The 72,089-nt window shown below is 43.2% G+C and overlaps 1 protein-coding gene across 3 annotated transcripts; it reads right to left on the minus strand.

The window, feature by feature from the left end:
* Window positions 1-9,189: 9,189 nt before the first annotated feature.
* Window positions 9,190-44,666, minus strand: HYOU1 (hypoxia up-regulated 1). 3 transcript variants are annotated; one of them, XM_075190619.1, is made up of 25 exons: window positions 44,589-44,666; window positions 43,522-43,624; window positions 37,851-37,944; window positions 31,252-31,330; window positions 30,578-30,732; window positions 28,656-28,732; window positions 24,576-24,757; window positions 22,718-22,833; window positions 22,250-22,436; window positions 21,858-21,992; window positions 21,626-21,708; window positions 17,794-17,926; window positions 17,480-17,667; window positions 16,997-17,135; window positions 16,512-16,572; window positions 16,004-16,086; window positions 15,027-15,167; window positions 14,735-14,913; window positions 14,520-14,607; window positions 14,274-14,396; window positions 13,562-13,695; window positions 13,206-13,290; window positions 11,982-12,228; window positions 11,707-11,787; window positions 9,190-11,371 (listed from the first exon to the last, which is right to left on the minus strand). In XM_075190619.1, the coding sequence occupies exons 2-25, from the start codon at window positions 43,592-43,594 to the stop codon at window positions 11,322-11,324; spliced, it is 2,913 nt and encodes a 970-aa protein (XP_075046720.1). In that variant the 5' UTR covers window positions 43,595-43,624; window positions 44,589-44,666; the 3' UTR covers window positions 9,190-11,321. The 3 variants fall into 3 exon arrangements, with proteins under 3 accessions (XP_075046720.1, XP_075046719.1, XP_075046721.1); XM_075190618.1 differs by having other exon boundaries at window positions 44,481-44,629; XM_075190620.1 differs by having other exon boundaries at window positions 11,654-11,787; window positions 44,481-44,629.
* Window positions 44,667-72,089: the final 27,423 nt, after the last annotated feature.

A 72,089-nucleotide genomic window follows, 5' to 3' on the forward strand; every position in this document is an offset into this window, starting at 1 on the left:
TTGTTGGGTTTCTCCTCCACTTTCACGGTAGCTGCCACATATGAGAGTGGCTGAAACCATCCTGCCATGGTGCAGTTTGGGATATACCAATTGCTCTTAAGAGTATGTTTTATTATGAAGGCTGAAAGTTTACCATGCATATGGCAATGGGGGAAATTTAGCAGGACATTCCCAATGAACCAAGTTACCTTGAATTGAGGTCAAGGTTAATTTTGTTACAACTCTCACCAAAGAAGAACCCTTTTAGATGGTGCTCACTGACTTAAGTCCACTTTGTAACGTCAACACAATTGATGCATATCCCATAAGCTAAGTGGATGAACAGTTATCCCCACCCCATTTATCTTAGACCCTCAACCTTACCTGCAGATTCCCCTGGACCTAGAAGGCTCAAGGGAGAGGGTGGTATGCATTTATCACTTCATCAGTTAACAGTGATAACTTTTAAGATGAAAAACACCACAGCCACCTTTGAACAACTGGTGAACCGCCTCCTGCATGCCATGCAGAATTTTGGACAGGCTTATCTGAATTTAAAAAAGAAAAACAAAGTCTGTACAGTAACCCTTGGCAGGAACATTTATATAGCGAAATTTGCATCTAGTTCTATACCATATTAAGGATGCTGGGCTTACCCCATAACCAAGCAAATGACAGATTGCCATGGTTGAGGTACTTGGGACACAGGATACGATGGTAGCAATGGCGATCTGAACTTGCCAAAGTGTAAACAGTTACACCATGTCTACCCCCCACAGTTCCAGAAACAAGTACTAGCCTCTCTGGGAACCAAGGATATCACAATATTATTCCTCACTATATTCTTTTGGAGAAATTTTTGACTGATTTGACCAGCCGGAAACACTTCTGCACTGTAAAACTGACTCCATGAAGGATTCCCTTGCCAAGTCTGTTGTGGTAGGCACGGACTTCTCATGATGATTTGCAGTTATGGCAGTGGAGCAGCCGTGGTCCAGAGACACAAGAAAAGGTGAGGATCATAGTTACTTACCTTAGCCGGAAGTTAGCTACGAGAGGCAGCCTATGAAAAAAAGAACATTTGATAATTGCCTGAATTTTGAGGAAACTGCAACTGTACTGGTACAGTAGAAAATTTACAGCTTTTAGATGTGGTTATACCCTCCTTTAATCCAAGATTATGTTTATTTGGCCTAGGTCTGGATAAGAACATGCATAGACTTACTAGGTTACTTGTCACTACCCTGTTTATGTTGGCGAAGGTGATCTTCGGACGGCCTTATTCTAAAGAATTGGATTGATCTTGTAAATGACACCGTAGGACACGAACAGTTTATTTATGCTAGCTGTAATTTGACTAAGATATGAGAAAATTTGGTACTTGAGAATTTCTACTTATGTTGCAGAGAGGTCTCTTAGATACTGCACACTGGACAGACACCTATCCACTACTATTTTAATATTCGGATATTATAGGTCTGAATGCTTATTTTGAAATGATGATGACCACTTCTAGTAACTGAGGACACTTAATATAAAATGTATTAAGAGGTTTATTGTTTCTTACATTGCATATTTAACTTCTAATGTAGTGTCTGATTTAGACTATGCTTAAATATTGTACTTTTCATTTTATGACACTGTTGCTACCCCTGCGTGTGTTTATCTTTAGTTTACTTTAAAACAAAACACACAACAAAAATGTAAAGAAAAAAAATTGTAGTTTTAAAATTATCACAGCCCATTGACTTGACTCCAGCAGGTTTCTGAAGATAACTGGCAAATCTGAAGCCTTTTACTCCAGAAACACAACCTTACAATACACAGAAGAAAGGAATGCATCAATGATCACCGTCAGCCTACAAAGTGAGGGAGGGGGGGGGGGGGGTAAAAAGAGGATTTATGAACTTACGTTAAATCCGTTTCTCTGATTCCGTCTGGGGGACACTGCTTACCATGGGTTGTGGAGGGGAGCTTGAGGAGTTGGCACCTAACTAGTTAACTTTTAGTGCTGCCGACAGATCCCTCCCCTCTACAATCCCCCTGCCTCTTCCTGTCAGTTAATTAAAAAGCCCAAGGAGAAAAAAGGGCAGTCAAACAAGAGCACACAGAGGAAAAACAGAAGGGAGGGGTCGCAGTGTCCCCCAGACGGAATCAGAGAAACGGATTTAACGTAAGTACATAAATCCTCTTTTCTCTTTCATCCAGTCTGGGGGACACTGCTTACCATGGGGACGTTCTAAAGCAGCCCCCTAAGGGTGGGACTACTCTGAAAATCCCGCTCGCAAAGCATTACGAGCGAAATTTTCATCGGCGGATGCAAATACGTTAAACTGGTAAAATTTTGTAAAGGTGTAGACAGAGGACCAGGTCTCTCTGGCACCGGACGGCTAGCCTTATGTAAGTTTGCCTAATAGTATCCGTAATCCATCTTGCAATGGACTGTTTTGAGGCTGTCCAGCCTCTTATTAGCATCATAAAGAACAAACAGAGAATCAGTACGTCTAATCTGAGAAGTTCTTTTGACATAAATGCGGAGAGCCCTAACCACATCTAACTTTTCCATAGACTGTTGATCCGAATGGAAAGTAGATTAGAAGACCGGGACTACAATTTCTTGATTCAGATGGAAAACCGAAACGACTTTAGGAACGAAAGAAGAGAGAGAAGAGAGGGTTCTCAACACCGCTCTGTCCTCGTGCAAAACCAGATATGGTTCCCAACAGGACAGAGCTCCTATTTTGAAAGCCTACGTGCAGATGCAATAGCCAAAAGAAATAGGACCTTCCAGGTCAACCATTTCAATCTGCCACAAGTAAAGGCTCAAAGGGAGGCCCTTTTAAGCATATCCAGCACCAGATTGAGATCCCACTGTGCTGTAGGTGGAATATAGGGAGGCTAAATATGCAAGACTCCCTAGAAGAAAATCCTAATATCTGGCAAAACCGCTAATGTCAGGTGAAAAAAGACTGAAATTGCCGATACCTGAACTTCTAGGGAAGCTAAACGAAACCCTGCTTCCAGGCCATCAGAAGAAAAGCCAATAACTAGGGAGACGAAAAGAGGACGTGTGACATGTCCTATTTTTACACCATCTGATATAGGTTTTCCAAATCCGGTGATAGATGCGAGCTGAGACTGGCTTTTTTTTTTTGGCTCGCATCATAGTGTCCACCACATTGGAGGAAACAACCTCTAGCCCTCCAGAGGCTGGCTTCAACAGCCATGCCGTTAACTGATCTGAGGTAATTCTGGCAACAGAAGAGACCCTGCAGAAGGAGGTCGACTCGAGATTGAAGACGAAACCCCGGTCCTTCTGCCATAGAGTATATGTCCACGTACCAGACTCGGCGCGGCCATGAGGGAGCTATAGAATTACTGGCAGACCTCCTTGTTTTACTCGTCTGAGCACATGAGGAAGCATGGTAATCGGAGGCAACAGGTATCCCAACCTGAAGTCCCATGACATCGTCATAACGTCCACTGCCACCGCTAAAGGGGTCCCTTGCCCCTGAGCGAAATGTTGTGTCTGAAGGCCATGAGATCTATATCCGGAAGACCCCACCTCTGAGCCAGAGACTGGAACACTTCTGGATGGATTGACCACTTCTTCTGGCATCATCTGATTTCGACTTAAGTAGTCGGCCTTCCAATATCTTATTCCTGGAATGAATACTGCCGATATTGCTGGAACATATAGTTCTGCCCAAATCAAGATTTAAATTGCAATCTTCATTGCAGCTACACTCCTAATTCCTCCCTGTCTGTTGACATATGTCAAAGGCAAGGCTTTGTTGGACGGACGGGTGGTCCTGGAGGAGGGACTGGGCCCCCCCGAAGGGCTAAAAGAATAGCCTTCAATTCCAGCACGTTTATTGAAGGGTCGACTCCTGAACCGACCAAAAACCCTGGAGCCAGAGATGTAGGATCACCGCCCCCAACCTTTCAGGCTGGCGTCTGTCGTGGCTATGATCCGTGACCATGGAGCGAAAGACCTGTCCACCATCATGGGATCCCGAATCAGCCACCACTGGAGTGAATGTCTCGTCCTCTGGGATAGAGAGATCCTCTGGAGATCTAAGCGAAGGTGGGATCCTGACCCTCTTGTCAACAGATCCCACTGGAACAACGAGAATGGGCTCGACCAAAGGGGATGGTCTCGAAGGAGGCCACCGTCTTTCCCAGCAGCCGCATGCACAAGTGCATTGATGGGCTGAGGGAAGACAAGACCTGAGTTGTTATGCTCTGAATTGAAGCAACCTTCTCGACAGGCAGGAAACCCTTTTTCTGGCTGGTGTCCATGATGAGGCCTAGAAAAAGCATGCGTTGACACGGAACCATCTGGGATTTCTTTAAATCGATCTGCCATCCGTGGCCCTCGAGGACCACCAAGGTGAGGGACAAGAGATGACGTAAGCCATCTACGGAAGAGGATCTGATGAGCAGATCGTCCTAATAAGGCACGACCTGAACTCCCTGAAGGTGAAGACATGCTGCCATAACTGACTTGACCTTCGTGAAAAACCCTTGGCACTGTTGAGAGGCCGAAGGGGAGGGCCCGAAACCGATAGTGGAAGGATCCCACCGAGAATCTTAGAAGAGATTGATGGTGAATCCATATGGGAATATGGAAGCATACGTCCTTTATGACTATGAATGCCATAAACCGATCCTTCTCTAAGCCGTTTATCACAGACCTCAGGGATTCCATACGAAATTTGTCCACCCTTGAGTGCACATTGAGGCCCTTTAAATTTAGGATGGGGCGAAAGGAGCTGTCCGGCTTCTTGACAAGAAACAGGTTTGAATAAAACCCTTGCCCTTTCTGGTAATCTGGAACCCTGCGGATAACTTTTTGAAAAAGAAGAGAGGCGACCCAATCCTGTATAGCCTGCCTTCTTGATAGATCTCGGGGTAGCGGAGTTTGGGAGAAACGATGTGAAGCGGGACCCAACAGGTCTATCCTGTACCCCTCTGATATAATACCCTGAATCCAAGAATCTTGGGAGGACGCTGCCCACTGTTCCTGAAACAAAGACAGACGTTCCCCCACTGGCGCCCCCTGCAGAACAGGGTGGTCGTCATGACGCAGGCTTCTCCTGGGACATGGAGGCCTAGCGCCTAGCTGCAAACGAGGATCTCCCCCTGGCAGAGGAGCCTCGAGAATTGGGCTGTCTGTCTCTAAAGGACAGTCCTTTAGGAAAGGAGGTCCCCCGAAAGGCTGACAAAAAAAAGCTGACCCGAGGGTTCCAGCTCCTGTTAGGGATACCGGCAAGGAAGTGCTTTTGCCCCCGGTTGCCTGAGAGATCAGGGTATCCAATTCCGGGCCGAACAAACCTGCCACTGAAAAAGGAATGGTTTCCACGGACATTTTTTGATTCCGCATCTCCTTCCCGTGATTTCAGATATAAATTCTCCTTGCCGAGATAGAAGCAGCCTGAATAGAAGAGGATACAGCCGCTGTGTTCCGGGTCGTCCCATAAAGGGACCCCGATGCCTCCTTCAAACGCAAAGCCAGGGGAAGTAAATCAGAGTCCTGCAAGGCCTCTGCCAGCTGGTCTGCCCATGCTTCCATGGCTCTAAAAATATATATATATATATATATATATATTATATATATATATATATACATATACACATACATACATATACACACACACACACACACACACACACACTCTTAGGGGGAATTGAACCCACAACACTATGTTACCAGAACAGTGTATATATCAGCTGAGCCACAGGTCCTGATGTAGCCACCCAAGCCGAAGCCAATATGGGCCTAAAGGAAGAACCCGCAGCCGTAAATATAGATTTCAGCTGGGATTCCACTCTGCGGTCATTGACAGCCTGCAGAGATGCAGAACCTGGAGCTGGGAGTAAGGTGTGCTTGTCCAATTGGGTTATGGAATATCCACTCTTGGAATACTCTCCCAGCAAACAACATCGTCCTCCTGCAATGGGTACAGGAAAGAGAACCTTTTGGGAACAGAGAACCTCTTATCAGGCTGTTTCCAGACTCCTTCTGCAATATCCTTAAGTTCTACGGAAGGGGGAAAATGGATAACCTTTCTTTTTGCCCTTCTTGAAGAGACTTCTGTCTCTAGGAGTAGTATCCTCCGGCTCTGGGAGGTCCAACTCTTGTCTCACTGCTAAAAATCAAATCATTAATAAATTTGCCGCTAGAGCCTTCTTCCTGTCCCAAAGGTTGAACCTGGACAGGATCAGAAATAATTTACCCCTCTTCCTCTGAAAACTCCTCAGAGTCTGAAAGGACCATAAGGGTATAATCATATGTAGGTCTCCTTCTTTTAGCAGGCGGAATGTTTGGGGATTGAAGTAACTGGTTTAGTTTATCCAAACCCTTTATAAATGCTGTAGACCATGCCGGTTCTGTGGGAACAGGGGCTAGGTCTGAATGAGAAGAGGAAGGTCCTGTATAGACGTTCCAATAGAACCTGTGGTAACAGGGAGGCCCAACTGAGTACTAGAATTATTAGCCACCGAAGTAGCCACAGTAGATAGCAATTGATTAGATAGAAAACCATCTGTGCTAAAGAGGAAACCGACTGTGTCAGGGAGGTCACCCAGGCCGGTTCCTCCGTCAGTAGGGCTGAAACATGCTGTGTTTGCGCAGGGGGGACCCCTGCCTCGCAGACAGAGCAGAGCGCCAACGGGTCCTTCTGCCCACAAGGTAAATTTTTCATTACATTTAGAACATGTAAAATATTTTGCAATAGGGCCCTTTCCCTTATCTGACATTTTTAATAAAGGAAGGCACACCAAACACACAGACTTCAATTGATAAATTTAGCTGAGTAGAGAGAGAGATAAATGTATGGAGAGAAAAGTGTAACCTACAAGTAATCAACTAATCTAGATATAAAAGTTGTACTTGTAAAATTTTAAACACAAAATAATACCTAAGCAAGGAGAACTATAACATAACCCCTACTAGCTCAATTGTATACAGCAATGCAGAGTCTGTGTTTAAATAAATCTGATACTTAGCCCATAGGCTCAACAGGGGAGAAGTCCAACAGCAGTATCCTGGTGCCTGCTCACTCAGAACTGTTCTCTCTTTCCGGGCTTCTCCTTGGCGCCAGAAGACCGGGATAGACCCATCTCTCTCTCTGGAAGGAGGGGGAACTCTATTTCCTAGCTCCTCCCCTTCAGTAATGCTGCCTCTGTTAGGGATTCTTCCATAAAAAATAAGAGGCATTTAAGGCAGAGTAGTGGAGACTCTGCCTTAAGGGGAGGTCTCCGCAGCAGATAACACCTGATGCCCACTCCTATGCATGAGGGGGGATCCAGGTATAGCCCCCTTCTTTTCCAGCCACCGCAGCACTCCTGTGCCGAAATCCAAGATGGCCGCCGTTATGTGAAATGTCCGATAACCGGCGCTCTATGCCTGCAGTGGCAGCGCCGGTTATCGGGGAGGCTCCAGGAGTGACAGTGGTCTGTGAGACCGCTTGTCACTCCCAATTCAGGCACTTGTTTCTTCTGTCCCTGTCAGTGAGAACCGCTGGTTCTCATCTGACAGGGGAATGCCTGCGCTGCTCTGCTGCGAGTGTGTTCTCTATAGTAGAACACACTCCAGCACTGCCATCTGTGAAAAAAAATTCAAAAGAATGAAATAAAATTGTAAATTTAAACTAAGCACTAAAAAACACTGCCCAACTCCATGGGCACCTAAAAAAAAAAACTGACAGGAAGAGGAAGAGGCAGGGGGATTGTAGAGGGGAGGGGTCTGTCGGCAGCACTAAAAGTTAACTAGTTAGGTGCCAGCTCCTCAAGCTCCCCTCCACAACCCATGGTAAGCAGTGTCCCCCAGACTGGATGAAAGAGAAATAATGAATAGGAACCAATGGACTGGGTAAAGTTCATAGAAACAGTGTACTATTGGTAATACACGTAGCTTACATTTAAAGATATTGCCTTTCCCGCAGGTGGCAACAGTATAGTCCTTTGTTGGACCCCTGAATGTGTAAAATCAGCAGAATGACTCCTGTTGAAAGGATCTCTGTCTCCAAAAAAGAAGTTGCATAGGTAACTTGAGGGGGAAGGTCAGGGTTGCTAGACAAGTTGGACTTCTCATGTTATTGAGCACCATTCAGGAACACTCGGGACAGAATTTAAAGCACAAGATGGGTCTAAAGGGTGGGTCTCAGGTCGTAGCAGTGGTAAGAGAGTACCACACAGAAAATTTTGAGGCCAACATTCCAAAACAAACATCTGATGGACCCAAGGTACAGTTGCTACCCAAGATCATGGTTCCTCTAACCAGTCACTGGATATGCTCTCAGGGACACATTAAGCCAGTTGTGAACACTAAAAGGAAAGAAATCACAGGCCATCACTGAATGGATGTATTCTTGATGGGACTTAATTCATTGTTTGTAAAAATAAATAAAAAAATAAAATAAAAAATTGCAGACCGATGCAAGTAGACGAATGTGCCTAATCATGAAATAGGGGTTTCATCACATTCCCTTTTTAGGATGTATGCCACATCAGCTAATAAGGGATAAAATTAAATATTTTCAAAACAAGTATTTGAGGGTGAGGGGAGCCGAAGGGCTAGATATAACTATTTGGAGGACATCAGATTATATAAATGTAGACTTTTGTGCAGCATGTTTGCATATTTGTGCTCAATACTTTAAGCTACTATTTCAAATTTATGTAAATCTATTGTTTATCTATATTTCTCAGGTTGTGTTGTACAACATTAGATATACTGTATAAAGGCCCACTAAGCCGTTTTCATTCCTTTGCAACAAGTCATATTGGTAGGGAAAAACTGACAGCCTTGTATCGATAGGATTAAACCACTTGGACACGGCCAGGGATGTCACAGCAGCTAAAATGACCGCAGTCAACAATAGATCCAATTAGGACACTTGACTAAGCTTAAATATTTCCTGTATCCTATCAGGCGAACACTAAACAATGAATTTTACCGTAATGACTAACATTTGAACACTTCCATTTTGAGTTTTAGGAAATCCTTTAAGAAAAACATTCTTACTAATATGCTCAAATTTTATACAATTTTAATGACCATATCCCTTTAAATTTTAGTGATGCAAGCCTTACTTCCAATAGAAACATTGCAATAGAAAAAGCAAAACAAGACAATAAAATGACCACTGTGAAGTAGTGAATAAACCAGGGTTAATGTTAGTTTCATACAAACAAAACCTCAGATTCAGAAATATAAAGAATTTTATTATTTTTCCTAGAATCCGGCACAAGGTAAAACAGCATAAACAAGTTATGAAAGACCAATTGGACGCAGTTAACCAGAAGCAGCTTTCTTAACCTATGCTGTCAGCAAACCTTTCAAAGGTTGTACAGAGTACCATCTTCCCACTCTGATGTTTTGAAAGGCCATTTATTTAATTTTCCTCATTCAAAGCCCAACGGAGAAAAGGAAATTATAACTGTCTTTAAAAATGCATTCAAAGCCCTTGTGAATGTAAAGAAGCGGGCAGATTCATTATCTTAAGACGTAAGAGTCAGCAAACGTAGTCTCCACTGCTGACTATGCTGCAGCTTTGCTTTGGCTGTGAAAGCAAATAAAATCCAACTTCATATTTAACCTACTAAGCAAGAATTCCTGGTACAGTGGATCACATATGAAGGAGGAACTGGTTATTCACCATGAAACCACATAAAAAAAAAAACCAACCCCAAAAACCCCAAAAAACAAGCAGCACATGTTTTAATTGCAGGAACAAAACTTAGATAAACTGAGGAAGTTTGGGTAGGGGGACAATCCACACATACGAACATACTGAAACATGACAATTCTAACAGTGGTTAAGTATGCAAATAAAGTTTAAAAAAAAAAAAAAAAAAAAAAAAAAAAGCGCTTCAGAGTTGGGCAACATTTCCAGAACAATTTAAGTACATTTTGTTGCTCAAACGGGCATGTATTAGCATACACACAAGAATACAGGGTACTTTCAAAACGGCCAAACCACATTTTTAAAACCATGTGATCAAAGTAGTTTTCTGCTGTTTTGACATTTTTCTGAATGAAAATGGGTGTGGACCAGTTTGCTTAGACCTCTAGACAGCTTTCTTGAAAATGTGTTTTACTTCTACACAATCAACCTGCTCTGCCTGGCTTGGTATTGTAAACGTGCAAGATGTTTTCCTCCAGTGAATGGTCAAATATTGCCTGACAGATTACGCACAGTTTAAGCATGGATAGACAACCCTCTAAAACAACAACTAATTCCCCCCTCCCCAAAAAAAACCCACATGACAATTATAAATATAGATCTATATTCATGACAGGAATTTTTGCATCAGAATCCATGAACAAACAAGAGTAGGCTCTTAAAAGTAGCGAACAAAGAAAAATCCACCCCCACTTATTTTAAAAGCAATGACGTGCTGATATCTAAGTGCTAAGGAGCAGTATGTATTTTTTTTTTTTTTTTTTTTTTTACAGTATTTCCTGCAGAATAAATAGATTATTAGAGGTCTTTAAAGATGCAGCATGAAAGCAATGTGCTCACCTTACTTTAAAAACCATCAAAGCACTTTCAAATGATCTTTCACAGGGATAGAGACTAGAGCTGTACATCAATTGCCAACTCCTAAATGCAGAGTGAATGGTTTGAAGGACAACACACTCAAACAAGACACTGATCTAACTGCAGAGTGAGTGGGTGGGCGGGGACAGGGGATTCCCCAAGACACCAAAAGCAAGGATCCCCCCCCATAAAAACTAGGCAATAGGGTTGTCCAAATAATTGCTAAACTTTGGGTGAAAATGAGCTGCCAAATATCTGTTATGAATAGAATATAGTGTCTGGTTACAATCGCAATTAAGCATTTAAAGTCAAGCAAACTTGAGAACCACACAATCTTTTTATCAAAACTTTCGGTATATTTTTAATCTCGAAAAAGCTATTCCATATATTTTTACAATATGATTGGTGGGCTTCTATGTGGCAGACCGCAAGTGATAGAAGAATCGTTAAATATAAATGGCCTTCACAGAAAGGCATGATCTTGGCTGAATGACCTTGAACCAGACAAAAAAGAAAACAGTGACTAGCAGGTTTTGGGCGTTTTTCCCTTGCGATATTTCCATATTTTCCCATGTACACTTGGAGTTAAATGAAACATGGCAAATGCACAAAAAAAAAAAAAAATAAGATTCTAAACGTTGCTCTGTCAGGACAAATATACATCTTAATAGCAGTTGTGTGTGAGGGAAATATCAACAAAAAAGTTCAGTTGGTATGAAACCGTTAGGGTCCATTACAAAAAAGTAATGTCAATAAATATGAATGCCAACATGGGTTGAGGATGTCCTGGGGTTATAACTCAGTCTTTGTTTTCTCTTCTGGTGATTTCTGTGTCGAGGAATCTGGCAAAATAAAAAAGGAGATTGGAAAAGGGGAGAGGAAAAATAAAGACATTTACAATGACAACTCCTAAATGCAGCACGAATGGAGAGTTTATAGGACAAACAAAATACAATCATCTCACTCCAGAGTGGGATAACTATGACTGTGTGTAAGGAAAGATTAGCAAGCAAGAAAAAAACGTGGCCAAAATTGTGAAAAATGTTACCATGGGGAGGACGTGTTAACACAAACATAAAGCTTCCCATAAATATACGGAAAGACAACACAATGCACATACTCACAATCACTACAATGTGACCAGAGACTTAAAATTCCTCTGTGTGCCCTGGTTTACCTGGTTCTGAACCTGCTATCTCTAAAACCTTCTCCTCCGGTACTGGAGGTTCCTGTGCAGGCTCAGGATCACTAGGTGGTTCTGGAAAACAACACAAGTTTAGAAACAAAACAGATAAATATTTGCTAATCTAAGAATACAAATACTGTACCATTAGGACATTGATTATTTGAAATTGATAAATTATTTGATTCTTCTCACAAAATGTAGGTGAAAGTAAAGATTGTGATTAAGCCCAAGAATAGCAAGGTTACAGGCATTTTAATCCTGCTCACCTCCTGTGCTCTCTTGTAGAGGGGGTATGACCTTTTCACCAGACTCCGTCTTATTTGCTCCATTCTCTGATTTGGTAGTGTTGCTTTTCGGCTTGGGCTTAGGTTTAGAAAACTTGGCCTTGTTCAGCAAGTACTGGACCTCCCTATCCAAAGCTCCCAGCTTCTGCTCAATATCCTTGGATAACAGGACAGGTTTTTCAGTGGATGATAACTTGGCCTGCTCTGCCAGGGTTTCATTCTTCCATGTCTGAGGGAAAAAAAAATGGAAGGAAGTTCTAATTAATCTCTAGACCCAAATATTTGAGATATCAGTAGAACACAGTGGACCTCATTTATAAAGTGCATTGCAAATTGATTTAGTTTGGCACCAATGTGCCTCGATAGTCCTCCCAGCACACGCCAAGTGGCATGCCTACTCTTTACTATCAGGAGCTGAATTGCTAACAAAGTCAGACAAAAACCTGAACCGGTGCGCTGTGCAAAATTGTAAGTGTCACACCAGTGTCCAACCTCTGACCAATAGAGAACAACCCCTTTCATTAAACTATTTGGCTAACCACCTCTTTTAGACACCCGAGTAGACTCCCTTCCCCCTTTACTATCCCATCTTCGATGGAAACATTGGCATCATTAGCCTATATCTAGATATTAGTCCCTGGTTATCTTTATTGTTATTTATATTGTTTTCATGCCTTTGAATGTTGTTGTGAAGTTTCTTCCTTGTAGAGACTATACCTGTGTTTGTATTTCAGTTAATTATTGTGCACTAGATGTTTTCAATAAGGTAAAAAAACAAAACACATTTATTTCCCCTAAAATATTGCTTGATTTAGCCTCATTCAGGTCTTAAATTAATTTTCAAAGTGAGGGGACATCGGGACCGTCTTTACTACATGTGTTATTTTTGTCTGTTTTAATTTTTTTTTTTTTATATTGGGCAAAGGGCGTCTAGAAAACTGCAAGAAACGTCCTGAAAACAAACCCTCTGCAATCCCTTACACGTTACAATAATCTTACCAACTCCATTACTAGTAATTCCCTTGATTCACCCAACTCCTCCCATCCATTTGTGCAAATTTGTGCTCCTCCACAAACGCCACCATTTTGCTTTGCAAACACATGCACTTTGGTGGAAACAGAGGTGCACCAGTGCAAATAAGGCACACGACTCCAAAGAGGTCCAGTTTTAAATTCCCACATGGATCTATATTGAACTTCTCTTACCCAAGTGTCATTGATCAGCTTTTCTAGTGTACTCAGCTCAACATCTGTAAATATCTGATCATCTTCAGGGATCATTCTCGCACTCCTGAGACAAAGACAAAAATAGTAAAATGAGAGATGCACAAGACAGGCAGACATACAGTTACTGGCAGAAAAAAGTGAACAAAATCATTAAAATTAAGGCTGAAGCACAAACATAACATGGTAGGCCCATTTATTTAAATTAAGCATTGTTTAAAATTTTACATTGACTGAATCTCAGCTGCCATAAATTAACCAAAAGCATGTTGGAATATTGTCTGTATTTTTAACAGTATTTCTCAACCTCATAATACAGTCCAATACGTTTCACTTACTTTAAGAAAATGCTGGAGTGATTGAGCAAACTATCCAATGCTGACAATCTGTCTGGCCACTTTCTTCTCTCCTCGACCTTGAAAAATAATGCCTTGCACAGCTTCTTAAGTTCACTCAGCTTGTCTTTAAGCTCCTGCAAAGAGTTAGAACACATGATGAAGAAACAGCAGATATTTGCTTCCAGGTCTGTTATCTAATTTTTCACATGGTCTGTCTCTCCATTGGTGATGAAAACAGTAAACACATATGAAGACATCTATTTTACGATGCTGGTTCTCCAATGTGTGCACAATAAAACACTGAAAGATAGCGAGGATACTTAAAAGCTAAGAATTCTTATTCATTTTCTTTCCTTTAATTTTCTAAATGTAGATTAAGCTAAAGTCTACAACAGAAAGTAAGTGTATTTGAAGATGCTGCAAGTCAGCAATGTGCTTCTCTTACCTTGTGGTCTCTCTCTGCCCTTTGCACTAAAACCAGTAGAATAAATCAAGTAGTATAAATCAAGTTAGCAGTTTTATAATGCCTATTCTCACCAATATGTGATAACAGCGCAGTTATTGATATTTGATCCTTCCATGAACACACTGTTGCTTCAAAGCACATATTTCTAGTAGATGAAAACGGATTAGTCCAAACTAAACAAAATTAGCTTAGCGGCATAGCTACTGTAATCCGAAAGATTCTGGTATGATTTCCTTGTTTCTTTACCTTTGTGGTTGCTGTGTATCCCTCATCTTCTAGCCAGGTTGAAGCCTGGTTTAGCTTATTGGAGATCTCCTCCCTCTGCTCCTCTGTAGAGACCTTGCGGAACTCCTTCTGCTCAAGTTTATCCTATGGCAAGTAGTAGAAAAATTCTAGTATTATAGATTTAGTATTTGTTAGAAATCCATTATTGCTTGTATAAAAATCCTAGTTTGCATTGATTTCCTTTAACATTAACTACTTCTAACATACCTGTGTCTCAAATATAAAAGCTTCCAGACTATTTGCAGCCTTTTCTCGCTCATGTTTCGCAAGGTCTCGCTCGGTGAGCTCCTGGAGCCTGAAGCAGTAATAAAATACAATTTTTTCTTTCATCAGGTTATTGACAATTATAATAAAATGTCACAATGGTGATAACTGAGGAATGATGCATGAATCCAGGGTGGACAAACGTTCTAGTCACTCACTTCATGGCAGATTTCTTTAATTGTTCTTCTGGGAGATCGGGTAGATCATTAATGGTCTGCACTGCTCCAATTTCATCAACAAGTTTCTGCTTCTTGGGAGCCACAGGTTTCTTTGGATCTTCCTCTGGGGTCTTTGCAGCATCTCCCTCTTTTGCAGTTTCATCCTTTTCCTTAGTGTCCTAGTGGAACCAGACAACATCAATATGCGTTTCAAACAAGGTTGTAAGTGGGTATTTTCTAGTAATCTATCAGTAGGCGATTTAAGGACTAAACTACACTTCTTGCGACTTACCTTGGTTTCACCCTCTTTCTTCTCCTCCTCTTTCTTGCCTTCTGTTTTAGTTCCTGAATCCGAATCCTTTTGGTCATTAGCTGGCTCTGCTGACTCCTGATCATCTTCCTTTGTAGCCTCAGTTGGTACTTCCTCTTCTTCCTTCAGGAGTAAATTCAGTCATAAGTTTGGAAAGAAAGAAAAGAAAAAAAGAAATAAAGAGGAATTAACGAGATTGATAGAGCTGCTAAACAATCAAATGAAATGACGATTGGTACTTTGAAATGATAGTCATTAATCGTTCAATTATACACACAATGCGATATTGTCATTTATCGCTTGACTGACCCAATAGTCAGCTGAAAAACCTGTAATGTGTACCCAGCCTAAGCTTGAGTAACCCAAATCACGAGCAGGCGAATGTGGACCAGAAACGATTGTTTGAGTAGTTTAAATAAAAAAAATGACTGGATGTTTATTTGACTGGCAAATGTGGTCAGCCATTGATTAGAAGAGTGTGTTTTTTGCGGTCAACCACATTGTAAGGGGCCCTTTCATTACGATTTTAAGCCAGATTGCCAAATGACAACATCTTCACAATTTGGCCATTTAGGTGTTGTCGATCAGCCATTTAGTATGCGTGGTCATCTGAATACTCTATACATATAGAGAACCCCTGGCTGTGAATAAAATTGTATCACCAATGTTTCTCCACTGTATGCTTGAAATATAACTACAGAGATAATATAGTAATATCCTAGTCTATTGCTATTCACTGCAATGATACCAATGAAGGATCTAACAGCATTGTAATATAAATAATATCTGCCTATGTAGAAACCTGAGTGAAGTAGTTAAGTCCATTTGAATAATAATAAAATAAAAAAATAAAAAAAAAAAAGGGAGGGAAGAAAAATGTAATGCATGTTGTGCACACAAAACTTAAAGATATATTACTTATATAGCACCCACTTCTGAGATATATTGAGTTGTCTCACCTGGACACTTTCTGTAGCGTTGTCCTTACTCTCTGCAGTGGAGCTTCCTCCTCCGAATAAGCTCGATATAGTATTTCCAAGCTCTGTGTAAGGTAGGGAAGTATTACTACACTCAATCTGAATTGTTACACTGCTTGTGTAAGCAATGGGTTCAAACATAATGCACACAGTCAACAGTAAAAAGCACCCACAAAGAAACTTTCCTTCAAAGTAATCAACATGTTCCTGGAAAAACTATCCATTTGTTTATACTCAAGAACAGGTTGCTAGAGGGTAAATATAAAAACCCCATATCTCCAAATTCAGAAAACATACAACAAAAAAAGAAAAAACAAAATGCCTTTCAATTCAAGCTGCACTTCTGATACGTTCCTTTTTATGCGACTAGGCTATATGAAATTTGAAGACAAATATCTTACACCTTCCATTATTAGCTAGATCATATATATCAAGAGTTTGAAGAAAATTAACTAAAAGGTTGAGAGGGAACGAAGAAAAATTAACTAACTTGTCAATGTAGATTCTTGTTCTGGCTTTTCTTCCACGACTGTCTCGAAGACAGCTTCCACCTAAAGAGAAAAAAATTAAACACTTTATTCATGCTTTGGATAGGACATGGTATAGCCACTGAATCAACCATGCATTAGAGGTATTGTTCCATTATAGTCTACAGATATTTAATCTCAGTACAGCAAGCACTGTGGCATTTCACTCAAATAAAAAAAGAGAAAGCAGTGAGATTCCATGTTTATGACCTACTGTTGTTTCTTCCCCACTACCGACCATTCCTCCCTCGATTTAACCCCTTCCCCCCTTTTTTCTGTACTCCTATTTGAAAATTGAAAAAAACTTAATAAAAACTCTCAGTAAAAGAGAAAGCAGTATAAACCTTTATATTTTAATGACTGGATTTGTAGCACTTTATTATTCTCTATATAAACAATATGTTTGCATGTGATTTAACACCACTCTGAAAACATTAGTGGGGCTTACCCTGTCAAGGCTGAGTATTCCGCTTTCATCCATGTTAAAGTGGGCCTTGATGCCTTTTGACTCATAGTCGGACTTCTTCTGAAAACTTTCCCCAACCCCACTGAGTTTAACAGTAGTGAGGTTCTGAGATCCAAAAATCCTAAAGGTGAAAAAGAAATGCATGTTAATACAGATGTTTATTTTTTTAAAAAAACAAAAAAACGAAAAAAAAAACCAAGCCAAAGTAATGTGCCAGGGGTACATATGTTAACATGTTACAGATGGGTCAATGTTCAGTGCTACATCTCTTATATGCAACCCATACCAGTGTTATATGGTAATAATTAATATAGTATCCACAAGTATCCAGTTAAGAGTTGTCATATTAGCACAAACATTTTACTTGAACAAATAAATTCCCAATAATGGAGTAATAGAAAGGAAAATAAGTGTCCTTGTTCTGATATTTTTCCTCTGAGCAAAAAGGATTAGAGAGACACTCACGTCAGATCCTCGGGTTCCAGGAAGCTGAGGTCTCCATAGTTGATGTTGAAGTCAAAGTCATCAGTGTATCGATTAAAGGTAATAACTTTGCGCTGTGGGTAAGGGGCTAGCCTCTGGAAGAGGACTCTCTTATTGTGCTTTAAGCTTTTTACATTATTCTCTTCTTCCACCTCCCGAGTGAACTCCACCTAAAGGAATGAAAAATGCATTTGATATCCAATAGAAACTTCTTTCACTGATAAGAACTTTTGTTCCATGTGGTACTTCAGTTTAAGCCAGAGAACTCACTAGCATGCCCAGTTAAGAAATCTTACCTGTATAGGAAAAAAAGCAGCATCTCGTACAACAAATGGCTTGACTTTAAATGCTTTACTAAGAGCAGCTGCCTGATATACAGCTCCCATAGCCGCTGCCTCATCTGCATTGATGTTCTTTGAGAGCTCTTCCCTATGACAAAAAAAATATATTGTATAATTCGATGAAGACAAAAGAAAAGAATTATGGTTACACAATAAAAAGATGGATGCACAAGTCCAACTATGAATTAAGCAGAGCCATGAACAGGGAAAATATAGAATTATTATACTTTATATCCTAAATCCATTGTTCTTAGTCCATTGAGGGACACCAGGTACATTGAGGTATAGTGTAGAGACTCCAGGAGCGCAGGTGCTTAAAGACTCTTAATATCTGTCAATAGCTCCTCCCCCTCTATACCCCTTTCATGTTAGAACTTCAGTGTATGTTTAACTTAAGACCGACAGAAAAGGGGAGGGGGAGAGGATGGAACAACATCCTCCTGAAAAAAACAAAAATACAACACAAAAAAGAAGAAACCAGAGCATCAAGAGTTGGCACCTGGTGTCCCCCAATAAACTAAGAGAAAGTACCTATAGTATAAAAATCCCATTTTCTCAGGCATCCGGGTACACTGGGGACATCCCAAAGCTGCCACCACAGGTGGGAATGCTTTTTAAAAAAAAACAGTGCGAACTGCCTTTCCCCAAAACTGGATGCAAACACATTGATCTTGTAGAATCAGGACGAAGTGTGAACAGAGAACAAACTAGCCGCGCAGAAAGCATTCAACAACTTGGTGAAGTGAGCCTGAAGATTCTCCAGAACAGGATGTACTGCTCCCCAAAACCCTGATGGATTAGTCGTAATCAGTCAAGCACCTTAGAGGCTGGAAAGCCCCTATTATGTACATCACAGAGGGCCAAAAGATCTTCAGTCCTGTGCACAAGTTCACAAAGCTCTGATAACATCCAGAGAAGAGAAGCCTCATCTTCTGAAGACCAAACCTGGTTAGAGCCAGGATGACAATATCCTGATTCAAGTGGATTTTGGACACCAATTTAGGATGATTTGATCCGAAGAACAGCCCTATCCTCATGAAAAACTAGACGAGAAGACTTGCAGGACAAGGCTGCTAGCTCTGAAACTCTCCTAGCTGTAGAAACAGCCAAAAGTTTTCCATGTAAATAAGCTTGTCCAAGTCCACAGAGTCCAAGGGCTGAGAATGGGAATGCTGCAAAGCATAAACAACAAGATTAAATTCCATGGAACCACTGAAGGAACATATGGAGGTTGTACATGATGCAAGAACAAAAGTAACATGGAAAACCAAAAAGAAAAAAGGTAGGGAAGCACTTTCTTTCACACCAGGCAATATACGTCCTCCAAACCCTATGATGTTTTTGGTCGACCTTGAAGGATTATTTGCACCACATGCGCAGACAAGCCTTTTGCTCAAAGAATCATGCCATTAAAGCCAAACCTTCTAAAATCGCAATGTAAAAACGGTGCTCGACTTAGCAGGTCCGATCTGAGCTGCAGATGCCACGATCGATGCACCACCATTGAGAGACGTTAGTGTACCAGGCTCTTTGAAGCCAATCTGGAGCCACCAGACTGATCTGAAAACCTTCTCTCTTCACCTTCTTCAAACATCCTTGGGGGCATTTGTTGCCAGAGGCAACAGGTAAACCAGCTGGAATCACCAGGGGACGGACATGGGGTCTACCGAGAATGCATCAGGATCTTCGGCCCTGAAGCAGAAGAGCTCCACCCTGTGGTTACCAAGGCTCCATCATGTTGAAGTCTGGTTGATCACACCTGTCCACGATGTCACAAAATATGGCTGGATACAGCGAACATTTGTTGGAGTCAAGAGTTTGCATGCGCAGAAATTCGGCCTCCCAATTCCTCACACCTGGGATGAAGGCCACCATGATGGCCCAAACGTGGTTTTCGGTCCATTAAAAAATCCTGTGTGTCTCTCTCATGGATAGAGGACTTCTGATGCCGCCCTGATAAATCAGGTATGCCACCGCCTTGGCACCGTCTGATTGAATCTTTACTGCCATGCAGCACATGCTCGAAGTCCCACAGATAGCTGGGATATTGTCATGGTTCATAGACGCTCAAAAAACAGGCGTGAAGGCATGCAGCCAAATCTTGTCCGGGGGTAAGAACACCCTTTATTCACGGGTGTCGAAGAGGAGGCCCAAAAAGATCATCTGTTGGGACAAAGTTGATTTGGACACTTTGAAATGGAGGATCTAACCGTGGGATACCAGAGCCTGCACAGTCACCTGACAATGGGACAGAAGCACATATGGTGACACTGCCTTGATGAGAAGATCATCCAGGTAAGGACCACGACGGTGCTGCCATGACCTTGGTGAGGATGAGTGTGTCCATGGCGAGACCAAAAAGAAGAGCCCTGAATTGGTAATTTTCCGATTGAACAGCAAACCTGAGAAGGAACAGATAGCTCTCACAGATGGGAACATGTAAATATGCGTCCTTGATGTTCAGGGCCACGACAAACTCAAGTTCGCTGTCAATTACTGACTTCAAGGGCTCCATCTTGAATTTGGGCTCAGGATAGGCCTGAACGAAACATTCCAATCTGTTTCTGGTTCAAAAACTTGATAAGTCCCCGATTCCCCTCACCCAGACATCTGTGGTGGTCGGAAACCACTGATAATGGAAGAGGAGTAGCCTGGCTTCCACCACAGCTGATCGAGGATGGACAGAATGCCCATCATGCAGTTTGCTTGATGGGCCGGATGCCTGGCAGAGCAGGCCTGGTATCCCATGCTGCAAACCCCCCCCCCCTGGAGGTGGACTAATGTCCACTGGAGTGCCAACTCCACGACCTGCCAAAGAAGCAAAAGGAGTGAAACCTGGATCTTAAATCATCGGAACGAAGCAACTCAAGAGTCTTTTAGACTCCATATCAGTCTCCCAGGACTTAAACCAGAGTCCAATGTACTGAAACCGCAGAGGCAGAAATCCATGCCCCAATCAGTCCTGCACCCAGGACCCGTCTCTCCTCCAACTAGTCTGTAGCATCTGAATCTGTTCTAGTCTTGGTCACCCAAGCAGATGCCAAGGCGGGCCGTAAGGAGGCACCCACTAGCACAAAAATGGACTTAAGGATGCTTTCAACCTTATGGTCCACACCATCCTTAAGCATGGCTGCAGTGGGAATGGTGATTGCAGTTGGCTAAGACAACCACACAACAGACGCATCTACCTTGGAAGGCAACAACAGGGGTAAGAGGATAAAAAGACTGCAGGCTACAGGACACCTGGAACTTCCGATCAGGCACGTCCCAGGCCTCACCCAACAAATCCTCCAGCTGGGGATAAAAAGTGAAAAGAGCTTTTTAGACCTCCGTTTAAACAGAGAAGGCTTTGCAGTTTCAGAGACTGCCATCTCTGGAATGTCCAACCCCTGGCACACAGCCTGTATAAATTACAAGTACCCCTCCCCCAGCACTATGAAGGAAGAAAAGTGCCCATCTTGCCAGCTTTGTCCTTAACGATTTTGCTCAGTTCTGGCTCAACAAAAAGGAAATGTTGACATTTTTTTTTTAAAAAAAAATAAAAACAAAAAACACTGAAGGGTGATGGGACTGATGAAAGTTCCTTATAAAAAGGTGGGAAAATTCCTTTAGTTTATTTGTTTTAACTCTGCCTCATATGGCGTGGTAACTTAACCCCCAAATATCTGTGCTCCCCTATGAGAGAAAGAAAAGCCCATATAGCGTAGTTATACAATAAACTGAATGACTATACAACAGTCATTGTGGAATATTTTATGTTAATAATAACAAAAATAATAATACTCACTTGGCCACAGCTTTAAGCAGCAGCTCTTGAACTTTGGGGACACGAGTGGCCCCACCCACAATAATGACCTGATCAATTTGATCCTATTAGAAAAAACAAAGAAACAAACAAAAAAAACAAGATGTTTCAGTCATGTACATATCTCCTTACTAAATCACATATTATGCACTAGGGAAAGAAAAAAAATTCAAGCATTGGCTGCATCATCTAAGCCTGTGTTGTGTATTCTCACCATAGTCATCTCAGCACTATGCAAAGCTTTTTGCACAGGTGCAGATACCCTAGCAAATAGGTCTGCACAAAGCTCCTCTAGTTCTTGACGGTTCACCTTTGCTTTGAAGTCAATATCATCCATAAGACCCTCAATCTGAAAACAAAGAAAATATTGTAGGTTAGAAAACTGTATGCTCAGTAAGTCTTCCCGTCACTTAATATGTGTTTGTTTGGTCAAAGTCTATTTCCATATTGGTTTACTTTAGTTTTTATTTAATGATTATATATATATATATATATATATATATATATATATATATATATATATATATATATATATATATATATATATATATATATATATATAAAAAATAAAATAAAAAAAAGCTAAGAGGAGGGTGTGGGATGTACCTGCGCCATGAGGTCGTTGTTGGCACTCAGAATGGTCTTAACGCGATTTGCTTCCTTCAGAAGCTTAGCCATTGCTCTCGGATTCTCCCGAACATCCTTCTTGGATTTCTTCTGTCCATTAAATAGCTTGGCCAAATGGTCCCGGATCCTCATGTCTATCTCAAGGCCACCAAGCGTACGGTCAAACCTGAAAATGCAATAATGAAATTGTGTGCACAAGTCAGGAATGCATAGCTAAGTGAAGTAAAAGATAGGAAATTCAACAAAACATGGAGATTAAAACGTAATATTCTCAAACATTCCTTTATCTGATCAATGGGGAAACAAATGTGTAAAAAAACAGGTAAAGGTGCTTTTCTAATAGCCACTTGTTCACTGCAGTTCTGTTTGTATCAAAATGTCTACGGAACACTTAATTTATGCAGTAACCATGCACAACTCAATTTCTCAGACCAGCTCATTTCATACCCGACTCCTTGAATCTGAAGCTGTGGTTGAATGCCCGAGTCTTTAGTCTTCGTAGTCTGATACGTCACAATGGTGCAAGTTGTACTTCTTGATCCCATGTCATAAAACATAATGTTCTGTAACACATGGTAAGCTATAGGTGAAAAGTTTGATTGCCAAAGCAATCACAAAAATAATTTCACACAAGACGTACTTATGTGACAACAAAGAGAGCTTAATAACCAAAAGGACAGTAAGGGGCAAGACGAATGGAAGTACTAAAGATTTAAACAAAAACAAAAAAAGAGGCACATAACAGAAGTATCTATGATGAGAGGTAGAGGTATAGGTGTGTGTGTCCTCCTACCCAACCAATGCTGCTTCAAAAATTCAAGGAGGCGAAAGAGCCTGAACTTCAAAATGTAGCATACTTTCTGTTTGCAACAGTATACACTGACGAACCACAACTTTAAAACCACCTAGCTAATATTGTGTAGGTTCCCTTGTACCCACCAAATAGCTCTGAGCCGTAGATGCATGAGGTGGTGGTACATGTCAAAGTATCATCCACATGAATGCTAGGACTTAAACTTTCCAGCAGAACCAGGAATAGATTGGAGTAAAATCCCTGGGTCTTCTGCGTTTCTGGAACGTCCACCTTAAATGTCAGCAGAGATTCAATGGCACCCTGAGAGCCAGCCTCTCTCATGGAAGGTTGTAGAAAAAAAAAACAAAAAAAAAACTGACTGGGTGGAGGACCTAGGAAATCTAGGATATAGTCTCGCTCTACAAAGCCTCTTACTGACGAAAAGGAGGACAAGTATCTCCATGTGCCCTGGAAACGCAAAAGGCGAGCTTCCACCTTAGATTAAACTGAGTGGAGAGGAACCCCATCACGCAGTTGGCTTGTCAGAGGCCTTGGGGGCTGGGAACTTGGACGGCAATGCCTGCTTTCCCCTCTGTTGACCCCTAACTGCGTAAAGGACTGAACCCTTGTGGTGGGAGCACTTTCTTTAGAGGGGTCTCCACTCTAAACAGGAAATAACTGAAAATGCAGTATCTTGGTCATGGGAGCATTTACAGGATGGAAAGTGCTCTTCCATTCTGTATTCTGAATATTAATTTTGCCTAGCACTGGGACAAAGTCTAACCTTCAAATGGGACATAAATGAGCTGGATTCCTTACCTAGACGTGAGCCAAAGTACACTTCTAGCAGCTACTGCCACAGCAAGAACTTTAGAACCAAAACGGGCTGTGTCCAAGACCGCCTCGCATAGATACTCCAATGTTTCCCTAATGTAATCCATTAAGGGCAGTAGATCAGGAGCTTGAGTGTCTGACTAAAGACCATCGATTGCCTATTGCGATCACTCCTCAATAGTCTTGTTCACCTATGCTAAAGCCATTGTAGATCTCAGGCCAGCACCTGCTGCAACGTAGATGGACTTTAAGATACCTTCCCACCTGCGGTCTGCACGATTCTTTAGAGAAACAAACCCAGGGATCGAAATAGTAGACTTGAATAGGTGTTTTACAAGCATGTCAACTTTTGGAGGGAACCCTCCGTGCAGTACTTTCAACCATATAGGTTGAATCTAGTGGGAACCACCGTGAAATTTTGAATTTCTTATCTGGTCTAGCCCAAGAAGTATACAAGCCAAGCTTTGTCAGAACGAACCAAAATAAAATGAGAAAACAAAAGAAAAATTATGAAGCAGCATTGGTGAGGGGTTTTTCTTCGAAGTGCCTAGTTCCAGAATGTGCCCCTATATTCCCGATGGTTGCAGTGTACCCCAGACTGCGAAGGAAGAAAGAGAACAAAAAAAAAATAAAAAAAATACATTTGAGAAAGAGCATCATCAACAACGGGATACAAACCTGAGCAGTAGAATTGATATCTTTCCTTCGAAAGACCCCATAATTCAGAGCCACTGCAGTGTTATCATTTATAAGTTGAAGCACTTTAAGACCAGCAAGTTGGGCAGCTTGGAGAACTGCTCTGCGCTCTGCCTGGTTAAAGAAGGCAGGAACCGTAATCACTATATCCTTAACAGGTTGCTCTAAAGAGTGGAAATAAAACAGTGTGTTAACTTTAATATATTTTAAGAAGGATACATACAAAGTTTGTGCAACTAGGTAAAAATCCTCATTGACTATTCAAAAATAGATCTTCGTTATCAGTATTTCTTTCCTACCTACATGTAAGCCATTGTTGTAAAGCAGTGAAGATTAGAAGTGTTGACTTTTTATTTATTTAATTTCTTTTATTTTACACACACACACACACACACGCACACACACGCACTTTGGAATTTTCCCAAGAGCAAGATGATTTAAGTACATATAGTAAAATCCATTTCTCTCAATCCATATGTGCGACACAGTTTAACCATGTGGGATATGGGAGGGCACTGGTGCCGAAGTACAGCACAATTCTAAACTAAAATTTGTCTGAACTTAGTCCCTTCACCATAGCTCCTTGTTTCATTATTCTAGTCCTATCCTACTGGATTTCTTAGTTAAAAACATTCAACCATAAAACAGAAAGAACAAAAATGGGTGGGAATACAATACAGCCGCAAATGGATTAAGAGAAATGGATTTACATTAAGTACAAATATCCTATTTTCCCACTTCCCCTATCTTTGACAACTGGTTTCAAAAAGGAGAACAAGAAAAATCATGCATTGGGCTTGGACAAGACTAGACGTTTGACAGCTGTTTACCCAACCATGTGATTCCAGCACTTCTGCTGTCAAGCGAAGAGAGGGAGCGCTTGCCTTTGTCATACCATACCTGGACGTCCTTTTAATAGTCACCTCTTCTGACCTTAAATGACCACGATAACTTTAATGAAAACCTGTGATGCTGTAGCCAGACCAAAGGGTAGTTCTTTGAACTGGTAATATAATTTCCCCACTGCACACTTGAAAGGACTGTAATGTCCCTCCCATATTAGGATATGGAGATACACATCTTTTATGTCCATGGAGGCAAGGAATTTGTCTCGTTCCATGGTACTGATGATCAATCAAACTGATGTTATCCTGAATTTGTCCACCAACATATGCATGTTGAAGAACTTAAGTTCAGAACGAGCTGAGAAGTCAAGTCAGGCTTCTGTACAACTAAAAAAGAAAATCACTCCTGACGAGAGACTGCATGTCCCCCCTGAGGGGTCAGCCTCCTGGTTTTGTCTCTTGTCAGAAATATGGAAGAGCACACATGGAAGCCCCAAGACTTAACTTTTCTATAATGCCTCTGACTTACAAGTCCAAAGAGGACCTGACCTCCTGGTCCCACAGAAACAAGACACAGGCCCCAACTTCAGATCTTTTTGGATGTGTAGGGGTCCAGCCATGAAGTCTGTTTTTTTTAGCAGGCTTGGAACCAGGATACCTGTCTGGCCAAGCCTGCTTAACCCTTTGGTGATCAAACCACAGGGCAAAGGACTGGCCCCTCCCAGAATTTCCTCTTTTTACCTGAGAAACAAAAAGACCAAAATCTCTGGTCTCTTAGTTGTGGAGCATTACTTGCGAGCTCTCTGATCCTGTGGCCAGATACTGTCTAGACCTGGACTGAAGAGAGTAGACTATTCAAAAAGTAACACCTCCAGAGCGCTTTTGGACTCTGTATATACATCCCATGATCTAAGCCTGAGTGTGCCTGGATGCTACCACCAAGGCAGATATTCTGGAGAAACCGCATCAAGGACTGTATACCTCAAATAGTTCCTTCCTGGTCTGTTAAGGGCAAAAATTCTGATGTAGGCATCCCAGATTGTATGCTCTCAGTGATCTGCTCAGCCAAATTTTCTACCGCTCTGTTTACCCATCAGCCTTTAAAATGGGCCTGCGCAATATACCTGCTGTGACAAAGATATATTTCAAATTCCTCTCACATTTGCCAGTTCCCCCCAGAATCTCACCTTCCTCTCAAGAAGACAGTTTCAGTTTCCTAGGAAATTGACTTTCTTGTGTCCCTGATGCTTAAGGCTTGTTAGATGACTTGGTTTCCAACAACCTTTCCAGCAGTGAGCAAGACACTCTTGCCAAACCCAGTACCAACTTTAATTGGTTTCTTACTTGAACATGAGCGCCATATGTACCCTTCAAGGTTAAATAGTTTCCTCCCAAATAAGATGAATGAGAAATATTCGTCAATATAAATTTGTTTTTGCTAGATGACGTTTGCAATTTTTTGTGTGAAAAAGACACCGGACAATGCAAGTGTTCACCTCACACATGTGAGACAAATGGTTCCCATGATTCGCAGAAGTAATTTTTCCTATTTATGAAACTGAAGAGACCAGTTTAACTTTGCTAGAAGATATCTGTATATTCACCCAAGAAACAAATTAGAAGTTTTATTTAACACAATGGTCAAATTAGCACAAAAACTAACAAGCCAACCAAATATCAGCTTGGATCAATATTCTACACATTAAACAATGGAAGCAAAGGTCTCATTGGTCACTATAGGTTTCAACCCACATGTTGTGCTATTTCCAATACAACATTAATTCAGTATTGTTATATCTACATTACTATGTGTGCTGGAAGAGACAAAGAAAGATGAAACCAGACTATTCCCTGTAGTGTGTGAGATACTTCATTAAAGCAAGATCCATGTCTAGCATAAACATTTCACTTTACACTAGTACGTACAAACATTTGGAAGTTTGTGTGCCTTTAAAAAGATAACCTGTTATCCTAACTATATAAGATAATGAATTAGAGCATTATATAAATATTGCTGCGTCATAATTTTTTTTTATTCTGCAGCTGCTTCTGTGACAATCTCACCAGGATGGGAAACTTTTTTTTGCCGGCTGTTTTGTTATAATGAACAAAATTTGGAAAACAGATGGCGACAGAGCAAGATGTATAATGATTAGTCAGGTCACTGACACCGATCATCATTTTATGTTTATTTATATAGCACCACCAATTCTGTAGCGCTCTACAGAGAATATCCATTATTCACATCAGTTCCTGCCCAACTGAAGTCTAAATTCCCTCACATACACACATTGGGGTAATTTCTTAGCAGCCAATTAACCTACTAGCATGTTTCTGGAACGTGGGGTAGAAAAGATCACCCGGAGAAAACCCACGCAAACATAAGAACATACAAAAATGCTCACAATGGGACCCGTTGATAGGTTGGTAGAGAAATTGACAAGTTTTCCCTTACAAGCCATTGCCGCTTTAAATTTCCTCTGCAAAGTCGCCGATTTCCGGCAACTTGCAGAAATCGTAACTCAATACATTTACACCCAAGACTCCTTTGTATCAGTTAAGTATTCAAAGGGAACCAACCCTCCTATGTGAAGATATATTTTTTCTTCTCTTAAAGAAATGCAATCCCTATTGAATCTATTGAAACATTAAAGATATGAACATATAACAATCTTGTAGTATATGAACGTTTAAGAGCAGCATACAATTTACCACTATTTAATTTCTCTTCCACAATCACTTTATAATCTCCTAATCCTTATTATCCACACAACACAAAGGCCAAGTGGCAGGGTGCGGTTTGGAAGGAAGGCAGTCACAAATTACCATAACTATTAAACTGCAGTATGTTCAGTACTATGCTGCACTTGCATTCCACTGTACCAGGTACAATGTTTTTTTTTACAAATTTTTGTATACCATGTAAAGTGCCTTCTAATGTACTGTTACCCTTTCACTGCCGGAGTTCAGTGCCCAATTTGTACTTCAGAAGGCCACACCAGAAAGTAATCAAGTTGTCCGGAAACATGCCAGACCGTTTTCTCTGACCCCGAGTTCTCTAAACGAACAGAATTTCTTAGATATGGCCCACCTCCGCTGCCAAGAACAATGTGTTCCTGTTGCCGTAAGATTTATGGTAGCTGTACCTTATGTGGGAGACAGCAATGCCTGTAAGTCATACAAATAGATAAAGTACAGTACTTTATTCAGAAGTCACCTGCAAAATCCTCAGCCAGAGATCTGGAGTAGTTCAGCATCATTGCAAGTAATTCTTCAGGTGAGTAACTCTGTTCTCTGTAAATACACACCAAAAAGGTACAATAAGAAAAGCTTCAAGCAATACCTTTATGCAATTTTATGAGAAAATTTTTAACATTAGTTCATACTCCTAAACAAAAAAAAAAAGGTAATTTCATGGTAGTGTCAATAAACTACAGTAAGAATATCGCAAAATAAGGGATATTATACAAAAAAGAAAACATTAAAACACAATTATTTTAAAATAAAATAGAGATATGATAGAGATTGAGAGAGAGAAACTCAATACAATAGTAACCTCGAACCGTATTTTTCTGTAAGATGAGAGCAATTCGCAAGGTTTAAAGCACATGGATAACCTAATATCGTTTTCACTCATCTCACTCCATTTAGACACATTTTCTAGTACATGACATCCACGACAACTCATTAAAATTTCTGGCCTATATTATCATAAGCAAAGTAATATTACTATACTGTTCACCCCCTCAATTTTAGTCTTGTTTCTATTGTCTATTAGGATGACGTTATGCATTTACCATCATATCTTGATTTCTATGTATTACTACATAACCCTGAGTCTACAAAGATGCCAAAAGAAAACATCAAACAAGTTTTTCAACTAGATTTTTAATGCAAAAATTCTGAAACAAAAAGACATATATGCATATATACCATACTGTGAAGATACGTGGTTCCAAATCACTGACACAGTATTAGAGGAAAAATAGAAGGATGATTTGTTCTGCAGAACAGGATTAAATACAGCACGGCCCCGTAACGATAGCAGGTCCAACAAGTAGGAAATCAGTTCAAATAAATCCAATGGGATATGTTCCACAGCGCATTTCTGGCAGAGTATCACCTCTTGGCCAAAAGTTAGTCTCACAAACACACGAGTTCAGCTCCCAGGGTAGCCTCTTTTATCACCTCCTAATCACACCTTGGGAACTGCCTGCCCAGACGAGTTGCAAAAGGCCTCGATTGGTGGGCTGCTTACACTATCCAGCACCCTTCCTTACCTCCCCAGGTGTCTTCCCTTAGGTGACCCCTGATGGGTCCGGCTCCTGGCTGTCTGTAGAACTCACTAGTGGACAATAGGGAGCAAACAGAAATAACAATGGTAACTTAATTCACTCAACTCATGAGTGTTCCCTGTGGGAGGTGGAATTTAATCCCTGAAGTAATTTTCCAAGAAGATGTTATAGTTACATCACTGATACTTCCTGATAACAACATGGCTAAAAAGTGAAGCTCAGGTATGGATTAGATTAAGGGGTTGTAGCACCATACACCATGCCCGTTGCTTTACAGATACATTTTCCCATTAATGCGGATCTAAACATATTAGAATAATAAGTAGCAAGAGGCATTTTAGGGCAGCACAAGTATTTATGTACCGTATCTTCGCTGAGCACTTTGTACCACTCTCTAAAGAATATTTGGTTATACAGTGAATGGATAGGCTGTAGTCTCACACATACTGGTCACGTCTACAAAATGGCTTCCGCCACTGTGCATAGGTGACAGACGCATTAGGCAAAACTTTCATTTAAGTGCTGTATTAAAGCTGCAATATCACCTATATAGAGAGTGGATCACAATAGCTCTGTCCCTATCCTGGAGCCCTGGGGGCTTGCTCTGTCTATTAGTTAATTCCAGGCACTGGTTAGGCTCATAGCTTGGTTGAAAACGAAGCAATGTGATAGTTTGGAGAAGAGGGTTAGCACAAGGGCCAAGGAGAAGTTGCAATCACAAACATTGTGGCTCCTGATTGGGTGCCTCGATCACACTTCTGTTGTACTCACTCTTGCATAGAAAAACTAGTCTAACTTAACTGACTCTATACTTATTAGAAGACATGAGATTATTGTAACTTACTCTGATAGCTTGAATAGAACTGTGCCCCGATGCTCATCCTTCACAATGTTGTACTCTGGGAACCTATTTTTAAAGGCCTCAACTTGTGGGTTCTCTGCCCGTTTCCCTAACAAATCCTGGAAGTAGCGAAAAGTCACTTTGGGGTTCTTGGCTGCCTGTAGGAAGATTTTCATGCAATAACACATAAGTAACTTTGTACAGTCAAATAAGTAACACGGTTGTAAAAACAAAACAAGGAGTTGTATGTTTTGGCTACGAATGCCTGCTTAATGTGTGTTTGTGGAGTACTTCCAACTGACTTTTCTATCTAGTAATATCTTCCATAGACAATAATAACCAGTCACTGATGCAGTTAGAAGGTGGCTTCAGGACAGGAAGCATGCTGGGAACTATGGCAGACAAATGAATGATGGTAAAAAACCCAGACAATAACATGAGGGTCAGGAAAGCTATCTCTGATCAAGTTCTGTCTTCTACAAGGTACATAAGAACATTTTTTTTCCCTTTCTAAAAGCTAGTATGTGACATCGGTATGAATTGTAATATAAAAACTGCAACCATAAAATATTATTTTTGACATAAGTTTAGAGATTTGGATTGATTAACGAAAAACACTTGACCTGTCCATTTTAGGAGGCAGAGTAATAGGTATGGGAGGGAGATGAATTACTTACCATCCCTATAGCATTGTCCCCAAATAAACGCTCATTCTCTTTCAATGCGACAGCTATGGGGGTTTTCCGCCTCGATTCTCTGAAAAATGGATTAGCATAAACATTAGGTTGCTAACAGAAAACAACCTAATTAAAACAATGAGTGATAAAGAGGAATTTTGTACTCGCCATAAAATCTGTTCCCCTTAACCCATTTGGGGGACACTGTTGATCATGCGGTATAGAGGGCGCAGTGTTGGGAGTAAGGCACTAAAAATGATAACCACCTAACTGGCCTGCTCCCTCTCCTCTATGCCCCCTAGACAGAGAACAGTTTATTTAACAAGACATACAACCAAACACTGTCCGAACAAAAGGGTGGGACGTTTCAAAGATGTCCCTCGGGGTGGGTACGCTCAGCCAAAGCCAACGTCTTTGTAGACAGACGTTGAAGCAATAGAATCTGGTAGATATGTGGACGCAAGACCAGCCCAACCAAGACTCCATTTCACGTCGCCCTGGAGGCGCTGACCGACTTGGTAGAGGGAGCCGTAATCTCCTTTGGAACGCAAGATCCCCCCAAGAGATAAGCCTGATGAATCGTAGTCTTAATCCATTTGGCAACTGTCAGATTTGTTGCCGGCCATTCTCGCTTGTGAGCATCGTAATACACTAGTTTCATGCACGGTTGCCGTGCGATCCACGAGGCCCAAACCACATCTAATAGAAAAAGTGAATTCCGACAACCGGGCTGTAAGTCCGGGGGCAACATATGTATAACAATATCCTGGTTGGAGTGAAATTTGACCACCACTTACAGACCCTAGCTCGGAAAATCTTCCCTGAGAGGAAGTCTCCAGGGAGGTTCTATCGCCATGCTGAGAATATCGGCGTACCAGGATCTTCTAAGCCAGTCTGGTGCCAGCAGAATTACCTGCACCCCTCTCTGTTGGCCATCATAAGCACAAGTAGTAATATAGAAATCGGAGGAAAGATCTAGATCAGCCAGTAATTCCAGAGCACCGCCATGGTATCCACTAAGAATGCCTGGTGATTCCTGGCAAAATGAACCACCTTGCGATTCAGCTGAGAGGCCATCATGTCGACCTTCTGCTGACCCCACCTGTTCTCAGCAAACACCACCGGGTGGAGGGGCCATTGCCCTGAATGAATGGCATTGCAACTTAGTCGGCTTCCCAAGTGTCCACCCCTGGGATAAAGACCGCCGATATGGCTGGACGTGATGTTCTGCCCAGCTCATGATCCTGGTTGCTTCTTTCATGGCAAGGGAACTTCTGCCCCCCCCCCCTCCCCACCCCTGCTGGTTGATATACGCCACCAATGGGACGTTATCAGGCTGGACTCATATGCATCTGTTCCTCAGAAGGAATGGTGCTTGTACCAGAGCACTGTAAAACTGCACGTAGCTTGATAACATTGACGGCCAGCTTTGCCTCCTTCAGGGACCAAAGCCCTGAAAACGGCGGTTCAGCGTCACTGCATCCCAGCCATGTAAGTTGGCTTATGTGGTTACTATTGTCCAGTCACACACTGAAAAGAGACATCCCTGACTGAATTCCTTGTCTTTAGCCACCACAACTGATGGGTCAATGGCGGCAAACAGAAGGACTGTGTCACCAATTGAATAGAAGCAAGCAAATTGTATAGCTTCGAAACAAGTCACCATCCACCTTATAAGTTTAATGCACTGAAGAATGAAAACATGCTTGAGGGATAACAGGATTTCACCTGTTTTTAAATGGCCAGAATCTTGTCCTGGGGCAAAAACACCCTCTGACACCTGGTATTGAACAGGACCTCCATGCTCTGGGTCAGGACCAGGCTGGACATTTTGAAATTTGTGACCCAACTGTGCACACTTGCGCACTGGAAAGCGCAAGTGTGACAAAAGCTAGATCTGCTTCTCTTCTATCAGGAGATTGTCGAGGTATGGGAGAACAGTCACCTCTTTCTGACGCAGGAGGGCTGCCATGACTGCCATCTCCTTCGTAAATACCCTCTGTGCTTTTGCCAGACCAAAGGGTAGGGCGCGGAAAAGGTAATGGGACACGTCCACCAGAAAAGGGAGAAGGTTGTGGTGGCCTTCCCACATTGGGATGCGAAAGTTGAGACAGGGACAAATCACTGGGACAACAGGAATTGAATGGCCCCCTAAAGGGCAGTTCTCTTGGTGGTGTCTCATGGAAGGGGAGTAGAAAGGAAACGCTGCGGAGGCGTCCCCAAGAGATCCAGATTGTAACCTCTGCCTATGCCCTTTATCCAGGTGTCCGGGGAAGAACTGATACATTGGTCCCAAAAGGGCAAGAGACAAGCCCCCCACCCCTGAACTTCAGGCCAGGGGAAAAGGGAAGTCATGCAGGTTGTTTGTACTTCCAGTCCAAACCCGCCGACCACAGTGGCCGCCCCCCCCCCCCCCCCCTTCCCGTGGGACAAAGGACTGGCTTTTCACGGCAGCACCCCTGGATCTACCGGTGAAGCGAAAGGACAAATATCCGTCCCCCAGTCCTAGGAGCATTAGCTGGAAGGAGAGAACTCATCCTACCAGTGGTGAGAGAAATAATCTTATCCAATTCTGGACCAAAAAGAATCCTTCAATCATAGGGCAACGCATCTAAGGCTTTCTTGGTTCTGCATCTGCCTCCAAAGATCCGAGTCAGAGAGTGCGTCTGCCAAGGAAAAGGTAATGGACAGAGTCAGACCTACATCCAGGACAGTGTCAGCCAAATACTTAAATGCTTCCTTAATGTGCTCAGCTAAAATGCGTTTAATCAGATCTAGGCATCCAGACTGTATGCCATCACCAAGTGTGCTTGCCCACTTTTCTACCACTTTGAGCACCCAGGCAGCTGTCACAATGGGTCTAAAACGAAGAACCAGAGGCTAAATAAGTGGATTTCAAAATCCCTTCACACTTCCTATCCATGCTGTCTTTTAAGGCAGCAGTACCAGTGATATAAATAGTAGCAGACCTTGTCAGGGGTGCAATGGAAGCATCCACACTCGGCTCCCATGATGCAATATCCACGATTAAGAAGGAGTATGAGAACTAGAACCGTCTTGGAACCCGAAATCAGGTTTGATCTTAGCCTCCCCAAACATTTTGGCTTTCTGTGACAGGATGGACCTGTCTGTTGCTGCTGGGAACCGGCTGGGCTTACTTTGACACTGTTCCCTTTCATTATCCCAAATGCGCCCTCTTTCCGCAGTAGGAGGTGCTTTCAAATGTTGCCACCACTGGACTCCTTACTGGCATCCAGTACCGGGTTTCTTCTGGGTAACTGACGCGGCGAGTGTACCCCATTAGTGGCATAACTGGGCTGGTTCTCCTGACCTCTTACTATGGATCAGGGGTGCTGTGGATGGATCCCCCCTGCCTATCACACTGACCAGAGCTGCAGGGCAGCAGGCAGAGCAGTGGTACTGGAAAAGCTGGGTCCAACCTCAGAAACAGTCGGAGAACGGATTAGATTTAGGGTCTAATCTGCAGGTCACAGGAATACATCAATATTGAAGATGTTTTCAAGAAGGTCTTTGAAGCAAGTGATGTTTATTTGCTCTCACACTGGTTGAGGATACCAGTGATCAGCTCAGATGAAACAAGAACAACATTTCAGTGTACAAGACAGTGCTTTTTATACAGATTTGGACACAGGCTATTTTTAGAATCAGGATGCAATGTGTTTACACAAACATGGATTTACATGCATTGCAAAGCCAACAATATTTACACTTATCTATGAAATTCTAGAGATGCTGTGATGTCCTGCATCTGGTTTTCCGATGCAGAAAATCTAGGAGCCAGTCTTAATTAAAAGATCCTGCATTCAATGTTGGACCTTCACACATCAAAAGATCTAATTAACATGGGGCCCCTCTTCAGACAGTCCAGAATACACATTCCCAAAGAAAGGTATAAACCCCAAACAAGCCACTTCCCCACATCACAGCACACAAAAGACTTCCATCCACAAAGGCTTACTGTAATCAGATATATACTGGGTCAGGATATATACCTTAAGAAATAATGCATCTCCTCCAGCAAGGTTAAACAAGAAACAAATTTTTTTCCCCTGGTCTCAGAAATTAAATATTTCCCTTTCCAAAATATACACAACATGTGCAATTATATCAATATATCATTAATATTCCTTTAAATACATTTATATGAGAAGTTATTTATCAGCGATCTAGTCACAATAACTTTGGGGAAGAAGGAAACGAAACAGAAGTTTCTTCTTCCATTTAAACAGGGACACCCCTGGAACCACCAGTTCCACCTCAGAAATATTCAGGATCTGTCGAACTGCTCAAATAAGCTCCTCCACCCACTATCTACTGGTGGAATTATCCTCCTGGATTTTCAGGTCCTCAGAAATCTCCCCCCTCCTCCTGCAGGGAGTGTTCCGAATTAGACAATGTCTCAAAACATCTTCTCTAGGGAGGAAGACACCCTAACCAGCCCCTGAACCGACCTTCCTAGGTTTTGCATCCAGTGGTGTTCTTGTGATACAGGCAGAGTCAGGGTCCCGCTGAGACAGCTCTCCCAAAACAAGGGCATCAATAGATGGAGCCCCTACAGTAGGGGTAAGAAAACACCTACCGTCCCTAGACACTTATATTCCCATCTGAGCTCAGTAACAGAACTAGCCAGTTCCTTAGCCCTGGTCTCCTCTATCAGGTCTGGTGTATCCCCTCCAGACGAATGCAGATATAGATCCTCAAATTCTCAAGCCACGCATCGGGCATCTGGGTCCAACCATCCACTTGGTAACTTTGCTTGACACCTAGAACAGGTGAAGTATGGCAGGCTTTTTCTCACAGAAAAAAAAAACAGAGAAGAGGGGAGGTGCCACCTACCCTGAAGAAGCACCTCCTCTATTGCCGCTCTCAACATGGCGGCTCTGCCTGTGCCAAAAGACCCTGGTGAGAGATGTCATAGCTACAGCCCCTACCAGATTCATCTCCCTCTGCTATCTGGTCTTCAGTAGCAAGGAGGGACAGTCAGCAGCCCCGACTAAGCTTTGAGGAGACTGGGGCTGTATAGCACGGCTCCCCGTGCAGCTTCTAGGTTCCCAGTCACTGTGTCCTCTGACAGGAAGTCCAGTGTTGAGCGCCGACTGCACCCTCCCGCTCTCGTCAGCAGTGAACACTGCTAGTTCTAAAACTAAAATTAAAAAAGAGAACTAGGCACTTAGGAAAAAACTATGGTCTTCCATCCTGGGGGCATAGACGGGAGGGAGAAGGCCATTTAGATTGTTAGAATTTAGCACCTTACTCCCAGCACAGCGCCCTCTATATCCCATGGTTAGCAACATATAATTCAGTGATTTTATTTTAACTAGAGTAGTAGAATGTGTATTTGTGTATACTGTATAGCCAACTTAATTGATCTAAGGTTTTTATTAAAGAGTAAATACTTCCAAAAGTGTCATTAAAGAAAAAATATTATTGGAAGCAAAATCAAATCCACACTCAGACTAATGTACATAGAAGTAATGTACTAGATCATCAATGGTAAAAAAAACACAAGCTGGCTTGAGAGCATTGTTTTCAGGCTAAAAGCTATACATTTTTTTTGGTAATTTAAAAGTGAATGGTTTTACTAAATATTATTTTTGAAGATTTACAACCTTGTTCTTTGTATTAAACCTAAATTGATGTAGGTTACATTAAATAAGAAGATATGTCATTTACATACACAGTAAACATGGCAAATGTACAGTAATCCAGGAACTAATGAACAATTGGTTTTCATTATTCTAGTGCTAGGTAGAGAAGGGTCATTTCTGAACCGCAAAAAATTAGAACCCGAAATGCTTCTGTGTGTGCGCAAGTGTGCGTCCTTGACAAACGCTTTTTAAAAGGTGCACACCCACATTGCAAAACTTTGGAATTTGGTGTGGCATTTTAAAGACTGTTTCCACTGTGTGCGTTTCAGAACATCTATTAACCCTCACAACTAGGTGCTTGACTTGTTTTTATAGTGTTTTAAACTTACTACCACTTTAAGGCCACCCCAGTCATTAATTCAAGGTTTTACATTGTTCTCTTAAAACACTTTTGTTTAGCCATTAATGGTTTAAATTAATCAGTTTGGGGACATTGGAACTGCCTTTATTACACGTCACTTGTGTGCATTTTCATTACATTGTTCAACATACACCTATAAATGCACTTTCCCGTAGCAGTGCAAAACAAAAAAACATCAGTATAGGACTTCTGAGGTCCTAGAGGTTTCAAGTCCTTTTGCAGGAAGAAAAGCTGAACAGCTTTCAATAAAACAGGCTATGCCCCAGTAAATGTGCCCTTATGGCCATTAAACTAATTTTTAATAATTTTGTCCTACAAAATGAAAAAAAAAAAATTATAACAAAACTTGGATTTCCAATGTAGTATAATAATTGGCATGCTGCTGCAACTAAGCCACACTTAGGGAGAAACATCGCCGATTCACCAGGCTCCTCCAGTAATCCATGTCCGTGATGTCACAAAAGCACCTTTGCAGTTCATAAATGAGCCATGAGTTCATTAGTTTGTTTTTATTCTTTAAAAACAATACATTTGCACTTTGTTAGTACACCTGCCTCTATATCTCTTACTTATTTAGCACGATTTCCATGGGAACGCCAGGTTTCACAATGGCTATTTTCATCCATTCCGAGCCCATATCCACAGACATGACAGCCACAGACTCTGCAAGGGGACAAAGGTAAACACTTCATGCACTGTGTGTGGAAGAGCACAGAAAATGGCAAGCACAATTTTACATGAGATATTGCAGTAGCAATATAAAAAGCACAGTACTTAATGGATTTGGATTAAAAGATTTGAAAGTAAATATTAACACACTTTCATTTTGTTTCAATGAAAAAATCCCAGAATTTACATGCATTTTTGTCTGTCTGTCTATAGTCTGAGTAAGGCTGCCATTGGTTTTCCCCTTTTACAGCGTTATGGCTAATAATCAAAGCTCTGTAAAAGCTCTCACTAATTTAGTGAGAAGTTCTACTTTTCAATGAATGCTTCCCCTATTATTTAACACCAAGAGGCAGTATATTAACTGGGCAACTGTATCAATAAGGAATGATTGCTTTATCAATATGTGCACAGATCTGTGGATCTATTCAAAGCTCTCAAGGTCTGTATAAGTGGCATTTACAGGTGGTTCTGCCAATTGAATGACAAAGTTGATCGCTTTAAAAAAATAAATAAATGTTTACAATAAGGCAATACTGTTACACACGATTAGAATTTACAGGGCATAAACAGATTATGGGAGCAATTCAAATGGAAGCAATTTTAGTGTTTCCGCCATTGCGATACAGTTCTGCAAACTTAACGTTATAGTTTTTAATCCACGCACTGAAGTTCATGTGCTATTCAAATGTAAAGCACGTATCACAAGTTAAAACATGTCCTGTGAGAGGAATACAAGGTACCTGAGCGGGACTAATGTAAGGTGTGAAAAAAAAAAAAAAAAAAAAAAAAAAAAAAAAAAATCACACCCATTAACATTTGTAAAAGTCTACGACAAGTTGCCTCATTAAACATGGGAAAAAGCCAGTCTGAGATCTGTGTCTTATTTGACACCTTTTACTAATCCAAAAGCGATTTGCAAACTGTATTTATATTATTACAGCAAACCCCCTTCAACACCACCATATGACTTGAGAAGCAGGACTATGAAGCAAATTACTCCAATTAGCAGACATGCCGGAACGTCTAGTTATATAGCAATAGCAAACACATGCCACTAATGGGCGAGTTTACACAAGGGAGAACACAAAACCCTGTCATAAAGTAATGAACGTGCATGTAATGCAATATAAAACCAGCATAACTTAGGCAGCTAATATGGTGTAAATTAAAAAATCATTACATATGTCTATAGCATACATTATAAAGGGCTAACTTACTACAAACATTTACCATTATCTTTACAAACATTAATCTGTTTCATCTACTCAACACACCAATGTACCTTCCCGCCCCATATTAGTCACATATCACTTTGTATTATATGTCTATAGAGGAATTAACATGGCAGAAACCATTGTCTGTGCTTTACTAGAGTTAAAGAAAAAAAAATGTACACCTTTTAATGAGGTGTTTATTATTTGTTCTATACCATCTGCTGACCTTTCCAGATAAAAACTTAAATGGTTCATGAAAAGCTTTGAAAATGTGTATTTTACCCAGTTATCACAAGTTTTGGAAGTGAATAGCTTATTTCACATGCCCATTAATTTTATGCTGAAAAATATTAGACTATGCAAATACAGAACATTAATATCTAATTAAATCGCCACCTATGGGAGAAAAAATATAAACAGTTGCACTTTTTAAGGAGCTAAGCTATTTAAACAGCTTGTGGCAGCACTGTTACAACAAGGATAACCGATATGCTATGTATGATAACTAATTTTTACTTGTTTCAGATCCTTTTAGGATAGCCGTCTATAAAGGAGGGAGGAATGCACTGAATAGTGCATTTTACATTCATGCTTCATAAAAGAACATTTCAATTTTGGAGTTTAGGTAATATCTGAATCATACAAATACAAAGAAAAAAAGTCAGCTGTGAGTATCATGTTGTACTGAGAAACAGTACAGACAGAAACAAAAAATGAATAGTTTCAGAATAAAGAAATGAACATTTCATGACGTAGTCAACCATTATAGTTATCACTATTGAAATGTGTACAGCAAACTGCAAATACATTCAATGTGTGCACAGTCTCATTTGTCAACTGCTATGCAAATTCAAGCATGCATGTTACCCAACTGCTAAGTATATTTTGCTATCGTTGGCAGGTGGAGAGAAAGAAGCATAATGCTGAACTTCAGTGGAAACTGTGCAAGAGTATTCAATTCTTACACAGGTCCCCTCTCACAATACAATAGACACAATTGTGCTCTAGGTGCAAATACACTGTACAGTTGTAATGGATACTGAATATTAAATAGGGTAGAGTTGATAGTTTTAGCCTCTACTGCTTGAGGAGTTGTCAAGGCCCAACTACCTGTGATAATTATCGTATTATCGAGATGGGTTTTCAAAGAACGTCTAAAGATTTGAAGGCTGTGGGAAAGTATGATTGACCATGGTAGAGAATTCAATAAGTGGATAACAGCATGGGAGAAAAACTGTAGGCAGGAGCGAGAGGTGGTTAGCAGAGACGAGATAAGTCGCAGTTCAGAGGTAGATCTAAGAAGGCGGGAGGCAGAGTATTTTGATATAAGATTTGAGATGAATGCAGGGATAGTGTTGTTGAGGATTCATCTATTCGTATGACTCAGAAGCCCAAAAAGTAGGACCCACTAGATCAAAGGATCAGTGCCAGATTTTATTTATTTCATATGATTTCCAGAAAAAACTAAAATTTGCAGTTATGTGAAGTTATTATTTCAGTTTCCATCAGCTGCATTCCACAAACACACATGGAAGGGTATCAGAAGCAGATTGTTTGCCGATCACTTTGTACGACTGCAAAGTGAAGCACAAACCAAAGCAGAACAAAATGATATAATCTTGTTGTGTAATGATCCATGCATAATTTTCTTCCATTTTAGTCCAAGCTCTGTTTTGCTCATGTCAGCATATAGATCAATAATACTTGACTGCAGTATGTATCTTCAATTCCATAAGGCGTATTTTTTGATGTGGAAAAACAACAAAAAAAAACTAGCATGAAGAATGTACTTCTACCTTTACAGAATATATTTAATTTTGGTAAAGTAACCTGCATTTTAGAGTTACTGGCCCTTTAAGTTGTTTTATTTTTGTCACCCAAACATGATTATGTGCACATGTACAATGCAGGTGTATCAAGTTTACTCTGGCACACAAGTGGTATTTCTTCCTGTAAAGCCCATGAGCTATTTTGTGGCTATTGTAATGTGCAGAGGGGGAAAAAGGTGGAACGGAGCCTAAAAACATATTTTAAGAATTAAACAGTACTGCCTTATCTATCCTTAATGTCAGAGCAGCAGGCAAAGTCAGTTGGAATTTAAATACCATGTATAATAAAACAAACTTTTTTCTTAGACCTTCTCACACTGATTACATCAGGCTTAAAAATAAAGAAAAAAGCAATTACACAGTCACATAATTGTCTTTGCTCATAGTATGCCTAGCATAGTACCACCAACTTCAGAAGACACCATTATGCCAGCAAAACTTATTTTTATATACACACATTTTTAAAATACAATATCCATTTTAAAGACTCCTTTCTACATATGGCAAGAAAAACATAACTTTTCTACCATTACTTTTCCAACAACCCCTAACCATGCGAAGCAGTAGCTGTGCAAACAGATCTGTACAACTGCCATTTACATAACAAACATTCTGCCTAGAGTATGATCTAAAGGGACAGAGAAACTGAACTGTATGACTGTGAGAAATGGCCACATGCTCTATCAATTTCAGTAACTTCCATATATTCTTAACCAACCTAACCCTTAAGTCTGACATGTGCTTAGAAGTCTACCACAGATAATTATAAAGCATGCCTTGTTAGAACAATGGTGTGTAAAGGAACATTTGCGCATTGTTATGATGCAGCATTTGTTAAACACAAGACTGCATTCCCATTTTCTTACCAATATAAAGGGTAGACCTGTGCTTATCTTTATCAGGTTTAAAATTGCTTTCCTATTTATCCAACTAAAATCTGCTGGAAGCTTGTTACAAACACCTTTTGAACAACAGGCATGGACAGTGCCAACAACATTCTGTGTCCTGGGCACTTAAAGAATTTGAGCCAGCCTCACTGAAAGAAGGATTAAAGAAGACATACACCAAGTTGTGAAACGGTCCCATTGGTGCAGACCCAGGGCAAAAACCTGTGTGGCCCCTCCAGAGGCTACCAACCCTGCACTGAAAGAGTACTGGTTCTTCTCAACTCCCCTGGCTGTGGGCACTAGGGTTTTGATACAGACTGGGACCCATTACTGAGAAAAATTGGCAACCCCAATGTCCCCAATATGATGGACATAGGTCACCAAGACAAGACACTAAGAATATGTTAATATAAGTTATAGACTTAATATTTAATTTTAAATTGTATCAGAATGAAAAACTGCCAAAACACTGATCCCTCCCTTAATTAAATATGAAATAAAATATGTGTTCTTGATTAGTGAGTCGAAACAGGAACCCCACCATCCACTACCCTAAAAATCAGCAATAAAAAGAACCTAACCGCACTCTAGTGGTGACCGCCACTAAATGATTAAAGCAAGGAGTCACACACTGGCCGTCACTTGTGATTGGTGGTTAAGGAGAGTCTCAGGAACTCCTGGCTTTGATTACTTTGTGGTGGTCAGTGTTAATTGCTTTTTAGCACATCAATAGGTCATTAAAGACTTCCAAATCTCCAGCGATGTGATTAATGCTACTGGAAAGCTCAGGCACACGTTAAAAGAAATGCAGGATCACTACCAATACACATGATACCTCAATCCAGGTATTCACATGGTCACAGTATTGCATAAGTAATTTTGACTAGCAATGGAACACTCAATAGACTGAGCTTTTCCCATTCATTTCAACATGCTCATTCATTTCAATAGTTTGCTACATGAAGCACACACATTGCAATACATTATTGAAATGAATGGAAAAAGCTCCAAAATGTTTAACACATCACTGGTGAAATCACATTATTTTGAAAGAAAATCCCTGTTTGACAGATTAGGAAATTGGGGCAATTATTCCACCTATTTTAGGGCAACATGTAACTGGCCTTTTTTATTTTTTAAAATAAATATATATTTCACCTGTAGACCCATTAGCTCTAGAAACAAACTATTGATGTTACAATCATCATCATCAGCCAGTTATATAACACCATTTATTCCGCAGTGTTGTACAGAGAGCTGATATCGAGGGAGGGAGAGAGAGAGAGAGGGAATTTTGATAGCTGTCAATTAACCTAGCATGTTTATGCTAATCTAAGCACTCTTTTTTCTCTTTTGCTTCGTTTTCAATTTGTATGGAACCAGTAGTCCCTATTTTATGAGCAGCGGCAGTTGTGAGCCTAAAGTTAATTTGTGTTATTCTAGAAAAATTGACAGTCAACTGATCCCCGCCCCCCACACTGTAAGATTTCCAACTGCTATGTTAAATAACAAAAAAACAACCACACACACAATGCAAAAGAAGTCAGCCACCATGGCAGAACAAAGATTAGCCTCAACAACTAACTACTGATGCTACAATAACATGTGGTTAATCTAGAATATTCTAAATCACATTCTTACCAGTCTGAGAGGAGAGGAAAGCTACCAGGAATAAAGACAGGAGCAATTTTGCAATCCATGTTGGAAGACCCATCTTCAAGGCAACTCTCCAGACTATGTGCACCTGCAGACAGAACACAACATGGATGAAATAGCATATAATATCACACAACTAAAAATTGATCTAACGTCTTCTATTACAGTCAACAGATTCCAGTTAATAAAATAAGGCTATATAGATGTTTCTCACAGCCGATCATGTGTCCTTCTGGTGCATTTATTGTCCACTTATTTCTATCATGAGCAGATCCTTCTGACTCTTTCAAAGTCAGACAGTACACCATTGATACAATGGCCAACACCACTGTACCCCATACATAACCAAATACCCAGTGTCACCTACTGTACACCATAAAACCATGACCAGAGCCAATATAGCAAACCGTACCCCTTAGAAACAAAAATAAGCTCACGTCTGTGCTAGGACTATTGTCATCAGGGATGTGTCAAAGCATTCTGCATCTTAGGGTAACAACTAAAAGGGTAACCTTCTTATCCGTCACACAAACTATTGTTAGAGTCATTGCCATGTACACTGTAGATCAGTGTTGGCTAACCTGTGACACTCCAGGTGTTGTGAAAGTCCAAGCATGCTTTGCCAATATATACCAGCTTATTGATGGAAGGGTATGGTGAGACGTGTAGTTTCACAACACCTGGAGTGTCAGAGGTTAGCCAACACTGCTGTAGATGATAAATATTGCCACCATCATTTTTAAACCGACTAATAACTATTATAAGACATTTACATTTTCGGAACAATAAATTTTGCATTTTTGTAATAAATCCTATACATTTAGCCTTCCTGCAAATCTGCAGCATGAGGCAGCTAGTTTATGTGACTACATGTCAGGCTTATTGTGATTGTCATTCTTTGCCGGCGTGCTGCTGAGTCAGATGTACTGCTCTGTCTCTCTCACCTTTATCCCCGCTGTGTATTCCCGTATGAAGCCCGCACTACGCGCCTGTTATCTCAGGTAACCAGTGTGAGTCTGTGGCGCCAGTCTCTATCTATCTCTATCTCTTACCTTTCTCTACGAGCGCAGCGTATCGCGCACAGGCCGGAACGCGGCGCCCTCTGATTGGAGGATTTACCGGCAGCTGCAGCGTCAATCGAGCGCGGATAATCAGCGAATCGGACCCTAGAGATTTTTCCAGTTTCCCATTCTCATTGGTCCACGTTCCTGAGAGGCGAGGATTGGTCCACGATACAGTGACGTAATCCCATAAATTTATTTCATCACTGTTAAGCAATAGTAGAATCCGGTATATACTGCACGACATGCACTGCAGCGTGCAACGAATCTAGTGGGGGAGACAGTAGCGAACTGACACCATTGGAAGTTAAATTATAGAGTCGAGTCTTGTCTTATTCTGGTGAGGAAAGATAGTAACTCACACACAGTGTACACCAATGTAGTCGAGGAAAATAGGGACTGAAATGGTGGGTAATGGTACAGTATAAAGTGGAAGCTGTGTCTAGTGGGGAAAAGATAGTAACTGACATCGATGGACCGTGGGCACCAGCACAATGAAGGCTGTTCCTAGCCTAGCAGCAGAGGTGTATCCTGGAGCAAGTGCAGGTTATGGGGGCGAGCCCCATCAGCGCTGAAATGAACCAGGAGAAGGAGTGTGGCCAACATGTGAGAGCAAGTGGAGGTTGGAAAAAAAAACAATAGTTGTTCTCTGACAAACAGCAGCTGAAAGAAAATAAAGTTTTTACTTATGTGAAGATTAATGGTTGGGCTTTACATTCTGCCCCTCAAGCTGATTCTCACTGTTTAGTTTGTTGAGAGAGGATAAGATTGGAGAAGATGAGTGAAACAGGCAGGCATAAGGGAGGTGGTAAGATGGAAGGTAGAAATACAGCAGGGGTGGAAATAGGACACTGATTTTTTTTTATTTATTGAAAGCCCGGGAACAGTGCTTTTGTGCCCTAATAAACGGAAAAAAGTGCGAAACTTAAAAAACGTGTACTAGGGTGCGGTCCATGGCCCTCCTCGAAAAAGGATAGGCCCTAGTCCCCGACCCCTGGATCCATAAGGACCCTTAGGGTGCAAGGGTCTTCAGACCCCCCTTCGCTGCGAGGCTAGGGGGGGTCCCTTTGGCCCTGGGATCCACCGAGGCTTCACCCAGGGCTCGACAACTAGCTCACCCCCGAGAGGGTGAGCCAACGATGGGGTTTCAGGGGGGTAGGAGCCATAAGGCCGCACAACCCCACCTAGATCTTAGGGGACGCAGAGCCCAGAAAGGGCCTACCCGCACCCCTAAAAATCCGTGAAACAATCAACATAAAAGTGACAAACAAGAAGTGTCATAAATACAAATAATAAAGTGCCGAGTGGTTACGATCCCAGCCTCATGGCTGGGCTATTGTGAAAATTTTCTCGCCCAGCCATAAGGCCGGGGCAAAGAATAAAAAGGCAGTGCGTATAGAAAGTGGTCTAAAGTGCTCGGTGCCAACATAATCACATTATATCTGTTTCAAGGTGCTGCTGACCTGTGATTTTTTTGGCACCCCCGGATCGCCACTCCGGGGGCACAATAGTCCCGGGCTTTCAACGCAGCTCACCCAGCCCCTGGCCAGAGGACCAAGTGCAGCTCTGCCACAACTGCACTTGATCTTAGCCAAAAGGCCGAGAAGCGAAATAGGACACTGATGTGTGAGAGAGGACAAGGGGCCTGATTCATTAAGGAACTTAAATTAAGAAGTTTCTTATTTAAGTTACCTGGACAAAACCATGTTAAAATGCAAGGGGTGCAAATGAGTGTTCTGTTTTGCACATAAGTTAAATACTGAGTGTTTTTTCATGTAGCACACAAATACTTAATAGCTTATTTGTACAATGAAATTTAAAATTGACATTTGTGTGCTACATGAAAAAACAGTCATTATTTAACTTATGTGCAAAACAGAAAACTAATTTTCACCCCTTGCATTGTAACATGGTTTTGTCCAGGAGACTTAAAGAAGAAACTTCTTAATTTAAGTTCTTTAATGAATCAGGCCAGAGAACGGGGAAAAAAAGGGAAAAGAGAGCAAGATAGGTTAGGAAACAAAATTAGGGCTAAAGGATGAGGCTGTTGGTGGACTGTCTTATCTCCTTATTGTAGCTTTCACAACCTACTCCTGGGGGCAGTGGCGGATCCAGGGGGGGTTGGGGGCGATTGGGGCAATCGCCCCCCCTAGCAGAGATTTGCTGCCGGCGGCTGCACAGCATGTGCAGGGCCGTTCGGCAGAGACAGTGTGCTGCCTGGCTGCTCTGATTGTGTTTTAAACAGAGAAGCCGGTCAGCACACTCGCTGCCGAGCGGACCTGCACATACTGGGCAGCCTTAGATGTCAGAAAGGGGGCGGGGCCTAAATCACCCTGGGTACAACAATTTTCTAGATCCGCCCCTGCCTGGGGGGTAAATGTATCAAGCTCCGATTTTGAAAATCCAGCGATTTTCTTGCCGGTGTTTAATCTCGCAGATGTATTAAAGTGAGATTTGCTGTTAGATCGTCAGAGATGTGTTTCTGTCAAAATCGCTATTTACAAAATCAGTGGAGATCAAAGTCCTAACTGTTTAGCTATACACATTTTAAATGTATGAAGCTGCAATTAAGCGAACTCTCCTGAGTTTAAATTAAAAATCGCTAAATACAACACGCTGCATCCTAGCAGCATAATTACTAATCACATCACTGTTACACTGCCCCTGCCCATACAGCTGGAGGTCCGGCAGCTGTCAAAAGTGTAAAAATAGATAAAAGTTTAAAAAAAAATAAAGCGTGGGGTCCCCCTACCCGGCCACTATTAACCCTAGTGCTGCCAGCTTACTGCTAGTTACGTGAAAATCGGGGAAAAAATTGCGTGGGGTTTACCCGATTTTCACCCAATCAGCATTAGGCAAACTAGTCTGGGGTGGGTGGCACTATAGCGGCATGGTTCCCCTGCTATAATGACAACCAACCCCAGGCTGTTCAGCGCTGGGCTGGATGCCCTAGGGAGTGGGGTCCGCTGAAAAAAAACGAGCAGGCCCCTCCTCTATGGACACCCAGCCCAGTGCTGAAAGCACTAGGGCTCTTCCTACACCCCTGGGTGGTGAGTGTAAGATAATAACAGCGATTGGACAGCGTGGGAAAATCCCTTATACTATAAATAGACCTCGCGGCTGAGCTAAGTTCATTGCGTATCGAGCTTGTACACTGTACAAGCTATTTAGATGCGTCTCTCATTTTCTTTTATTTTTTTTATCCAAGCATGTTCCGGAGTGGAATACAAATATGGGGCCCCTCCTGGGCTGAAGATAAGAAGAATGCAATCAACAAGAGGACCCTCCTGGCCAGAAAAACTGAAGATTTTTTACAAGCATGGACTTTTGGGAATACAAATTTATTTATGCACATTGTTTTCAAGGAGGGTGTTTACTGTATTTATTGGGGTTTTATTATTTTTATTAAATGTATGTGGTTTAAAAGAGGATTTTGTGGTTTTGTAAATATTTTGTTTTGTGGAACTACAGCTCTCAGACAGCCATGGGTGTCAGGGCATGTTGGCACTTGTGGTTCTCCAAGTGCTAGCATGCCCTGGCTGCCAAGGATATGCTGGTGCTTGTAGTTATACAAGCATCAGCATGCCCACACTGTTTATGGTGCCCGGGCTGGCTGGGACTTGTAGTTCCACAAAACAAAGTTGCGTCCGTTTGTTTCTTTAACTACTAAATCGCTGTTATTACCCTATATCCACCGCCAAGGGGTGTAGGAAGAGCCCTAGTGCTTTCAGCACTGGGCTGGGTGTCCCTAGAGGGGAGGCCTGCTAATTTTTTTCGTCAGACCCCACTCCCTAGGGAATTCAGCCCAGCGCTGAACAGCCTGGGGTTGGTTGTCATTATGGCAGGGGGACCCTTGCCGCGTGTCCCCCTGCTATAGTGCCACCCACCCTGGCTGGTTCTGTGAAAATCAGGGGAACCCCACACAAATTTCCCCCCGATTTTCACGTAACCAGCAGTAGGCTGGCAGCACTAGGGTTAATAGTGGCTGGGCGGGGGGACCACATGCTTTTTAAACTTTTATCTATTTTTACACTTTTAACAGCCGCTGGACCTCCGGCTGTATAGTTAGGGGCAGTGTAGTAGTGATGTGTTTACTAATCACGCAGCTAGATGAGGACAACACAGGAGAGGTAGCTAAACAGGAGTGTTTGACATTGCAGCAAATTGCCAGAGATGACCAGCAATTTTTAAGATCAGAGTATAAATCACAGTTTAATACATCTGGCGATTTGGGGGAATAAAATCGCGGGTTATAACCCACGATATTAAACGCTAAAAAAATTGGACCTTGATACATTTACCCCTGGTTTCTTGTCTGTATCCTGGAATGTTGTATAGGTACATGAAATATGTAAAGCTGTCAGTACATAACACATATCACACTATATGTAATACATACAGCTAGCCTCTAAAAAGGGCTGCATATTACCCTTAATTTCAAGAATGAAAAAACAGACCAAAAATGACTGACGCTCCCACATAACTCATTCCAATATGCCCCCACATGCATATTGCTGGGTACATACTTAAGCTGGGTACACACTACAGAAAATTTCTAACAATGCGATATCGCTAGTGATTTTACCAACGACTGAAGTTACAATCCGGAATTTTTAGACGATTTAGCTTTCGAGCTGTGATTTTTGGTCATATCCATCGTCTCAAACAATCGTTACTCCGTACACACTGTGCAGATATATAGCCTCCCAGCAACAATATCCTAAATAAATTTAAATAAAAGGCTAAACCTCAGTGCACACAATACTCACAAAGATTTAGGAAAAGGAAATACATCATCACCATTCATTCTTGTACATCTTTGTGTATAGTGTACATTTGTCAATTCCGTTCACAACTGCACAATTACTATGATTTATTTTAATATATTGGCTGCGATAAATCAAGAGAAAACTCGTTGTTTGTTGCTTCTCGCTATGGCAAGAACACTGCAAACACAGACCCGGAGGAAAAGAAGAAGAATCGGACTTGTTGGACAAAGGAGTGGTTCCAGAGTAGAGACTCTTTTTCACATATGCCCCTGCTGCAAGAGATACAGGACAACAATCCTAATGACATCGGGAATTTCCTGAGGATGAATGACTCAACATTCCAGGAGCTGCTACAGCTTGTCACCTCACTCATCCAGAAGGAGGACACCCATTTAGGGAGACTTAAATCTGCAGAGCAGAGACTGGTTGCAACCCTATGATTTTTGTCCACAGGAAGGACACTGGCTGATCGCAAATACAGCACAGTAATTTCACAGCAAGCTCTGAGTTTTATCGTACCTGAGACCCGTGAGGTTATCGTACAAGTTCTGCATGGACAATATTTGAAGGTTGGTGAAAGAAATAGTCTGATTTAAAACAAACGTTTTTATTAAAATAGAAACTAAACATATCAACATATTAAATACCACACAAACAAAATATATCACAGTTGTCACAGCTGTTCATTATGATAATGTTCACAATTTTCCAAGGATGACAGATTTACTGTGTATTGTGCCATACATGTGCTTCCCATAGGTGTTGAAGTCCTGTAGGCAGGAGGGGTACTTGTTTGGCTTACCATATCGGGATGTTGCCTGTGCAGTGGATGGAATGTTTGAGATTGGATCGTCCGGAAATGCCCATGCCGCTGTTGGTGGGGGGGGGGGGGGGGTGTCAATATAGTGTCTTGTGAGAGACCCCCCTCTGTACCCTATAAATCATATCCGGTGATGGAAAAGGTGTGGTCAAGAAGATGGAAAAGCTGAGCAAATATTTTAAAGAATTGAGGGCTAACATAAATGATGTAAAGAAAAAATTCCACAAACTGGAGAAGAATTACCTGGACTTGTTTCACATGTATTAAAATGTTGTTTGAAACCTTTAGCCAGATTAAACATTAAAAAATAATAATCACTACAGAAGTTTAAAATATTTTATTTAGTAGATTAAGATGTTCTGCAATGTCACACATGCCCATCAGACCTCCCCAGTGATTTATTGAAGCAGCAGTCAGACAATTTCCTTGACACTTTACATGTGAATTGAGTTAAGGCAGACTACTGACAACATTGAGCATGGTAGTGCTAGGAATATCTGATTTAAGAAAGAGCACTCATCACTATCTTTGTCTGTTGCCAACTAATCTGCTGTAGACCTATTGTGAAAAGGACTTCATAATATCAATATACCATCTTATAATAAAACTCTGACTATCGTCTAAGGATGGATAATCATTTCACCAGGACGGACAAGTGAAGATATGAACTTATGAGGCCACAAAGAATTTGTGACTGATATTTGCCTATGGTGAGATTCTACTCATAGCCACTGGCTTGAATTCATGTGGACAGTTATATAAAGCATTTTCCTCTCCTAATTGATTTTTCAGGTCTTTTAGGGGATATTATCTCCTTGTGATAATAACAGTTTTGCCAGCTCTGCTGTACATTATATCAATTGACTATGCTTTACTTAGCTAGGTGTATATATCTATTTTCATTAAAGCATATCATTTAGCGCTGTTCGTATATTTTGTTGTCTAACAATTTTCCTGCCTTCTTGGATTGTTGCAGTATGCAGAGAAGTAATTGGTTTGTGAAAGTCCTAGGAAAGCATTGTTATGTTCGTTTCATCATACCACTAAACATTGTATAATGCAATTGTCACGGGCACTAGGAGTTTATACCCGAGTTTCACCTGATGTTATAACTGACAGAGGGGCGGTGTTGACCACGGACCTCAGGGCAGTTAGGTGAATGATTGGAATGAAGATAACAGCAGGAAAGTAGAGAATGTCTTATGAAGTCAATGACTTGCAGCTGTTGATGGTGGAAGGTCAGCGACTTGGAACTGTAGAGAAGAAGCGATATAGCTTCAGACGAGATGAGAGGACGTGAGTAGGTGAAGGTTGCTCGTGGAGGAGTCAGTGGTCTGCGTACAGCAAGTTGTACCACTGTAGTGATGAGGAGGTTGTCCTGGTGCAGGTAGGTAGTAGGGTAGTCGGTGGTCTGCGTATAGCAAGTTGTACCACCGCTGTGATGGGAAGAGTTGTACTGGTGCAGGTAGGTAGCGGGGTAGTCGGTGGTCTGCGTATAGCAAGTTGTACCACCACTGTGATGAGGAATTTCCAGGTGTAGGTAGGTAGCAGGAGAGTCAGTGGTCTGCGTATAGCAAGTTGTACCACTGCTGTGATAGGAGGACTTGTCTAGGTGCTGGTAGGTAGCAGGGAAGTCAGTGGTCTGCATGTAGCAAGTTGTACCACTGCTGTGAGGAGGAATGAGGACTTGTCCAGGTGCAGGAGAGTGGTGTGGAAACGGCAAACTGTAGCTGTGTGGAAACAGCGCGAGTAGAAAGGAGTTTTGTACAACACAAGTAGGTAAGTACAATGAATAGTCTGTCAATATAGTAGCTGGCTCTGCAGCGTGGAGAAGCGGGTCAGCGCGGATATGCAAGTAACAACAAAGTCAATATGATGAGAGCTGTCACGGGCACTAGGAGGCTTTACCCAGTATCACCCGCTGATGGTCTTATCAGAGCAGTAGAGTTGGTATATGATACTCTGATGGCAGGGTGATAATGGAACTGGAAACAGCAGATGGTTAGAGAATGCTCAGAAAGTCTATGACTAGCAGGAAGCAGCTTGGAAACTGCAGACGATCAGCTGAGTAGTAATGCTGTAGCGGGTATGGGAACCGCCGATGAGTAGAGCTGGAAGCAGCTTGGAAACTGCAGACACGAGTAGAGCTGGAAGCAGCTTGGAAACTGCAGACACGAGTAGCTCACAGGAACACCTATAGAGAATCACTGGGAATGAGACTCCAAGATCAGGCAACTACCTAAGGCTGCAGGTGCCTTAAGTAGGGTGAGGTGATTGATCCATCAATCACCTTAGTGGTCAGGTGTAGTTGTTAACGGGACCTGCGCAGTGCGACAGGATGGCGGACGGCCGCGGTTCGCCACAGGTGTAAGCGGGAAAGATGGAGAACCACGTACCAGAGTGGAGGCACTCACACTCCGGTGAGTGACAGCAATTATTGTGGTTCTAACGCACAAAGAGATTTAATTGCAAACTATAGCAGGATTTACAGCCAATATGATGCATAAAAGATATTATAATAAACAGGAAAGTATAAAAACCTGAATACAGTATGTATTTGCTTCTCCTGGGCCCAGGTTCAGATGCAGTCATGTTGTCTGTTATCAGGAAGAGAGATTTTAATAATGCCCAGGAGCTTGCTTATATGCAGTTTCAGTTAAGAAAAAACACTGATGATATCACAATGTACACAGATAACACTCAGAGTGGTCTTTATTGGTCCAGGGTTAACGATGTTCCAGTTGTCTGCTGGTCATATGTCAGTTCATTTGATCTACTCCAAGGGTGGGATGCAACTTCCTCTAACTGCTGCCTATGTGTCTCCCCGCCGAATAACCAGTTCAAACTGACCCACAAACAAAGTAGTTTTGAGTATTAATCTCATATCGCTCATAACTTGCGATCGCTATTCTGTCAAAACCGGGTTAATGCTGGTGAAATAAGCTTTATTATGAGACCAAACTCTTTACCGTTTTAATCTCTAATACATTTTACTAATAAATAAATGTGGATTGGAACCTTAATAAATGTGTACTATGTACAAGTGTAAGTGCGAATGTTGTGAATATTAATCAATTTAGTTTTCTTTATCCAATTATGTGACTTTCACAGACCACCCTTTGATAGTGCACAAAACTATCACCTTAAAAGTTTATTGCAGGATCTCAGTAGTACGTATTATTTTTCTGTAATGTATGCCCCCCCCCTTGTACAACCACACTGTCTGTGGATATTAGTCAGGTTACCATAAAAGAGAGTCACAATTCTAGAAACCATTTTTTTTTTTATCCTAAGGAACATACCTTTGGAACTCAGAATTAACCTTTTGCATGCCCTTTAACAACATATGTAATATATTATCTGGAAGGATGCAAGGTGAAATGAAATATGTTACATTCATACAGAATATTGTAATAAAGTTCCTCATGCCAAGCATGTCCATCTGTCCCAAGTATGTCTTAGCTAGTATGACATTTACACAATAAATTTTCACAAATAACACAATGTACGTCTGTTAATATCTTACTTATGATGTTCTTCAACCTTAGTAGTTAAATACACTCTAATAACATCAATGAGTTTTTTATCAACAGTTGTGGGGCGGGCTATTGTCTGTTCTTTCTGTCCAGTCTCCCAATACTCTCGTTTCTTTGTATGTGAAACAGTGAACGGCCTGCTGAATAGTGGGAGACTTCAAACTAAGGGACCTAGCTGTATTACCTTCCCCTCTACTGGCCTCCCACCCCATAATAATAAGTCCAAATTATTACTGGATTGGCATCACTGGATGCACCTCTCTTCAACTGTGGGGTCACAATACTTACAGACACAAATTTCTTCAGACAATAGCCCCTCACACTGTCTCTGAGCTCCAAGGTTAGCAAAACTTTTCTTTATCCCTGAATTGAATAGTGTAATTGGCTGGACAGGTTGTGCTAACAACTTTTGCTTCATTCCCACATCCTTAGTATCACTACCTAAACCAGTTTCCATCACCTGATCACCAATGAAAGAATTGACTGTCCTGGAGAGAGAATACGGATAAATGAAACACTGGAAAAACAGGAAAATCGCTGCTCCACTGCTCCATGCTAGATAACAGTCTTTGCAGGGTGTTATTAACTGTGTTCTTGGGTCTTCCGGCACAGATTCACGAGTGTCATTCTCGGCTGTAATTTGAATTTTCCAGGGGTTCTTGACTCCTCTGCAGTGGGTGGAATCGGTCCAAGTGTCTCTCTGCTACTCCTAGGGTTGCGATGCTGGTCGTCAACACTTGGTGCCTGTCTGTCAAACAACTTGAGTGTAGGAAATTACAGTCTATAACAATCTCCCAGTCCAACATCATGACAATTAGTGTAACATATCAGGAGAGAGTGTTTCGAACGTCCTTTGTTACTGTCTCACTATTTGCTTTTCTTTACAAGATTTTCAACAGTCTCTCCATTATGAAATTATCTCAGAAGAAGTCAAAAGGCGGCTTAGGAGTGGTTCTGATAGTGGGGAGGACCAGTGGCCAAAGCTTACAGCGACTCCAATCTAGTTTCAACTATAACTCTATTCAATTAATTCTAGATAGTACCATTTACTCTGTTTTCCCACTGGCTTGTGGCTGATAAAGAGTATGTAACGTAATATCACTGGTCATACGTACGCATTATCTAAAAGTTGTTACCAGTAAAATGAACGCATTATCTAAAAGTGTCATGATCTGCCTACAGCGTATGCATTACATGCTGCTTTGCATGGCAGCTCCTGCCTTTTTGTCATTCTATTATTTGTATTTATATTTTGTGTTCCAGCAGTACCTCTTTTCCCCAGAGGTGCTGCTATTGTGCATTATTCTTGTGCTTAAGGAGTTAACCTGTATGTGCACTAATTATCTCATGCATCTGGGTGTGTCTCATTCCCCTTATATATACCTGTTCCTCCCAGCAGTCATTGCTGGTTATTGTTGTCCTAATCCTGATGTCATTTCCTGTTGTCCTTACCTGATTGTTTCTGGACATTTCATGCTACTTGCTGCATCAGCTGGAACCTGGTATTTATCACTGCTCCTTATTACCTGTTATCACCTCTCTGCAAATAAACACAGTGTTTTTCACCGAATTCATGACTCCTAGCTGTACTTCTGTTTGAGAACCGTGACAGTATAACCAGCCCAAAAAACAGCTTTGGAGTCAGGTGAAAGTTTTGTTTTATTCTGGGACCTTTTTGCTGCAATCAAGTTTTCATTTGTCTTTTGCAACATGTCTGTTTTACCTATCATGGAATTACCCCTGCTACAAACCTTACAAATGGACATTATATTGTTGCGCTCCCAGCTGGCCGGATTTTCCGCTTTGCTTTTGGACCCACTCAGGAGACTATCAGAGACGGTTTCACTGAAATCTAATGCTGTTGATTTGACCCAGCCAACTCTGTCTGCTGCTGAATCCGTGCCGCCAACACCTTGCAATAATACCATGTCAAATTTGCATTTAACTAACAACTGCAGTTTAACTAATGCCCGGTTCACAAGTGGGCCACGCCCCCATCTGACCGAAGTGGAGCGACAGCGCAGAGTAACCAACAAACTGTGTCTCTACTGTGCCAGCAATGCACATTTCTTGCAGGACTGTCCTGTCCGTAGACCACGTCAGCTTACTGAACCATCTCCTGTTGTTTCCTCTCGGCACTCCAAATCTGTTTATGCTCCAGCATTCCTGTTCTCTGCGAAGAGACCTAATCTGCCAGCTCCAGCCGCCTGTCCTGAGGCACCCATTCCCTCTGTCTCCTGTGCCGAGGTGCCAGCCTCTGTCTCCTGTGCCGAGGTGCCAGCCTCTGTCTCCTGTGCCGAGGTGCCAGCCTCTGTCTCCTGTGCCGAGGTGCCAGCCTCTGTCTCCTGTGCCGAGGTGCCAGCCTCTGTCTCCTGTGCCGAGGTCACATCATCTGCCTCCAGCTCTGAGGTCACATCATCTGCCTTCAGCTTGGAGCCTGCTGCCACTGTGTCCGGTTCCGAGTCTCCTGCCACTGCGTCCGGTTCCGAGTCTCCTGCCACTGCGTCCGGTTCCGAGTCTCCTGCCACTGCGTCCGGTTCCGAGTCTCCTGCCACTGCGTCCGGTTCCGAGTCTCCTGCCACTGTGTCCGGTTCCGAGTCTCCTGCCACTGTGTCCGGTTCCGAGTCTCCTGCCACTGTGTCCGGTTCCGAGTCTCCTGCCACTGTGTCCGGTTCCGACTCTCCTGCCACTGTGTCCGGTTCCGAGTCTCCTGCCACTGTGTCCGGTTCCGAGTCTCCTGCCACTGTGTCCGGTTCCGAGTCTCCTGCCACTGTGTCCGGTTCCGAGTCTCCTGCCACTGTGTCCGGTTCCGAGTCTCCTGCCACTGTGTCCGGTTCCGAGTCTCCTGCCACTGTGTCCGGTTTTGAGTCTTCAGCCGCTGTCTCTGTTCCTGAGCTCCAGTCTGCTCCAGAGGGGGCGCTGCCCTTCCAGTCTTCTCCAGAAGGGGCGCTGCCCTTCCAGTCTTCTCCAGAGGGGGCGCTGCCCTTCCAGTCTTCTCCAGAGGGGGCGCTGCCCTTCCAGTCTGCTCCAGAGGGGGCGCTGCCCTTCCAGTCTGCTCCAGAGGGGGCGCTGCCCTTCCAGTCTGCTCCAGAGGGGGCGCTGCCCTTCCAGTCTGCTCCAGAGGGGGCGCTGCCCTTCCAGTCTGCTCCAGAGGGGGCGCTGCCCTTCCAGTCTGCTCCAGAGGGGGCGCTGCCCTTCCAGTCTGCTCCAGAGGGGGCGCTGCCCTTCCAGTCTGCTCCAGAGGGGGCGCTGCCCTTCCAGTCTGCTCCAGAGGGGGCGCTGCCCTTATCGACTGTTCCAGAGGGGGCGCTGCTCTTACAGTCTGCTCCAGAGGGGGTTCTGTCCCTCCAGCCCGAGTTGCCAGTCCATGCGGTCCAGCCCGAGTTGCCAGTCCATGCGGTCCAGCCCGAGTTGCCAGTCCATGCGGTCCAGCCCGAGTTGCCAGTCCATGCGGTCCAGCCCGAGTTGCCAGTCCTTGCGGTCCAGCCCGAGTTGCCAGTCCTTGCGGTCCAGCCCGAGTTGCCAGTCCATGCGGTCCAGCCCGAGTTGCCAGTCCATGCGGTCCAGCCCGAGTTGCCAGTCCATGCGGTCCAGCCCGAGTTGCCAGTCCATGCGGTCCAGCCCGAGTTGCCAGTCCATGCGGTCCAGCCCGAGTTGCCAGTCCATGCGGTCCAGCCCGAGTTGCCAGTCCATGCGGTCCAGCCCGAGTTGCCAGTCCATGCGGTCCAGCCCGAGTTGCCAGTCCATGCGGTTCAGCCCGAGTTGCCAGTCCATGCGGTTCAGCCCGAGTTACCACTTGGTGCTGTCTGCCCTCAGGCTTCTCAAAGTGCTGTCTGCCCTCAGGCTTCTCAAAGTGCTGTCTGCCCTCAGGCTTCTCAAAGTGCTGTCTGCCCTCAGGCTTCTCAAAGTGCTGTCTGCCCTCAGGCTTCTCAAAGCGCTGTCCCTGGCAAGCCTTCTGCCCAGTCCGGGCCTGCTGGCAAGTCTGCCGCCCATTCCGGGCCTGCTGGCAAGTCTGCCGCCCATTCCGGGCCTGCTGGCAAGTCTGCCGCCCAGTCCGGGCCTGCTGGCAAGTCTGCCGCCCAGTCCGGGCCTGCTGGCAAGTCTGCCGCCCAGTCCGGGCCTGCTGGCAAGTCTGCCGCCCAGTCCGGGCCTGCTGGCAAGTCTGCCGCCCAGTCCGGGCCTGCTCCCAAGTCTGCCGCCCAGTCCGGGCCTGCTCCCAAGTCTGCCGCCCAGTCCGGGCCTGCTCCCAAGTCTGCCGCCCAGTCCGGGCCTGCTCCCAAGTCTGCCGCCCAGTCCGGGCCTGCTCCCAAGTCTGCCGCCCAGTCCGGGCCTGCTGTCAAGCCTGCCACCCAGTCCGGGTCTCCTGTCAAGCCTGCTGCCAAGTCCGAACCATCCGTTGCCAAGGGTGCCAAGTGTGAGCTGTCATCTACCTTTGAGGGGCACCTTTCTCAATTTAGTGCTCTACTGAGGTTTTGTGCTTCTTATTTCCCCTCAGTACCTAGCCTTGCCAGTGACCCAAAGAGGCAAGTTTTGTTTTTGTTAACACATTTTAGAGGAGAGGCTATGGAATGGGCAAACCCTTTTGTTGAGTCTGATCACCCCATTCTTTCTGACTTACAACTATTTGTCGAGGCAGTGATCAACAAGTTTTCACCAACACCTCCCGCTATGCCTTGTTACAGGGCCTCTGTATTGTCAGCAGGTCCACCCATCTCACCTGGCCAAGAGATACCTTTGTGCTCCACTCAGTTGGCTCAGGCCCCAATTCCGAGAAAGTCCCGTAAGAGAGGAGGACGTAAGAGAAGAGGAGGTTCTACAGAGCTTGAACTGGCAGCTGGCATAGTCTCCTTTGCCCATCCACCCATGGACGAGGACTTTTCTGCCGGGCCCCCAATTCTGGACTATGATTCCGATGAATTTAGACATTTTTGGTAATTGGGCGTCTGGAATCCGCCCTTAAGGGAGGGGGTACTGTCATGATCTGCCTACAGCGTATGCATTACATGCTGCTTTGCATGGCAGCTCCTGCCTTTTTGTCATTCTATTATTTGTATTTATATTTTGTGTTCCAGCAGTACCTCTTTTCCCCAGAGGTGCTGCTATTGTGCATTATTCTTGTGCTTAAGGAGTTAACCTGTATGTGCACTAATTATCTCATGCATCTGGGTGTGTCTCATTCCCCTTATATATACCTGTTCCTCCCAGCAGTCATTGCTGGTTATTGTTGTCCTAATCCTGATGTCATTTCCTGTTGTCCTTACCTGATTGTTTCTGGACATTTCATGCTACTTGCTGCATCAGCTGGAACCTGGTATTTATCACTGCTCCTTATTACCTGTTATCACCTCTCTGCAAATAAACACAGTGTTTTTCACCGAATTCATGACTCCTAGCTGTACTTCTGTTTGAGAACCGTGACAAAAAGTTGTTACCAGTAAAATGAATACCCCTATCACTTTCTATATACTTCTAGGGATACCATATCTACTAACAAAAATCCTGAGTATGACACAGCATTATTAGACACATTTGGATGAACATTTACCCAGATATAGATTATGTCAGTACACCAGTATATACTTGACAATTCTGCAAGATGGCAATTGGATGAAGTTGATTTGTTTTTCCTGGAAAAAGTCCATCTGTAGGAGGGGTATGGGATGGCTCTATTGGTATTGTCTTCCCGACATTTTTTCTCACTCAAGTAAGGCAGGACATTCCCTTCCTACTAGCTTGAGAAGAAAAGTCTGGTGCACAGCGTCGGACTGGGCCGCCGGTGGACCGGGAAATCCACCGGTAGGCCCTGATGGCAGATAGCTCCGCCCTCCTCCGTGGTGGGGTGGGGCTAAAAAAATGATTCTTGTGTCGGTGGGGGCCGGGAGCCAGGTGCCGCGCGGCGGGGTCAGCGTGGCAGTGGGTGGCTGGCCCCTCCTCAGGGACCAGTCACTTTCGCTAAACAGGAAACAGGAAGTAGCGTGCGTTCCACCGTGGAACGCACGTTACTTCCTGTTTTGCTTTTGATCGCACAGCAAGCATGTGAGATGCAGCAATAAAGTAAGTGTGAATGAAAGATGGCCCTGCTATTTGTGTGAGAGACAGGGGAGGGGGGCCTGCTATTTGTGTGAGAGACAGGGGAGGGGGGCCTGCTATTTGTGTGAGAGACAGGGGAGGGGGGCCCTGCTATACTGTGTGAGAGACAGGGGACGGGGGTGCCCTGCTATTTGTGTGAGAGACAGGGGACGGGGGTGCCCTGCTATTTGTGTGAGAGACAGGGGAGGGGGGCCTGCTATACTGTGTGAGAGACAGGGGAGGGGGGCCCTGCTATACTGTGTGAGAGACAGGGGAGGGGGGGCCTGCTATACTGTGTGAGAGACAGGGGACGGCGGTGCCCTGCTATTTGTGTGAGAGACAGGGGAGGGAGGCCTGCTATACTGTGTGAGAGACAGGGGAGGGGGGGCCTGCTATACTGTGCGAGAGACAGGGGAGGGGGGGCCTGCTATACTGTGTGAGAGACAGGGGAGGGGGGGCCTGCTATTTGTGTGAGAGACAGGGGACGGGGGGGCCTGCTATTTGTGTGAGTGACAGGGGAGGGGGGCCCTGCTATACTGTGTGAGAGACAGGGGAGGGGGGGCCTGCTATTTGTGTGAGTGACAGGGGAGGGGGGGCCTGCTATACTGTGTGAGAGACAGGGGAGGGGGGGCCTGCTATTTGTGTGAGTGACAGGGGAGGGGGGCCCTGCTATACTGTGTGAGAGACAGGGGAGGGGGGGCCTGCTATTTGTGTGAGTGACAGGGGAGGGGGGGCCTGCTATACTGTGTGAATGAAATGGGAGGGGGGGGCCACAATATGGTGTGAATGAAAGGAGTGTGGGCTGCTATAATGAGGGAATGTTTTTTTTAATATAATGTGTGATATGAGGGAAAGGAGTGGGGTTGCCTTAATAGTACATGGGTAGGAGATAGGCTATTAATTTAATGGTGGAGTTTAGGTGGGGGCTAATTATTTAATGGGAGCTATTTTATTTGTGGGGTGATGGTGGGGCAATTTAATTTATTGGTGGGCTATTTAATTTAAGAGTGGGGCCTATTAAATTAAGATGGGGTGACAGACCTTTAATTTAATCCTGGGGTGGTTTAGGTGCTATTGATTGAATGTGGGGCTGAGTTTGAGGAGCACGAGGTCTATTTATTAAATGTGAATATGAATTATTTAATGGCAGTGCCTGTTGTGGGAAATAGGTATATGTATTATATGTAAATGATATTCATTTATTGCTGGGGCTGTTTGGAGGGAGGGAAATAGGTTTATTTATTAAGTGAGAATACTCTATCTTTAATGTTGGGGCTGGAGGAAGGCCTAAGTATTAATTGTGGGTGCTATAGATTTTACGCCGGGGCTGGTTGGAATTTTCTAAATGTACCCATTTTTTTTTCAAAATAGGGCACCCAACATTCCGGGATCCAGACAAGTCGCAACTTAAGAAACCAGCAGCCACAGGTGGTGACAAGAACAGGTAGGACAGTCTGTCAAATGTTCTGATTCTAGTGGGACAATCCAGATTTTTGGTGACTGTTCTACCCAATCTAAGGGGGAGGTCAAGACTGTGTACTCTTTATATACACACTGCATTCTTTATATACTACACTATGATGCTAGCTGTCCTTCATGGGCTGACCACTCCCCCCTCTAGTGTCAGGCCACGCCTCTATGATGCTGGCCACACCCCCTCTGGTGGGCCCCTAGCTTTGCAGTCCCCCGGTGGGCCCTTCATGCCCCAGTCCGACACTGCTGGTGCACACCAGTATGATCTTACCAGCTTGCACATACCTTCTTTACCCAGATGCGTCAGACATGTGCTGCCTCAGCTAGACCTAGAAGATATACAATGGGAGCCTGGGCCTACCTCGTTCATCTCTCCAGAGTCCAGAGGACTCCTGACCACATCCCTTCGCCTTCCAGACTGCCTTTTTCTCCAGGAAACACAAATCTTACATTTTAACCAATTCTGGTGTGTTTTTTAGAAAAAACAAAAAAACATTGTTGGTTGTCATGTTTAAACCTTCTGCCCACTTGACAGCTTCTTCCGCCCTGCTATTACAGTCATGTGTAGGCTTTAAATTGAATAACAGCTACTTCATTTGGTAACTGTGTCACTGCCACAAGTCCTTCATGTAATGTGAGTGCGCTACTCATGTCCTGCTATTGTCATAAAAGTTCCTCTATCACCTCCACGACGCCCCCTATCCTAGAAAAGTACTTAAAACCAATGTATATCAACTGACTTACCCTCTGTCCTAGCTCCGTGAGCGAGACAATATCTCAAGTATTGGACCTTTGGCTGGCATGGCTGTGATCCATCTTTTTGAAACCTCATGTCCTGTTACTGAGAAATGAATGAACAAGTGTTTAGTTTCAAACACTCATGATATAAACAAATCAGTACACAGCAATACTATTTTTCATACTACACCCCTTATTTGGTTGGAAAGAGTCACGCCAGGCCTGTGTCCTGATATTGAGGTTACGTATAAAACTTTGGGACAGTGTCTATGTATTTTGTACCTCTTTATAAGAAAAGACTGTCACTCGCCGGATATCTGGTTCCCCTGGACCCAGATCCAGACCTCTCTGCCAGTGTCCGTACAGCGCCACGGCCATCCACCATCTTAGGAAGACTTCTGCGCATGTGCAGATCTGAACGAACTTTAAAACCTCTCCTCACTTCGTTTTGGCTACCTGTCAGCCTTCCTCTATTTAAGGCCGTTGTCTACTCACCTGTGGTTCCCGTTCCTCTCACATTCCAGAGTCTCCAGACCTCATCACCTGCTTGCCGGATAATTCTTTGCTACGTCTGTGGTATACCCGTCTCTTGCTGATCATTGCAGCGTCTCCTATACCTTACCTGCTGGCCTGATACTTCATTGCCACGTCCGTGGTAATACCTACCTCTCACCGCAGCGTCTTCCATACTTTACCTGCGGTCCGCACAACTTCATTGCTACGTCTGTGGTATACCTGCCTCTCTGTAACGCTCTGGTCCCACAGATAGTACCTGTCTTGTTACCTGCAGTCCATTCATCTGGAAACTGCCATGTCCCAGCATCAGACATTCACCAGTTCATTTATTCAGCTATATTCAGATCTGTGCAGGTGCAAGCCTATTGCACTTCAGGACCTGCTCCCTCTTTTTCATTGGCTAAGTACTTCTGGAGCACTATTTAAACCTCCTGGATTCACCTGTCTAATGCCTGTTCTTCAAGCTCACTTCCTGCAGCGTGTGGTTCTGGTTCCTGTTCTCCTTGTGGTTTGCCTGTGTTCCAGTCTGCTCTCAGTTCTTGGTCTGTTCTAAACCATCGTTGTTCCAGTACCTCTCTTACCATCTCCAGTGTACTTCATCGTGACAGCTCCGGTTCTCTCATCGCTACCACTTAGAGCCGCTACTACATCTGTGACTCATCAGCTGTTACCACGGGTTACCTCCGCTACTCCAGCCTGCTCTCAGTCTCTGGCCGTGTTGAACTATTGCTGCTCCAGTACCTCTATTACCATCTCCAGTGTACTTCAGAATGACAGCCTCTGTCCTCTCGTTGTATACCACAAAGCACCGATTCTCCTAGTGACTCATTGGCTGCTGACCATCAGCCTATATCATTGTTGTGCCTGTATTTATACCACTCGCCTGTGGACTCCATCGTCTCCATCCACTTCACCTGGCTCACCCATATCGTTCTGCTGTACACTCACTCACGGGAATGCGACCTGCAGATTTGGTGCAGCTAAGACCATACCTCCTTGCAGGGGTTCCTGGTGAAAACCCCCTGTCTGTTAGACTCCGCTTCTGTGGGTGAGCCAAATGTCTGATCCCCCGGTGGAGCCTTCAGCAAAAGACTTGCTACAGCATCTAGTTTCACGCATCGAGCAACAGGATAGCATCCAACAGCAACTGTTACAGTGTTTCCAGACTCTGACTGGTCGCCTGGACATTCTACAGGCTGCTCAGCCATCTGTTGCTGTCTCTCCTCAAGACCAGCGCTCTACTCCACAGAGTCCGTCCTCTTCTCTGAGACTACCTACACCGGCAAAATTTGATGGGGAACTCAAACTCTGTCGTGGTTTCATTAACCAATGCTCCATACAGTTTGAACTACAGCCCCAAAATTTTCCTTCTGATAGGTCTAAAATAGGTTACATTATCTCCTTGTTGTCCAGTCAGGCCTTGGCATGAGTCTCTCCCCTATGGGAGCGAGAGGATCCTTTACTCAGCAACTACTTAGTCTTCTTAGCTACTTTCCGGCGGATCTTTGACGAGCCCGGAAGAGTTTCTTCAGCCTCTGCCAGCATTCTCAGGCTTCGTCAAGGTGCTAAGACAGTCACCCAGTATGTCATTGAATTTCGTTCCCTTTCCTCAGAACTGTCCTGGAATAATGACGCCTTGGTAGCAGCATTCTGGCAAGGGCTATCGGACAAAATTAAGGACGTACTGGCACCCCAAGAACTTCCTACCACTCTGGATGCGATAATCTCTCTTTGTAATAAAGTGGACCTTCGCTTCCGCGAAAGGTCAGCGGAGAAAGAACATCCTAACTGCTCATCCTTCAAATCCGCTCTTCGTTCCCACTCAACCTTCCCTACTCCTGAAGACCCTATGCAGATCTGGAGGACATGGTTAACATCCAAGGAGAGGGATAGGAGACTTCTTAACCAGTTATGTATTTATTGTGGCGAGCCGGGCCACTTTCTGAATTCCTGTCCAAAGAGGTCGGGAAATGCCAGGCCCTAGTCTGCTCTGGGGAGGTCAGACTGGGGACATGTAAATCCTTCCCATCCTCCGCTTGTTTTCTCACAGTTTCCATATTATGGGGTTCCTCTGAAGAATTCTCTCAAGCACTAGTGGATTCGGGTGCTGTGGGGAATTTTATTTCCTGGTCTCTAGTATCTCAGTGTTCTATTCCTGTGTTACCCTTAGAGGCACCTGTTACCATCACTGCCATTGATGGGTCTCAACTCTCGGGAAGTATGGTTCGCTAGCAAACTAAACCACTTACTCTCCGTATTGGGGTTCTGCATTCCGAAACCATCTCATTCTTTGTTTTGCCGCACTCTACCACTCCCATTATCTTAGGTCTGCCCTGGCTTCGTATACATTCTCCTAGCTTGAATTGGAATACCTCTGAAATTCTGGCCTGCGGATCTCATTGTCGGTCCAACTGCCTAGCTCAAGTCAAGCCAGTTAAGATTCTATCTTCCACTACCAAAACGTTTCTCCCAGGATTACCTCCTCAGTATCAAGACTTCGCGGATGTATTCGATAAGGTCCAAGCTGAGCTTTTGCCCCCCCACCGCCCTTGGGATTGTCCGATAGAATTGCTCTCGGGGAAGGATCCTCCCAGAGGAAGAGTCTTTCCACTTTCCCAGCCTGAAACCTCGGCCATGTCAGTATATGTCAAAGAAAATCTACAGAGGGGCTTCATCAGGCAATCTGTCTCTCCAGTCGGAGCGGGTCTTCTTTTTTGTCAAAAAAAGGGATGGGTCTCTCCGTCCCTGTATTGATTACCGAGATCTCAATGCGGTCACGGTAAAAAAATCGGTATCCTATACCTCTCATCACCGAGTTGTTTGACCGCATCAAGGGGGCCAAAGTCTTCTCGAAACTAGACCTACGAGGGGCCTACAACCTGATCCGCATACGCTCCGGAGACGAATGGAAGACAGCATTTAATACCCGTGACGGTCATTACGAGTACTTAGTTATGCCTTTTGGACTTTGTAATGCTCCAGCTGTCTTCCAAAGTTTCATTAACGAGATCTTCAGAGACCTGCTCTATTCATCTCGTCTACCTGGACGACATCCTCATCTTCTCCCAGGATGTTCATTTACATCACCAACATGTCAATGAGGTTCTGTCTAAGCTCCGGAAGAACCAACTGTATTGTAAGTTAGAGAAGTGCTCCTTTGAAGCTTCCTCCATACCATTTCTAGGGTATATCATCTCCGGTTCTGGGCTACAGATGGACCCTGAGAAGGTTCGAGGAATCTTGGATTGGCCACGTCCCGCCACCCTCACAGCGGTGCAACGCTTCTTAGGGTTCTCAAACTACTACAGAAAATTGATCCAGGGGTATTCCACCATTGTTGCCCCCATCACAGCCCTCACGAAAAAAGAGGCCAATACCAAGGATTGGACGGTGGAAGCCTTGGAGGCATTCACATTTCTGAAACAGGCCTTCTCTTCTGCACCCATCCTCAGACAACCCAATCTCTCGCAACCATTTTTTCTAGAAGTGGACGCCTCTGCTATTGGAGTAGGAGCAGTACTCGCCCAGAAATATCCTCCTAACAAACTTCTTCATTGTGCCTTTTTCTCCCGCAAGTTTCTACCCGCAGAACAGAATTACACGATTGGAGACATGGAGCTATTGGCTATGAAATTGGCTCTGTCAGAATGGCGTTATCTTCTGGAGGGGGCTCAGCATGTGGTTACCATATTTACTGACCATAAAAATTTGTTATACCCACAGTCCGCTCAGTGCCTCAACCCTCGCCAGACTCGTTGGTCACTGTTCTCTCGTTTTAACCTCCGTGTGTTATGTGCGTATTGTCGCTAACCAATAACGATTGTCGAATCTCGATTTGTGTTTCCAACGCACAAAGATTTATTCTCAAAAGGTAGCAGAATATATTCAAGCAAAGTAATAATAAGTACAGCCGTTACTTATCGCAGGCGCTCTGGATCCAGTGTACAGTCATTCAATCCTGAAGTCTGGGGACAAGATGTCTGAACACTAGATGAGAAGCTGCTGCTTATATGCACACAGGAATACAGTAAGACAATGAACATGGTTTAGCTTGCTTCTATTGGTCCAGGTTTCAGGAAGTTCCAAGGGGTTGTCAATCATTGGCTAGTTCATCCTAAAGAATCCAAAGGAGGGGGTCATCTCTCCAGGGGGTATGCTCTGCTCTTCCCGCCAAGATTCCTTAGTCTTAAGTAGTTCATAATTCCCTATCATTCATAACTTCTGTATGCACTCTGCGATTCTTTCGCAGAGTGAACCGAACAGTAGAAAATGTTAAGAGGTTTATTATGATACCACACATTATATGATTCCTTCAACCTGTTCCATATATTTCACTAATGTGCATATAACTTATAATATAAAACATAAATACTACTATATTTCGACATAAATGACTATGTGTTGCAACTACCATTAATGTGTACTATTTTACAAGTATGCGTGTTTGTGCGAATGTATGTAAAAGGCTAAATACTGTTGCTGCCACGTGTTGCAGCTGCGTACGCCCTTTTACGCCGTAGCGTGCCCTTTTACGCTGTAGCGTACCGTACGCATATTTTCAGACAAAGACAACCAAGTTTGCTCGATTTTAATTGAAATGACTCTATCCAATTTGCTGACTTCAACAGCTCCACCCTTTGATAGTGTAATAAACTATCACCCAATCACCGTTTCAAGTTCAGGATTATACAATACTTCTTCACAGACCATGATCTCGGTATCTGGTACCACCCTTTCAGTCTCTTTCTCAGTGTTACTCCTAGGAGACCATTCTCCACACTTCAACACAGTAGGAACACATTTGACACATAAACCAATCGCTAAGATGACACCCAGTATAAGGAGAAGGAGCTTACCTACACTAGCAACCATTTCCTGTACCCACTCCCCCAGACCGGAGAACCATTTCACAGGGTTCAACCACGAGAACCAACCTGCCACCCTTTCCCCGACCTCATATAACGAAGAGTTATGGTTCTTTCGAAATTCCCATTTCAGTTGCAAAATTTCATCCATCTTCCGGTCTATAACCTCTTTAGGGTCATCCATATTATTGGTGACGTACGTGCAACATTTGACAACGAACTGGGTGGCCAGTGTTACACAGTGCCCACCAGTAATAGAGGTGAGATAATTTAGTACCAGTCTATGTTGCACCAACTCCTTCTTGTACGCTTGTAGCTCCCTTCCAGTATACCTGAAAGTGTCATCATACATCTCGGTGATATTATCTATTACTTTAGCTAGGTCTTGGATATATTTAAAGTTTAATGTCCCCCGAGCGGTCCTGGTGAGATCTAGAGCAACCATAACTTGAAACCCAGCGGTTTCACTAATCAATTTTGTAGCTATGGGCTCCTCACCAGGAATCATATTTCTCTTGCCACGGTGTTCATACTGTGTGTGTATGTATGGTGGTGATGTAGTCTTGTAATTACCAACCATTTCTTCATGAGTAATAGTCATGATTTCAGGAACCAGTTTAGCTAAGAAACACAAGCCCTTGGAACTCGGAGTCACCCAAGAATAAGCTTTTCTTCCACAAACAAAATACACATCATCAGGGAGAACATAAGGAACAGTATGCCCATTAATTATATCACACAGAGTTTTGATAAAACTACCCATGCCCAGTGTCTTCATTTACTCAAGACACGTGTCCGCATGGATGACATTCTTACAATTATCTATAGAGACTTTTCCAATGGATACCTTCTTATGTTTGGCTATACGCCCTAATTTGTGACTTCCATCAACATTCCTGCTTATGGGTGATCTTGTAAGTCTCCCTCCAACATGAGCGTGGCGAGCCATTGTCTGATCTGATAGGTCAGCCTCCCAATTCTCCAGACGCTTTGCATGAGATATATTTAGGCACAGCAAAGATCTGCCTACGGAGTATTGTCGAAGCGTCAGACTAGGAGACCTAGTGTTATTGTACCTCCCGTCTATGGGCCTCCCTCCCCTCAATTCGAGTACTTCGGAGATGTTTAAAGGGAATGGCACTAGTCCTATGTTATGCTGCCCCTGTGGCGCATGAGAGCACACCCAGCACTCGGTTTGGTTTAGCACCTTACCCACCAGGGAGTGATAATCCTCCAAAGGATGCCCACCCACATTCAGATTACCGGTGGACTGACATCGCTGGATGCATCTCTATTCAACGAGGGAGTCGCAGAACTTGCAGATACAATACTCATCAGACAATAGCCCCTCACACTGCCTCCGAGTTCCCGAGCTACCAGACCTTTTCATAACCCCTGGACCAAGCTTGATAATGGGCTGTTCTGGGTATTCTAGTAACTTTTCCTCGACCTCCGTTTCAGCCGTATCACTGCCAGAACCTTCCTCTGTCCTCCATCCTCCTTCACAAAAATAGAATGTCCTGAAAAAAGTAAAAACAAGGAAGATCCTGGAACAAAAGAAAAACAAAAATCGCCACTCCATCGCTGGAAAGATAGTTCTGAGGCAACGTCTCTGGTTCAGGTGTCTCGACTGCAGGCTTTAGGTCTCCCAGGACAGAGTCGCAAGTGACAGATCTATGTCGTCGGTCTGAGTTTTATCTCGCACTTTTTTTACGGACTCTCCTGCAGTGGGTGGAATGGACCCAAGTGTCTCTCTCTGCAACTTTCAGTGATGTAGTACTGGTCAGCAGCACTTGGTATGGGCCTTCCCAATGGTCTGTTAAACAACCTGAACATAAGAAACTGCGGATCATAACATAGTCTCCAGGTTACACATCATGACAGTTCGTTTCTGGCATACCAGGTGACAGCATTTTTAGTTTTTGTTGTTGTTGCTTTAGCTGTCTACTCATTCTTATAAGATATTGTACAGTCACTTCTTTATTACACTTCAAGTCGTCTTGTGGACTCACGATCAAATGAGGCTGTCGTCCGAACAGTATCTCAAAGGGGGACAGATTAAGAGGAGGTCTAGGAGTGGTCCGAATGCTATGGAGGACCAAGGGCAAAGCTTCAGGCCATGCCAACCCAGTTTCAGCCATTACCTTACCAAGCTTGTTCTTTATAGTACCATTTACTCTCTCCACCTTACCACTGGCTTGTGGTCGGTAAGGGGTGTGAAGTCTACTACAGATTCCCATGAGTTTACACATATTCTGGAAGATATCACCAGTAAAGTGGGTACCCCTATCACTTTCAATGATTCTAGGGATACCGAACCTACATACAAAATCTTGTACAATTTTCTTTGCAGTGAACACAGCAGTATTAGTGGCTGCCGGATATGCTTCTACCCAACCGGAAAACACATCAATACACACTAACACATACTTTAGATTCCTGCACGGAGGTAGTTGGATATAGTCAATTTGTATTACCTGAAAAGGTCCGTCTGTAGGAGGGATGTGGGATGGCTCAGTTGGAATAGTTTTCCCAACATTTTTCCTCAAACAAGTAAGACATGACATTGCCTTCTTACCAGCCTGAGAGGAAAATCCGGGAGCACACCAGTATGCTCTCACCAGTTTGCACATACCTTCTTTACCCAGGTGAGTCAGACCGTGTGCTGCTTCAGCCAGGCTTGGATAGTACGTTCGGGGAGCTACAGACTTACCTTGTCCATCCCTCCTGAGGACTCTTGACCTCATCCCTTTGCCTTCCAGACCGCCTTTTCCTGCAGGGAACACAAATCTTACATTTCAATTAATTTCTGCATGTCTAATGTCTGAAAAACCATCATAGTCTCGGTCGATACAGTCATAGGTTGCCCTGCTGCCCATTTTGCAGCTTCGTCCGCCCTGTTATTGCCCAGTGACACTAGGAGGTAAATGTATGAATCTCCGGATTCTTCATCTCCGGCGTGTTCAGCCTCTTCAGCGCTTTACAATGCAGCGCCGCTTTAAATTTAAGCGCTGAAGAGGCTGAACACGTCGGAGATGAAGAAATCGGAGATTCATACATTTACCCCTGGGTCTTCTTCAAAGGTATGGGCTTTGCACTTTATGACGGCTACTGTTCTGGGTAACTGTATCGCTGTCAGAAGTCCTTTTATGTGTTGTGAGTGTGCCACTGGCGTACCTGCTGCTGTCGTAAAGTTTCTAAGATGCCAAAGGGCCCAAAAATCGTGCACTACCCCGAAGGCGTACCTAGAGTCAGTATATATATTGGCTGATTTACCCTCTGCCAATTCACATGCACTCCTTAGTGCTACTAGTTCCGCCACCTGGGCTGAGTGAGGTGGGCCAAGGGGCTCAGCTTCTACCACATCCTGATCGTCTACAACAGCGTAACCAGTACATAGCTCTCCTGTCTCAGTCTGTCTATGACAACTCCCATCTGTATAAAATGTAAAATCTACATTTTCTAAGGGGGTGTCACGTATGTCGGGCCTTGCAGTAAAGGTCTGATTCAGGTGTTCCATACAGTCATGCGTGTCAGTACTCTTGCCTAACTCATCATCAACCAGGGTCTCCTCACCTCCCACCCTTTGTGTCTCTAGAGACACATATGGAAGGTATGTAGCTGGATTTAAGGTGCTACATCGTTTGATGGTGATGTTTGAGGGTGCCATCAGAGCTAGTTCCCACTTTGTGAATCTAGCTGAAGAAACATGTCTGGTTTGGGCTGAATTTAACAGAGCTGATACAGCATGGGGTGTATAGACAGTTGAATTATGTCCTAATACTACATCCTCGCTCTTACTTACCAGAAGAGCAGTTGCTGCTACACTTCTGAGACATGTTGGGAGTGATCTTGCCACATTGTCCAATTGTGCACTGTAGTATGCTACCGGTCTGCTAGCATCACCATGTTTCTGTGCGAGGACACCTGCTGCACAACCATCAGCTTCCGTACAGTATAGCTCAAAACGCTTTTCATAATCAGGTATTCCCAATGCAGGTGCTCTAGTCAGACTATCTTTAAGATTAAAGAACGCTTGCTTTGACTTTTCTGTGTGTACAACACGTTCTGGTTTTGACGAAGAGACTAGCTCCTGCAATGGTAATGCCAGAATAGAAAAACCTGGGATCCAGGATCTACAGTATCCACACATCCCCAGGAAGGTACGAATCTGCTTCTGGCTCTGCGGCAGAGTCATGTGTTGTATAGCCTCAATCCTGTCGGTTGTCAGGTGTCTTAGCCCCTTAGTGAGGCATTGTCCTAAGTATTTGACCTTAGTCTGACATGGCTGTAATTTGTCCTTTGCCACCTTGTGCCCTGTTTGTGAGAGATGGAGCAACAACAATTTAGTATCATGTAAACATGACATAAAAGAATCAGAGCACAGCAACAAATCGTCCACATATTGAATTAGAACAGACCCATTGTGGGGTTGAAAGGATTGCAAACAGTCATGTAAGGCTTGGGAGAAAATACTGGGGCTGTCAATGAACCCCTGGGGAAGTCTGCTCCATGTGTATTGCACTCCCCGGTACAAGAATGCAAAAAGGTATTGGCAGTCAGGGTGAAGAGGGACTGAGAAGAAAGCAGAACATAGATCAATGACAGTAAAGTGACTAGCAGACGGTGGAATCTGCATGAGGATGACAGCTGGATTCGGCACTACGGGGAATTGGCTCTCAACAACTTTATTAATTCCCCTTAAG

Source organism: Mixophyes fleayi, chromosome 11, assembly GCF_038048845.1.
Source record: "Mixophyes fleayi isolate aMixFle1 chromosome 11, aMixFle1.hap1, whole genome shotgun sequence".
NCBI lineage: Eukaryota > Metazoa > Chordata > Amphibia > Anura > Limnodynastidae > Mixophyes > Mixophyes fleayi.

What these genes read in the sequence shown, in the direction of transcription:
- HYOU1 (XM_075190619.1), bottom strand. Translation starts at nt 43,594, where the DNA reads ATGGGTCTTCCAACATGGATTGCAAAATTGCTCCTGTCTTTATTCCTG. An exon ending in GATACACAGCAACCACAAAG is followed by an intron (nt 13,696 to 14,273) that starts GTAAAGAAACAA and finishes AACTCTTTGCAG; the next exon opens with GAGCTTAAAGACAAGCTGAG. An exon ending in TCTACAAGAGAGCACAGGAG is followed by an intron (nt 11,788 to 11,981) that starts GTGAGCAGGATT and finishes GTTGTTTTCCAG; the next exon opens with AACCACCTAGTGATCCTGAG.